Source organism: Rhinoraja longicauda, chromosome 9 (genome assembly GCF_053455715.1).
Source record: "Rhinoraja longicauda isolate Sanriku21f chromosome 9, sRhiLon1.1, whole genome shotgun sequence".
In the NCBI taxonomy this organism is placed as follows: Eukaryota; Metazoa; Chordata; class Chondrichthyes; order Rajiformes; family Arhynchobatidae; genus Rhinoraja; species Rhinoraja longicauda.
This window is the reverse complement of record NC_135961.1, coordinates 15388270-15438774: the sequence shown is the minus strand read 5'-3', so window position 1 is coordinate 15438774 and position 50505 is coordinate 15388270. Positions and strand designations below refer to the sequence as shown.

Below are 50505 nucleotides of genomic sequence, written 5' to 3'. Positions count from 1 at the left end.
ATTACTCAGCTTTACAAAATATTTTACACCTTGTCCTTAAATCTAGAAAATTTTGTCAAGGGATTTTTTTTGTAACTTATTCACCTACGTTTGCAGTTTTCACGTTGATCAACAAGTCAAAAACACTTTGAATGTAGTTCAACTGTTCCAAGATGAATTACTTTGGTATCAGCTGGAGGAGGAGAGATTTTGCAATTGATTTCTGTATCTCAAAATGTTGAAGGAGAAATCCAAACCATGCTGTTCTAGATCTTGAAATGTGGGAGATGGAAGAAGTGGACCATATTGTTTTGGGATTGTTAATCATCAATCTGAATACAGTGATGAATTCTGGATTCATCACTGGTCAAGATTGGGTTGCTGGAATTTGATGTGCTGTTGACATGCCAGTTTGTGAGATCTAGCATTGGCAGTTTCTCAAGTTGGTAGCTCTGGTCATTATTGTGCAGCAACTTTCCAAGAGAATGCATTTCAAGAATATGAAATGCAAACTGACCATGCTGTTTTTATGAGGTATTTATTCACAAAATGCTGGAGTAACTCAGCAGGTCAGGCAGCATCTCAGGAAAGAAGGAATGGGTGACGTTTCGAGTCGAGACCCTTCTTCAGTCCGAAGAAGGGTCTCGACCCGAAACGTCACCCATTCCTTTTCTCCTGAGATGCTGCCTGACCTGCTGAGTTACTCCAGCATTTTGTGAATAAATACCTTCGATTTGTACCAGCATCTGCAATTATTTTCTTATACATGCTGTTTTTATGTGTCTCCAATTGTATTTGTGCCTGTCAGCCTTTTTCCTGACCAAACTATACCATACTTTAAACTATTAAGCAGCATATGAACGCCCGCCCCTCCCGCCCAGCCCTGCGATTCTTCAATTTAGTTTGTTTTCTCGATTGCAATTCATGCCTTCTAGCACTAAATACAACATTATTGAATATGGTAAACTGTACACTCATTTGTAAATATTTTCCGATGATCAAAATGATAAACCACACAGGAGATCAAAGTTTCAATTGCCCATGCTTTTTGTTCCCATATAAAATGCACCACTGCCAATACTTATTGTTCATTGCTTTTCCTAGAGGATTTATATTAATATTTGTAGCTAAAATAAAAGGGTTTATAATCAAATATAATCAGTAGTCACTGAGAGGAACTCACTAATTTAAAATTATCGCGAAGGGCAAGTTTGTGTAACTAAAAATCAAACAAATATTTTTTGAATTCAACGATAATATGCAGACAAACTTACTTCCAATGCATTGAGTTCCATCTGCCATTGCTTTTTTCATGTATTTACTCATAATATATGTTTGGAACTTCCTTCGTTCATCTATCAACTTTGTAAGCTTTGAACTTTGTATCCATTGTAACCTTAAATGTACAGCTCTACACCTCTACATATTTCAACATAACTTTCCTTAAAAAAATATTAATGATTGCTGTCCACTTTCTTTCATCTCCAAATGTATTGCATTAATTTCTATCTCCCTGAACCATGCAAATCTGCACATAGTTGTATAACTGAATTTCATCAATCTAGGTTCTTCCAATCTGCAACCCTGAAAACAACCAAGAAAAAAAATATTACTTGGTTAACACTAAATGTCTGAAAATTGAATTTATCTGAGTGAAATGCAGTAATAATCTTTTTTTGTTTTCATTCTGCAAGTTCAACCACATGTATCCTGAAGCAATTATCCCCTGTGTACGATATTCCATATCAGTTGAATCTCATGATGAGGATATTGCCCAAGCTTTTGCTTTGGACCATTGCAGTCAAATTAGACCAAATTGATCTGTGAACAATCATCTTTGATCTCTGAGGATAACCACATTTTCATGACAAAGCATTGGATTGAGACCCTACATTTCATTACTTGCATTTGATCCTTCATACTTCAGCCTTGCATGGTACAAACCCATTTACCAGCTCCATTGATCACTTTAGTCCCCCTCCCTTCCACTCCCCAAGTCTCTGATAGTACTTAAGAAAGGTCTCAGCTCCAATCAATGTGGCCACAGACCCTCTGATGGTCATCAGTGTCCTGAGGTCTGGACCAGACCTTGCAACCCACCACCCTCATGATGCCCCTTCACCAAGTGTTCTGATTCTTCACCTCCACCCCCACTATTTAATTGATCCCATTGCCTCATCCCTCCTCTTCGGTTTTGCCTGAAGCCTGAATCTCCAGCCCAGTTTAGTTTAGTTTAGAGATAGTGTGGAAACATGCCCTTCAGCCCACCGAGTCAACACCGACCAAACGATCCCCACACACATTAACACTACCATACACACACTAGGGACACACCGAAGCCAATTAACCTACAAACATGTATATCTTTGGAGTGTGGGAGGAAACTGAAGATCACGTAGAAAACACACGCAGGTCATGGGGAAAACGTACAGACTCTGTACAGACAACCACCCGTACACAGGATCGAACCCGGATCTTTGGCACTGTAAGGCAGTAGCTCTACTGCTATGCCACCTAGCCCTCATTGTAAAACTTCAGGTACTGAACCTTTTGGTCCAAATGCTCAATCCTGGGCAGCATATTTTCAGATTAAAATGTGTGCAAAAAATCAAGATAATCATTAGCAAAGATAATAGAGCGGAGCATGATAGACCACTCCGTTGAAATCACGTATACTGAAGTGTAGTACGCGACGGAGTGGAACATCCGCCATTTTAGTAAGCAAAACCCGCCGTCCTTTATGCCTCTCGCAGTGTAATCAGTGTTGTGGGGGAACAGTATGTGTCATAATACCAATTCACAGGTTTTTGTTATTTTTCTTTTAAAATGTTTTCCCCCTGCTTAATCTCTCTGATTTTATTTGTTCTCACTGTTTCTACCCATTTCCCTCCCATCCTTCCTCCCCAGCCCCCTCTTTTGTGCAGTTTCCCTTGTATTAATCTAACACACACTACACAAATTTAACATATTATATATATATGTTAAATTTGTGCATATTTTTTTTTCTTTTCATTCTATATTAGTGTAATAAAATGTACGCATACATACCTACACTGATACAGTGCTAGCTTTAGACATGAATAATGTACATTTCTACCATAGTTTAGTTTTGAATTTAACATATAATAGCAATATAGTGCTAACCCTCACTTTTGTGAAAAATGAGTTACATGCATGAACACGATCCTTACCCACTACCCTACAACCTGCAAAAATTTCATATTTAAATTCAACCGATAAGTTGGTCAAATAACATCGGCACCTTCTTTTTTTTGTGATTTATGGATTTAAAAAATGTGAATATCTCATAACGACACATTTGTGGGTTAGCAGTATATTGCACCAACCCCATCAATTTTAAATCATTCAAAATTGAACTTCATAAACAAGGATAACACTTTTTATTTCTGTCATTCATGGTAAAATTTACATCATTTTGTGTGAGATATACAGGAGTGCACTGTTTTGCATATCAGCTAACCAATGAAAAGATCGGGTCCTGATTTATACCAGCTCTTCACCTTACCCCCTTGTCTGAAGAAGGGTCCCAACATGAAACATCACCCATCCTTTTTACTTAGAAACATAGAAAATAGGTGCAGGATGAGGCCATTTGGCCCTTCGAACCAACACCGCCATTCATTGTGATCATGGCTGATCATCTCCAATCAGTAACCTGTGCTTGCCTTCTCCCCATATCCCTTGATTCCACTAGCCCCTAGAACTCTATCTAACTCTCTTTTAAATTCATCCAGTGAATTGGCTTCCACTGCCTTCTGTGGCAGAGAATTCCACAAATTCACAACTCTCTGGGTGAAAAAGTTTCTTCTCGCCTCAGTTTTAAATGGTCTCCCCTTTATTCTTAGAATGTGTCCCTTGGTTCTGGACTCCCCCAACATTGGGAACATTTTTCCTGCTTCTAGCTTGTCTAGTCCTTTTATAATTGTATACGTCTCTATAAGATCCCCTGTAATCCTTCTAAACTCCAGTGAACACAAGCTGAGTCTTTCCAATCTTTCCTCATATGACAGTCCCTCCATACCAGGGATTAACCTCGTGAACCTACGCTGCACTGCCTCAATAGCAAGGACGTCCTTCCTCAAATTAGTAGACCAAAACTGCACAAAATACTCCAGATGTGGCCTCACCAGGGCCCTATACAACTGCAGAAGGACTTATTTGCTCTTGTACTGAAATTTCGTTTTGAAGGCCAACATGCCATTAGCTTTCTTCACTGCCTGCTGTACCTGCACGCTTACTTTCAGTGACTGGTATAGAAGGACACCAATGTCTCATTGCACTTCCCCTTTACCTGATCTGACTCCACTGAGATAATAATCTGCTTCCTTATTTTTGCCACCAAAGTGGATAACCTCACATTTATCGACATTATACTGCATCTGCCATGCATCTGCCCACTCACTCAACCTGTCCAAGTCACCCTGCAACCTCCTAACATCCACTTTGCAGTTCACACTGCCACCCAGCTTTGTGTCATCTGCAAACTTGCTAGTGTTACTTCTAATTCCATCATCCAAATCATTAATATATATTGTAAATAGTTGCGGGCCCAGTACCGAGCCTTGCGGCACTCCACTCTCCACTGCCTGCCATTATTCCTACTCTTTGCTTCGTGTCTGCCAACCAATTCTCTATCCATGTCAATACCGTACCCCCAATACCATGTGCTCTAAAGGTGCTCACCAACCTCCCGTGTGGGACCTTATCAAAGGCTTTCTGAAAGTCTAGATACATTACATCCACTGGGTCTCCTTCATCCGTTTTACTTGTCACATTCTCAAAAAATTCCAGAAGATTAGTCAAGCAGGATTTCCCCTTCATAAATCCATGCTGACTTGAACCAATCCTGTTACCGCTATCCAAATGTGCCGTTATTACCTCTTTAATAATTGACTCCAGCATCTTCCCCACCACCGATGTCAGGCTAACTGGTCTATAATTCCCTGTTTTCTCTCTTGCTCCTTTTTGAAAAGTGGGATAACATTCGCTACCCTCCAATCCACAGGAACTGATCCTGAATCTATTGAATATTGGAAAATGATCACCAATGCGTCCACGATTTTTTGGGCCACCTCCTTGAGTACCCTGGGATTCAGACCATCAGGCCCTGATGATTTATCAGCGTTCAGTCCCATCAGTCTACCCAATACTATTTCTCGCCTAATGCGAATTTCTTTCAGTTCCTCTGTCTCCCTTGATCTTCTGTCCACTCGTACATCTGGGAGATTGTTTGTGTCTTCCTTAGTGAAGACAGATCCAAAGTACCTGTTCAACTCTTCTGCCATTTCCTTGTTACCCATCATAATTTCACCTCTTTCTGCCTTCAAGGGACACATTTGTCTTTACTAATCTTTTTCTCTTAACATACCTAAAGATGTTTTTACTGTCCTTCTTTATATTCTTGGCCAGCTTCATAGAAACATAGAGACATAGAAAATAGGTGGAGGAGGAGGCCATTCGGCCCTTCGAGCCATCACCACCATTCATTGTGACCATGACTGATCGTCCCCAATCAATAACCCGTGCCTGCCTTCTCCCCATATCCCTTTATTCCACTAGACCCTTCACTTTGTACCTCATCTTTTCGGCCCGTGTTGCCCTTTTTGCTATCTTCTGTTGTCCTTTGAAAGTTGCCCAATCCTCTAGCTTCCGGCTACTCTTTGCTATCTTACACATCTTTTCTTTTAGTTTTATTCCATCTCTAACTTCCCTTCTCAGCCATGGTTGCCTCTTACTCCCCTTAGAATCTTTCTTCCTCTTTGGAATGAAATGATCCTGCATCTTCTGGATTATGCCCAGAAATTCCTGCCATTGCTGTTCCACCGTCATTCCTGCTAGGATCCCTTTCCATTTGACCTTGGCCAGCTCCTCTCTCATGCCTTCATAGTCCCCTTTGTTCAACTGCAACATTGACATTCCTGGTTTAACCTTCTCCCTCTCAAATTGCAGATTAAAACTAATCATATTATGGTCACTACCTCCAAGCGGTTCCTTTACCTTGAGTTCCTTTATTAAATCTGGTTCATTGGACAACACTAAATCCAGAATTGCCTTCTCTCTGGTAGGCTCCAGTACAAGCTGCTCTAAGAATCTGTCTCGGAGGCACTCTACAAACTCCCTTTCTTGGGGTCCAGAACCTACCTGAGTTTCCCAGTCTCCCTGCATATTGAAATCCCCAATAACTACAGTGGCATTACGTTTGTTACATGCCAATTTTAACTCAAGCTGCAACTTACACCCTACATCTAGGCTACTGTTTGGGGGTCTGTAGATAACTCCCATTCGTGTCTTCTTACCTTTACAGTTTCTCAACCCTATCCACAGTGACTCTACATCGTCAGTCCCAATTTCACCCCTCGCAAGGGACTGAATTCCATCCCTCACCAACAGAGCTACCCCACCTCCTCTGCTCACCTGCCTGTCCTTTCTATAGGACGTGTAACCCTGAATATTCAGTTCCCAGTCCTGATCCTTCTGCAGCCACTTCTCTGTAATCCCCACAATGTCATACCTACCAATCTCTAACTGAGCCTCAAGCTCATCCACTTTATTTTTTATACTTCGCGCATTCATATATAGTACTTTTAATCCTTTGCTCATCTCAGCTTCTCATCGATTCTTATTAAACTTGGCCATTCTCTCCTATTGCCTCGTGAGCTTTTTGTCCCGTTAATTCTGGGGTGTTTTTAAAATTATTCCTACACTCTCTTTCCCTTTAATTCCATCCTTGTCTATCCCATTTGAACCCCCCCCCCACTATTTAGTTTAAAATCACCCATGTAGCAGTGGCAAATCTGCCTGCCAGAATGTTGGTCCCCCCCCTGTTGAGGTGAAACCCGTCCCTTTTGTACAATCCACCCTTACCCCAATCCACCCTTTCTCCAGAGATGCTGCCTGACCTGGTGCTTTAATCCACCACTGTGTCTGTTTGAATTAGATTCATGCTTCTGTACCACGTCAGGCAGCATTGGTCATTTTAGTGGCTGTCAAGGGTTTTTAACTAATCAATTCACCAATTCAAATTTTCTTGGCTCTAAGTATAAAGTTAAATGTCTTTTCAATTATATTGTGGATACAGTAGTTCTATTGTTTGCAAATGCCTAATCTCTGCTTCCATGACATTTTAAAATGTAGGACAAACAAAAAGAGATACAGCTCGTGGAGGAGAAATTAAAATTAACAGAGAAAGCAAAGAAGAACAGTTCATTAAATATGATCAATTGGCCTGATACTGACAGAGTGGAACTCTAGTGCAAATATTCAATCAGTAACATCCAAAGTTTAAAGATCACGAAGGAGCAACTTTTAATGAAATAGTTATAACTGGCAACTTATCCAAGAAGTTGAACAAAAATAATTGTTTGTAAACATTTTATAAATGAAGAAATCGCAGAGTTGTGCCCAGTCGAGCACACAGAATCTGCTTACCGAAATGATGCTGAAATTTTCCCATGACCTACTACGGTTTTTAGGGTCGAGTGGTCGAGTCTTGCTCTGCATTATTATCTTTGGTCATTAGCATCAATACTGCAGGTACCACCTGCATTTGCATTTTGATACACTGGAGTTTCTAAGCCAGTTTCATCATGACGAGGGGCATTAACCCATTTGATGTCTTGCTTCTTTTGAAGTGAGCAACAACATCCTCCTCCAGCTACTCTCCTTTGTTCAACAATTAAACAGAAAATTGCACAATATTTAAAATATGTGCAGATATCCAATCATCTATTGTGCCATCCAATATAAATTTGATTGGTATTGGTCTCCAATGAATTTGCTTTGTTCACTCGGATTTGTTTTCTTTTAGAAGTGTTCAGATAGGATTGCCGTTACATTACTTTTTTCCCCATTACACAATGTTTCTAACTTACTTTGGAACGTCTCCAGATCTTGAAGTAATAACAATAAGTTCCTGCCTTTCGTTGGGTCAAGTCTTTTAGAGATTTTTTTTCTGAGATCCCCTACTAGATTGCACAGCCTCTTGCCATTTTTTTTCTTCTCTGCTTCCACTAAATTGAACTGATTTATAGGAGTTTAAGTTGAGATCAATTATTTTTTTGCAAATGATTGCTAGGATTCCACCTTACCTCCATTTGCATGCAGTGCACACAAGGGAGACGTTTTGTATGTAATGTGTGCCAGGAATTTTAAACAAAAACAAAAAAAGTACAAGACGTTTTTGCAGCAGTTTCTTTGAACTGCTGCCAATTGTTACTGTTGGCTGTTCACTCTATAGAAATCTGGTTTACTATTTAGTTGAAACATAGATCACTGTGGTGGATTGAACATTTAAGTTTCCAACTTCAGGAAGAACACCATTCAAAATATGCAGTAAGTTGTGAAATTTTCTTGGAATTTCATGCAATTTGCATATCTTCAAACTTTAAAGTTCTGTTGTTTGCATATTTTAAATTCATTTATTAAAGCAACTGATCATTTAAGACAAGCAAATTATTTAATTTGGAGATTGTTCAGGTTAAATTCCTCTTTCACAAAGACACCCACTTTTGAGTATGAGATACAGGCCCTTTGGCCCACTGTGCTGACCATTAAACATCTTTTTACACTAATCCTACACTAAACCCATTCTATTCTCTCCACATTTCCATCAGCTCCCCTCAGATTCTACCACTTGCCCGTAGGATTAGGGCAATTTAATAGTGGCCAATTAAGCTACCAACCTGCACATATTTGAAAGTCAGTTTTCACAGGTTTCGAACGAGTAACTGGTGGAAACCCAGGCAATCAGAGGGAGAGAATGCGCAAACTCCATACAGAATTGATTCTAGATTGCTAGTGCTGTGAGGCAGCAGCCTCACTGGCATTACCGCTTATACCAGCGTTTTTGTTATATTTCCACTGTGAGTATATTTGTCTCCGCATTAATCCTTATTAATTCTTGATCTAAATTTTAGATTTTGCAGAGGGTGTATGCATACAGTATATGTTCTTATAGCAGTTATGGAGATTATGGTTAGGAAATGGGACACTTCAGCATCCTAATGTCAGCAGAAACACAGAGATTAGTTGCAGAGTTCAGTTTCCTCCAGTGGCAATGCCCACTATTATTTTGGAAGGCAAGTGTCTGCTCATTTTGTTTGCAACATGCCACTGAATCTAGTTCAATTCTTATTACATTTAACTCTCATCAACACGTTTTCTATATAAAATACATTTTGGCAGCTCTCCATTCTTCCACATATGGAATCTATGATGCTGACGCTTTCCTTATTTTAGGACGTTGTATGTTTTGCAGTTTGGCCACATGCTTTGCAATTCACTCTAAAGCCTTTTGTCTTTCCAGCTCTATTGGGAGTCTTCTCAAAACACTCAAGTGAAGAACATTTTGGGTTGTTGTTGATTTTGACTGAATATACCTTTCTGAAGCATAGAGGAATGCGCACACCAAATATACAGAAATTATTTTTGCATAGTTTTAGGTTGTTTGCATGCTAATGACCAGTCATAGGGTTGCAATACAAATAAATTAGAAATGTTGCACTTTGAATAAAGAAATTCTTGTTGACAATGATGGAAAATGAATGGTTAATACCATTTATCGACTGTAATAGAGATTGTCACATTTTCCACCCTAAATGGCACTCTGTAGGTGTGCAAACATTATACATGTACATAAACTACAACACTTGAAATGGGGAGAAAAAATAGAATTTATATTTCCTCAAAGAATTACTGGGGCCAGCTGTACATTGTATTGCTCCTTTCTGTCTGTCAGAATTGGGTTATCTAAAGTACTAAATGTAGAGCATGAGAGTTTCTCAGCATAATGTTAGTTTGGAAGACAACCGTTCGGTTTATGATATGTGCATATCCAGCAAATTAGTTTATTCTCATGTACACCTGGATGCATTGAAATTCCTTGTTCACTTAAGGCTTATAGAGTAAACAGTATACATACAATGATGACAAATACAGCAAAAAACACAATGACAAGTGCAAAACTGCAGAATGGTGCAGGGTTTTGTGCAAAAGAATATTAAAATACACTAACGGAATAACCAGTCAGGTAGAGTTAAGAGGAAGAATACATGGCAGGACCACTGGGAAAGTTGATGTGAAAGATTCACAAAGCAGTGGGGGAGCGGCAGTTCTTAATTCAGGACATCAAAACTTTCAAGCTCTTATATCTTCTCCCAGAAAAGACATTGGATAGTGAATGGAATGGCCAGCATGACAGACATTCTTAACAATACTTCCAGCCCAAATACTTCGCAGCACACCATGAAGATTTTTTAGTTTTTAGTTTGAGAGATACAGCACGGAAACAGGGCCTTCGGCCCAGCAATTCCGTTCCAACTAGCGATCCCCGCACATTAACACTACCCTATACAAACTAGGGACAATTTAGGGTTAATATAAAGCCAATTAACGTACAAACGTACTTCTTTGGAGTGTGGAAGGAAACCAAAGATCTTGGAGAAAACCCACACAGGTCATGGGGAGAACGTACAAACTCCGTTAAGTTAGCACCCATAGTCGGGATTGAACCCGGGTTTCCAGCGCTGCAAGCGATGTAAGGCTGCAACTCTACTGCTGTGCTATCGTGCCACTCTAGATGCACTGCACATGAAATGTCTGTGATGGTCTGGGTTGTGTTCACCACTCTGTGTGGGTTCAAGCAGTCAGAAGCAGAGCAGTTGTCATACCAGGCTGCGATGCATCGCATGCACACGCTGAATCTTCTCAGATACCTAAGGAAGTAAATACACTGATGTGCTTTCTTGATCACCACATTAATGTGAAAAGATCAGTTTAGGTTGTTGGTGATATGGTTGTCTTAGAACTTGAATTGTCAACCATCTTTACAGCCGCACCATTGATAAGGACAAAGTGTGATCACCCCTCGCTTCCATGGGTCAATAACCAAATTTTTCATCTTGTTGACGTTAAAGGCTTGTACATTGTCCTGACACCATAAGCTGAAACATAATGCACTCTCCAGAATCTTATTTGTGTTTTTATTTAGGTTTTTAAATGTGATGCCAGCTTTGGAAATCAGATTCATAAAATTAAAGAGAGATGTTTTTGCACTCATTGTTTTTACTATTCTTCTGTACTTAACCTTCCCATTCAACATTAGTCTTTTTTTGCGATGTACGGTACTTGTTGTCTGTGTTCTTCAAGGCAATGGAACAGAAAAGGTTGTCATGCAGGAAAGTTTTCATTTTTGTTGTCTACTCATATTATGGAGAACACATCATTGCAAAATCAACTTATTTTAATTTTAATGGTGCCAGAAAAATAATTTTGCTCTCAACAGTGGTTGTTGACCTATCTTCTTTGGTGGAACAGTGGTTGAAAGAAACAACAGCTCAAGTACCTGGGCATCCACATCTCTGATGATTTGTCTTGGGCCCAGCCCAATGATGGCATGATAAAGAAAGCTCACTAACACGACTACTTCAGAAGATTGAGGAGATATAGCATGTCGCCGAATACTCCATCATACTGGACTCCATCATGCTGTCTATGGTGGACAGCATACTGACTTATTGCATCACGGTCTGGTTTCGTAAATTGAATGCTCAAGAATTAAGGAAGCTGTAGAAAGTGGCGGTTGCAAATATAACGGCTTCGCCGCTGCGAGAATACAAGACTGCACAAAGAATGTTTGAACCTTTGTCGGCGCCAGAAACATAGCGACTCTGTGCCTAGGTGAGGTCTGCTGTATGAATTTACCAGATTGTATGCCAAAGCAAAGAGGCTCACTGTGCCTAGGTACATGTGACAATAAATTATCATTGAATCATTAAATTGAATCATTGATTTTGTTAATGGGAGATCTGACAGAGCTGTTGAATTTATTTGAGGAAGTAACTAGCAGGATGCACAAAGGTGATTCAGTGGATTTTGTTTACTTGGATTTTCAGAAGGTTTTTGATAAGGTGCCACGTGAGCGGCTGCTTAACAAGATTGGAGCCCATGGTATTAGAGGCGACGTACTACCATGGATAGAAGATTGGCTGACTGGCAGAAGGCAAAGAATGGAACTAAATGGGGCCTTTTTCTGGTTAGCTGCCAGTGACTAGTGAGGTTCCACAAGAGTCAGGAATTGATGGCTTTGTGGCCAGGTTTGTGGATGATAAGAAGACATGTGGAGGGCAGGTAGTATTGAGGAAGCAGGGAGTTTGCAGAAGAACTTGGACAGGTTGGGTGGGCAAAGAAGTGGCAAATAGTGGAGCAAGGTGTATGGTCATCGCACTTTGATAGAAGCAATTAAGGCAACAACTACTTTCTGAATAGGGAGATGACCCCGGAATCGGCGGTGCATGATGTGCATTTGTCAACTAAATGTTAATAAGATTAGTTCACTATGGAAACCTGTTAATTGTGTGTTGTATGCCTAAATTGAAATACAATAATTACATTTCAGATATAGGAAAATATCACTGAGCTTACTTCTAGTTAGGACTTAATCCAAAATCAGCAAATTATAAAAGATGTTGATTTATATTTGGGTTATTACAAACTAGCAAGTAGGTTTTGTTTCTAATTAAACAAGCTGTGGTTTTTGGGTCCCACTAACTCATTAGTCATTACCATAAATCTTTGGAAGGGAAACACTAATACAAGTGATTTGACTTCAGATGGCATGGTCACCTAGGAATTTCTTACATGTGGTGATTGTATTAGCAGCACTTGCTCCAAAACACAAACTATTATGAGCAAAACCTCGTCAAGAAAATGTTGCTTTTCAAGTAAATCACACCACCATCATAAGAACATGCAATACGTTGCATTAATGCAAATTAGAGTTTATCATAACTGGCATTGAAGTGCAAAAATTAATAAGGTTTTGGCTTGGAAATTGGGCTGACCAACCTAGGTTTCCCTTCATTCTTGTTCAGTTACTCCGTCTAGAAATTGAGTGTATTAAAAAATTGACGGAACTCTGATACCCAGTTGCATCTGTCTACAAGGCTGTAAAGTACTCCTGCAAAAAAGACCAAGCCTCAGAAAATCATCGCCATGTTCTAATACTGTAGTCCTGACCTAAATTGTATCACATAAGAGATGTTCCTTCTCACAACATTGCAAAGACAAATTATTTATAATTATCATTATTCATATCTTGTACCCAGCAAGTAGTAGCAGAGAAATCAACCTGTCCCTTTCTTGAAAATCTCATGATAATCTTGCTCAATCTTCATGTTGGCATCCTCAAATAAGTCGACAAATCAGCAAATTGGTATGTGGATAGTATAATTGGGATGTTCTTCCAAATAGAATTCACAATTACGTTTGCTCTTATCATCACTTAACGCACGTACATTTGCTTTTTCCAGGGAGGAATGAATGATAAATTTGAGCAACACTAACATCTCTTGAATGAATAAATTTAAAGATGTTACATTACATGTTATATTTTACATTCGATCATTCAAAAGATGAGTATCTCGAGAAGGTCAACATTTATTGTTCATTTCAGCTTGCCCTTGAGAAGCAGGTGCTGGACTGTCTCTTTGTAGCCAATGAGGTGAAAACATTCCACTGTATTGTTGAGCAGGTATATATGTTCAGATTAATATCATTAACACAACTGGCCAGATATTATTCAGAGAAAGTGTGTGTGCTGAGTGGGTTGGGTGAACTTTATAATATCCAAATCCAATATTTAGCTCAAGGTAAAGTGCATTGTCAGGTTGAATTCTTATTTTATTTATTTGCAGCAGTTCAATACAGGGGCTGGGTAAGCCATTTTAGAGAGAATTGAGAGTCAAGTATGTCAAGGTCTTAAGTTACAATAGCAAGAGCAAGAAGGCATCGTGTATTTCACTGAAGAACATTGTTTAACTAGTTTACAGCATGTTTGATAGCTTCATGATTGTTGTTGCTAATACTATATTTTCATTCTAGATTTAATTTTTCTTGAATAAATTTAAATTCAGCTGAAACTGATATTTTTATTGTGCTGATGAAAGATATCTGTACTTTCAATTAGAAAAGAAAGTGTACTTTGTAAATTTGCAGTGTTTTAGAAATGAATTAATACTTTCCTTTTAACATGCCAGATTTGTAATACATTTAATATTTTGTTGGCTGTGAATAGTTCGGAAAATCAAAATGCACTGCAAGTCCACGCCAATCCTCATGCATCGAATTACACTATTGCAACACTAATTTTTTTTTAAAGTTTCTCCCCACAGTCCATTAAGTACACCCAAATTTCTTACACTCGGGCAATTTACAATGTCCAATTAGCTTAAACTCGCATATCATATGATCTTGCAGGAAATTGGACAATGTGAAAGGCAGCACTGGAGGCCACGAGCAGCAGTGAGAAGCTATGCCGGTGTGGTGCTATTCTGTATTTGTTCAAGTTATTCACTGGGTGAGATGCGACTGTTAAACTCTCTCCAATGTGCATAAAGTGAGCAAGAAAAATCCCAATTTAAATTAAACCCAGAATCAATGAAGACTTCCTACTAAGACAGGACACACTTCTTGCACGAAGAGTGCGGGACCATTAGAAGATTTGGAATTTACAATAATGGTACAATTACTACAGGTGGAGGTGCATGTGGCTGTACAACAGGTGGTATTCTGACACTGGTTAAACTAGAATAACAAGGTTACATGCTGTGCAGAAAGCTTATTTTTTTAATATAATGACCAGACAACTGAAACACCTTAAGACTATGTTTTTTTGTTAAATGCTGATTGTTGTCAGTTTGTTGTTGTTGATGGGAACAAGTGAAGAATTAGTTTGTAACAAGGTTGCTGCTGGAGAAGGTGATGGAGGCAACATTGTACCAGAACCATTGCCCTTTTGTTTTGTTGGCAACGTGGACTCCACAGCAATCTGCTGCTCTGCTCCGAATCTACTTCTTGCTTCATCTTCCTGTGGCCATAAACTACATTGTCTTTCTGCAGGAATTCTGGGATATCCCTTGGCAGTTTCCTCCGGGCCTGGTTTTGATAAGCACGTTCCTGAACACGGCATCTGTTGGGAATTTGAGCAGGGCCTGGGTGAGGCCAATATGTTTTTCCTCAGATTTCCATTCTCTTTCAAATGTCCCAATGAATGTGACCCTCCGGTAACCAGGAATGTTTCTGCTCCTCTGGGAGCTATCTTTCCACTCGGCGAGTTTATCTCAGTGCACACAAAGGCTCCGTGACGCTGGAAAGGGAAACAAATTCAGCTTTAACAAGCGGAACACAAGCATCTTGCGAATGCAGCTGTGGGCTGAGTTCATTTATTAGCTCAAGTGCTGGCACTCACTTGCTGCTTCCACTCCGCTGGCTGTCAGCCATGGCTCAGTTATCTACAGCCAGCAGATAATGGATATTCTGTCAGCTCGACTTATTCATGAAATTGAACAACAATGGAAAGTTTGGAATTAAGAACATGGCTTTGAAATGACCAAAAGAAGGGGCTTTTAATCCCGTTACAATTTGAATACTTTTGCCATTGATCACTCACAATGTATGCGACTTGAAAACTACATTGCGTGTGATTGTCACAATTAGGTTTCATACCTTGCAGCAGTGGTTCCCATGGATACCATTTCACACAGATTAGTTTGCAGGGTGATAAATTCATAACTGAATTTTGATCATCCATCTTTTGGGTGCATTCCACATAAAATACAATATGAGCTCACTCCGAGGGCAACCAGGAGTGAATATTAGTGTTGATCAGTTCACAGGTTACTCCTCCATTCCTGTGACAACTTGGGATGGTTGAACATGTTTTTTTCATAATTGTGTTATCAGAATTTGTATTCTCAAGTTCTGTACATAACTAAAAGGCAATATTAGACCTAAATTTCATTTAGCTTCTCAAACCACAAGTCCTCATTTCTTCCTGGTGTCCATCAGCTGTTAATTGCAGTATTTGAAATTTTAATTCTATTTTTTATTGCATTCACCATTGTTCGATACTCCTATAATTAGACCTACTGACACTTAGATAAATGTAATGAGAAACAAGAATTTAATTTTGTTTACTCAATATTTTTGTTTATAAATGATCCAGTAAATTTGCTACAAAACATTTTATACAATAAAGTAGCTATGTAAATACTAATTGTTTAGCTTACAGTGCAATAAAAGGAAGTTGTACTTGGTGGGATGGCAACATTTGTGGGGATTCCTGCTGCTTTAATATGCTGCCCCTGGATACCACTAGTTAGTGTTCAATACTGAAAGTAGCATACATGAAGTTACAGCATAGGTACAGCACAATAACATCTGCCCACCATCCCTGTGCTGAACAGGAAGCCAAGACCATCTCTTATGTACCTGCATATAATCCATACCACTCCATTCCCTGCCTATCCACGTGCCTATCCAGAAGTTTCTTAAACACCAATATCATATCTGCTTCAATCACCTCTGGGTAAAAACAAAACATACCCTGCACATCTCCTTTAAACTTTGCCCCTTTTATCTTAGATCTATGTCCTCTAGTATTTAATTTTTCCAACCTGGGGAAAAGGTTCTGACTGTCTACCCCATCTATGGTTATCATAATTTTATATACATCTACTATCAGGTCTCCCCGCGAGCTCTGGTGATCCAGAGACAACACTTCAAGTCTGTCCAACCTCTTCAACGAGTGATCACCACCTTAATCCAGGCATTATTCTGGTAAACATCCTCTGCACCTTTTCCACAACTTCCACATCCTTCCTGTAACATGGCGACCAGATCTGCACATAATACTACAAATGTTGCCTAACCAGTCTGATAAAGCTGCATCGACTCCCAGACTCTTATAGGCTTCAGTAACGACTGAAAATTGTCCCTAGTTTTTTGGATATTGCTAGTGTACGGGGATTACTGGTCGGCGTGGATTTGGTGGGCTGAAGGGTCTGTTTCCACAATGTACAGGTATCTCTAAACTCAATCCTATCCTGAAGAAATCTCTCCCATAGCTTCCAAACCACTAATGTGATGCTCAACAACTGGATTCCCTGGATTCTCTTTACTTCCCTTCTTAACCACTTTAGCTACTTTCCAATCCTGCAAGACCTCACCTGTAGTTAGAAAAGATGCAAAGACTTTTGTCAAGGCTTCTGTAATCTCCTCTCTTGCCTCTCAATAACCTGGAATAAATCGTATCAGATCATGGGGATTTCATATTTTTTTCATATTTAATTTTATTTCATATTTCAGATACAGCGCGGAAACAGGCCTTTTCGGCCCACCAAGTCCGCACCGCCCAGTGATCCCCGCACACTAACACTATCCTACACCCACTAGGGACAATTTTTATATTTGCCCAGTCAATTAACTTTGGAATGTGGGAGGAAACCGAAGATCTCGGAGAAAACCCACAGGTCACGGGGAGAACGTACAAACTCCTTACAGTGCAGCACCCGTAGTCAGGATCGAACCTGAGTCTCCGGCGCTGCATTCGCTGTAAAGCAGCAACTCTACCGCTGTGCTACCGTGCCACCCTATTTATCCGCCTTATTCTTCAAGAGCCTAAACACTTCCTCTGCCTTAATGTCAACTGCCCTCGCATATTAGCATTCTCCACACTGATTGTCCTCCATATCTTTCTCCTTGGTGAAAACAGGTGCAAAGTACTCCTTTAGAGCCTTGTCTGCATCCCCAGACTCCAAGCACACATTCCCTCGTTATTCTTGAGCAGTCCTACCTTCCACCTGGTTACCCTCGTCCATTCGTCCATCTGTCTGTCTGTATAAAAATCTTTGGGGTTTTCTTTAGTCCGACTCACCAAAACCATTATGTGAACCCTTCCAATTGCTTTTTCCGCTAGTATTCACTAGATTACTCCAGGTTGTCTCCAAAAGAACCATCACTTTTATAAACCTATTGATATTTCCTAAAATGATTGGCAAGCATCACATTTCATGTTCCATCCACCCCATTCCACAAAATCTGGGCTGTACTCGAGATGAACGGAAGTACTGATGCCTATGTGCATTATGAGAAAAGTTCAACTTTTTAAAAACTTTGTGGTGGGACCAGACTTTCGGAATGCAGAATTCCTGCTGGTGACAGTACTTACGAAACTTCCATGTGACAGGTTTGTTAATTTATAATCTGCCTCAGAAAAATAAACAAAGACTGGTTATTAAGGAAATAATTTGCTAGCTTCCTGGATGGATCAATAGCGCTCTTTCTACTAAACATCAATGTACATCTGACATGACCCGACTTTCTCCTAACATGCATCACGTTTTAAATATTTTCAATTTTATGACTTTTCTACTTCCTTCAGTGCACTTATCCTGACCTAGTCCACAGATTTTCTTTAATGCAGCTTCAATATTTATTATAATATTTAATATAGTTGGTACATAGAAATTCCAGCCACAACCTTACCTTTCCTCTGATAGGTTCATTTGGATATTTTCTTGCATCATATTGGTGAACGAAAGATATAAATTCTCGATAAACCTTTGGTGGAGAAATTAACTCATTCGGATCCACCTGTGGTACTTGGTGAGGGTTGCAACAAAAAACAGGCAAGTTTAAAAACAGATCAAAAGCAATGCTTCATAAGTGATCCTATTATTATGCTACTAAATGAGGTATGCATATTTTACCAATTAGATTTCTATTTTATTGAAAGTGTAATTAAAGAACAATTTGCGCACATTATGATAGAGTACCATACATAATTACAAGGTCTAGTATTTCATGCCAAAAACTTCAGATGGAGTCATATCACTTTGTTGGTATACTGAGAATCTTGTTTCAAGATCATTCCATTCCACCATCTCCTGTGTTTCTTGATCTGTCAAATATGCCAAAAGGCGGCACGGTAGCGCAGCGGTAGAGTTGCTGCTTTACAGCAAATGCAGCGCCGGAGACTCAGGTTCGATCCTGACTACGGGTGCTGCACTGTAAGGAGTTTGTACGTTCTCCCCGTGACCTGCGTGGGTTTTCTCCGAGATCTTCGGTTTCCTCCCACACTCCAAAGACGTACAGGTATGTAGGTTAATTGGCTGGGTAAATGTAAAAAATGTCCCTAGTGGGGTGTAGGATAGTGTTAATGTACGGGGATCGCTGGGCGGCACGGACTTGGAGGGCCGAAAAGGCCTGTTTCCGGCTGTATATATATGATATGATATGATATGATATGAAAACATTACGCTCAAAGATTCTGTTTTTAGCAGTATCGTCTTTACAGTTACCTCTGATATCTAATTTTTTAAATAGGATAAAGAATGTCGATACCCCAACTATAATTATTATCATTTTTCCTGACCAGTAAATGATTTCTTTAGATTGGAGTTTAATATGCCACTTTGCCATTTGTGAAAAGTGAGTGAATCCAAGGAACTCTATACCACTTTTGAATAAGCAGTATTGGAAAATTACAAATATACACAAATTAGAAAGGAATGAGCAAATACAATATTTTGAAATATTCAGGCAATTAGAAGTGTAAATGGTCAGTCAAGATTTGCATATGTAGTTGAATTTTTTTAATTATGATTATACGGTTAACTATACCATCACAATACATTCACAGCAGTCATCTTCTCCCTGAACTATCATCAATACCATAATTCATCCCGATGTGGAGGGCTTGACCGCCGGTTGCGGGAGCCAAGATCGTCCCGACAACGGACGATTCGAGTGCCCCGACCACGGGAGAACAAAGAAGGGAAGATGTTTGAACTTTTTTTGTCTTCCATCACAGTGAGGAATGTGGGGGAGTCGCTGTGGTGGATGTTCATGTTAAAATGTATTTGGGGGTCTTGTTGCTCTTTATTGGTATGACTGCATGGCAATCTGAATTTCACTGTACCTTAATTGGTACATGTGACAATAAACAAACCTTGAACCTTCCACACAAACTCATCTACAAATTCCTGTACCAAAGACTCAGTACACCTCTCTGTAACTGTTCCTCAGCATTCTGACCCTTAGACTGCAATCAGTAAGCAAAGGTGACAAAACATCCTCCAAGATGATTCTAAACATTAGTGTTCTTAGCCCTTTACTATCCTCCCTATACACACATAGTGGTTCAGCCAAACTCTGCTGTACCTCTATGCACAAGTTTTCAGTTGATGCCACTGCAGCAAGTCCAATAGTCACTCAATGAACAGAGTAAAGGAAGGAAATTGAGGACTTAGTAAAATGAGAGTTGTGAATGCAGCTCAGTCCTTCATGCAACCCAGTTTCTACTCTCCTCCCCCATGGGGTGAAAATACAAAAGATTGAATGCATGTATCATGCCATTGAAGAAGTCTTTCTTCCTTGCTGTTATCAGACTCAAATGGATCTCTAATGTACTAGGAATGAATCTTCCAATCTACCTTGTTTGTGATACTTGCACTTTTTTATCTGCACTTTCTCAGCAGCTATAATACAATATTCTGCACTCTGTTTATTTTCTCTTTGCACAACCCGATGTAATCGCGTGATATGATTTGCCTGGATATCATGCATAACAATGATGTTCAATAGATCTTGGTACATGTGGCAATAAACCAATACTCTTTGTACGTTGGAGAAGAAATTATAGTTGGTGGAATTACCATGTGTTTGTTGCCGTTCTTTCCATGCAGTAGAGAATTCAGATTTTCAAAAAAATGGTAAGATACAAATATGGTACCCCATAATAACCCATGTTGGACTGCAATTCTTTGCCAGGTTAAAAACATATTAAGTAGGAGAGTAAGCAAATTATGTTTGCTGAAGACACAAACAGGCGACATAGTATGTACTGTAAAAGATAATATTAAATTTACAAAAAAAGTGATGAGTGGAGTTCAGCAAGGGTACCCAGTGCTGGGGCAGCTTCTCCTCACATTGTTTGTCAATGATTTGGATAAGGGGATTGAAGGCTTTGTGGCCAAGTTTGCAGGTGATGCTAAGATAGGTGGAGGGGCAGGCAGTGTAGAGGAAGCAAGGACTCTGCAGAAGGACTTTGACAGATTAGGAGAGTGGGCAAAGTGGCAGATGAAATTCAATATAGCAAAGCATGTAGTCATGCATTTCGGTAATAAGAATAAAGGCGTAGATTATTTTCTAAATGGAGGGAGAATCCAGAAATTGGAGGTGCAAAGGGACTGGTGCGGGATTCCCAAAAAGTTCCCAAAAAGTTAATTTACAAGTTGAATCGGTAATAAGGAAGGCAAATTCAATGCTAGCATTTATATCAAGAGGACTGTAGCACAAAAACAGAGATGTAATGCTGAGGTACAAGTCGCTGGCACGGGCCGCATTTAGAGTACTGTGAGCAAATTTGGGCCCCATATCCGAGGAAGGATGTGCTGGCTCTGGAGAAGGTCCAGAGGTTTCCAAGAATGATTCCAGGAATGAGCGGGTTAGCATATGATGAGCGTTTGACAGCATTGCGCCTCTACTCACTGGAATTTAGAAGGTTGAGAGGGGACCTCATTGAAACTTACAGAATAATGAAAGGCATAGAGCGGATGTGGAAAGGATATTTCCTCTGGTGGGAGAGTCTAGGACCAGAGGTCAAATGTTCAGAATTAAAGGGCGCTCTTTTAGAAAGGAGGTGAGGAGGACGTTCTATAGTCAGAGGATAGTTAATCTGTGTTAATCATTGCCACAGAGGGTTGTGGAGGCCAAGTCAGTGAATATTGTAAAGTCAGAGATAGACAAATTCTTGATTAGAACGGGTGTCAAATGTTATGGGGAGAAGGCAGGAAAATGGGATTCGGAGGCAGAGATCAGTGATGATTGAATGGAGTAGACTTGATGGTCCGAATGGCCTGATTCTACTATAACTTGTGAAAAAAGTTCATAGATTAAGAAAATGTGGAAATCTGTGGCAAATGAACTTCAATGACAATTGTAGCGCATAGTTTCAATTTGTCCATGCATCTGGAATTCACTGACGTCTAACATTACGATCTTATAAGTTCCAAGCAATGGTCAATCCCATCAAAACAAAATCTAATGACTGCCATGGCATTTAACAGCATTACTAGGGCAGACACCCTCACCATCAACATCCTCAGGGTTAGAATTGACTGGACACATAGCTGGAGCAGCCACCCAAATAATAAGAGGACAGTAGTTGAGTGTTCTGCAATAAGTGACTCGCGCCCCACCTCTTGAAAACTTTTCTAGCACCTTAGCCACAAGTCAGTAGGATGTTGTTCCCCATCCACATGTGGATGAGCACATTTGGGAATCACTTCTAAACACCAAGGGTGTTTAAACATTTGAACTCTCTCGTTGTTTGTTCAAAGTTCTGTTGGGATATGGAGCAAAAATGAGTACATACATGGAACTCAGTCCATCTATTATTTCTCTAAATGGCAGAGTAGGCTCAAGAGGTAAATGGCCTAGTTTTGTTCTCATGTTTTGCACTATTGCATTTATAATCAGTGGCAATTATCCTGCAGATAATTAGAAGCAGTCCACGATGGAGCAATAGCTTTATTAGTTTAAAATGTTCCACATTTTTCATCTTGTAATGGTAGTAAAGATAAATCAGTTTTCACTTTGCCTCACCATGAACCTCACTTACCAGCCTACTAGATTCCTCTCTTCTCCCATTTTCAGTCATACATTTATGAAATCATTTGTTCAATATCCTCTTCTCTGATCCCCACCCTGACTACCCTTCAAATCACTATCTCCTGTCACCTTTAAGCATGCACCATCAACATCTAGCATTGTAAAACTCTTGGGCCATTCTGCAAATAGTGTTAATGAGAAAGACAGAGCGATAGGCTAATACCATTTCAATCTCTCATAAAGTCCTCCCACTGCCTTTTATAGTCTGGGATGAATAAGTAGAAATGTTTTTCTTTCCATCAGGCTCCAGCCATGGTCCACCATTTTTAAAAATCATTCCTTCTTCCTATCCAAGTCTGTATACTACTTTCCTTTTCCTCCCAGACTGCTGTCAACCTGTGCTCTCTCCAAATGTTTACCCATCCCTCAAATCTTAAATACTCCCGTCAAGCTGCCAACCACCTCTCTATTTCAGGAAACGGGGCTTCCCCTCCTCCATTATAGATGACCCCCCATTCTGCTTTAGTTAAACATTTTGTTCAAGATGGCCGCGCCGTTGTGTTTGGCTGCCTGCCACTGTATGTTTCTTTTTTTTTTTTTTTCCTAATCAGATGTGCAGCACTTTGGTCAACGTGGGTTGTTTTTAAATGTGCTATACAAATAAAATTGACTTGACTTGAGGCTCTCACTAGGGTCTCTTCTACATCCCGCAGCTCTGCTTTTGCTCCCCCTCCCCCACTCGCAACAAGGACAGAATCCCCCTCGTTCTCACCTTCCACCCCACCAGCCAGCGGATCCAACATATCATCCACCAACATTTCCGTCACCTACAACGGGACCCCACCACTGGCCATATCTTCCCATCCCCTCCCCTCTGCGTTCCACAGAGACCGTTCCCTCCGTAACTCCCTGGTCCACTCGTCCCTTCCTACCAAAACCACCCCAACCCCGGGCACTTTCCCCTGCAACCACACGAGATGCAACACCTGTTCCTTTACCTCCCCCCTCAACTCCATCCAAGGACCCAAACAGTCTTTCCAGGTGAGACAACGGTTCACCTGCACCTCCTCCAACCTCATCTATTGCATCCGCTGCTCTAGATGTCAACTTATTTACATCGGCGAAACCAAGCGCAGGCTCGGCGATCGCTTCGCTGAACACCTGCGCTCGGTCCGCATTAACCAAACTGATCTCCCGGTGGCCGAGCACTTCAACTCCCCCTCCCATTCCCAGTCTGACCTTTCTGTCATGGGCCTCCTCCAGTGCCATAGTGAGGCCCACCGGAAATTGGAGGAACAGCACCTCATATTTCGCCTGGGCAGTTTGCAGCCCAGTGGTATGAACATAGACTTCTCCAACTTTAGATAGTTCCTCTGTCCCTCCCTTCCCCTCCCCCTTCCCAGATCTCCCTCTATCTTCCTGTCTCCACCTATATCCTTCCTTTGTCCCGCCCCCCTGACATCAGTCTGAAGAAGGGTCTCGACCCGAAACGTCACCCATTCCTACTCTCCCAAGATGCTGCCTGACCTACTGAGTTACTCCAGCATTTTGTGAATAAATCGATTTGTACCAGCATCTGCAGTTATTTTCTTATACCTCTATTTGTACGGTTCTGCTTGGAGAGACTTCTACTTGCCTTCCGATTCACCTAAACCTCGCCAATTGATTACCACTTCCTTTTCCATTTGGCCTTATTCATCTTTCCTACATTACCCAATCTGATAAATGTCATTGCATATGAGCAGCTGCAGAGCAGATGTGATGTTCGCCTGTACTACAGTTATTTATTAAATAAGTGGACCTTTGGATGTTCCAAAAATCCAATATAATGTGGCTTATATGTGAAATAGAATGTATACTTGACTGAGGGTATATAATAAAAATTGTAAGTTATTAATGGCGAAAGCATAATCTGCATGGATTGCAGAGTTTACAGAGTAAACATTGTGGAACGATGCTGGTTTCACAACTATCAAAATTTTTAAATTATAATCACTCGTTAACTATACGACAAGATTTAAAACACTGCAGACTGCCAACATGAAGTTGTGTTACCACATTATAGTCAAAGTCAAGTCTCAATGTTCAACAAAATCCTCGCCCTACTACAACTTAATAAATTGTTAGATTCACAGAACATGCAAAGTGGTTTGTTTGAGTAAATTCGGACATTATTTTCTGATTATGTGCCAGAGTTTAACAATACTTACTTTCCTATGGTACTGTGAAAGAAAGCTTAAGCAGCAAAAGAACTGGAAATGCACAGGGTACCGTTTTATAAAACATCATTAGAGAATGTTTTCAGATCAATTAATAGGCATAGGCTTTGCAACAAATACTTTAACTATGATGGTTTATTCAGGAATTCTACTTATGTACATAGTACATCAGTTTATTTATTGAAGGAAGCACAACATTAAAATAACATGAATCAGCGGTGAACAAGACCCACGTTCGATTAGTTTTGCAACAAAGTGCATCTGGCATTCATTAGATTGGATGGACTGGAATGGTTTCCTTTGCAGCAGAGAAGGCTGAGGGGAGATTTAATTGGAATAAATAAATTGTGAGAGATTAGAGCGAATGGGTATGAAAGATTATTTTCCCTGACCAGGGAGACCAATAGGGGTACAAAATTGAGCAATTGGCAGATAAGGGGAATTACATTTATTACAGATGGTGGAATCATTCCCCAAAAAGCTGGCAAGACAAAAATCAAGAATAATCACAGCATTTTTAAAAAGTAATTGGAAGTTAAATGCAATTGGCCATTGCAGAGACATGACTGATAGGAAAGGGGTTTCAGGGTTTTGATGTTTCATACATGATAGAGGTGGTGGTAAAAAAGAGGCAGTAAAAAAAGTTTTACACCGATCAGAAAGAATGTCACAGCTGCACTCAGTGGACATACTGAGTATGTGTTCATTGAGACATTGTGGGTGGAGCTCAAATATAAGGAAGGTGCAGACACTCCGATGGGATTATACAATGGGCATTTCAATGGCAGAGTGACAGATGTGTAGACAGATAATGGAAAGATGCAAAAGATATCAAGTTGGGGGGACTATAACTTCCCCAATATTGACTGGGACTTGTGTAGGAAGGAACAGCAAATGGTGGTTTACACCGATGATAGACACAAAATGCTGGAGTAACTCAGCGGGACAAGCAGCATCTCTGGAGAGAAGGAAAGGGTGACGTTTTGGGTCGAGACCCTTCTTCAGAGTGGGTGATACTAGAGATATGGAAGGGCAAGGTGTGAAAATGGCTTAGATGGGGCAGAAGTGGTATGGTGCAACTGAGAGTGTTTCTTGAAACAGTATATGGGTAGCCCAACTAGAGGGGGGGACCAGAATGTAACTTGTATTGGGAAACATGTCCAGACAACTGACAGGCGTTTCAGTGTCAACATTTTGGAAACAGTGATTACAACTTCATATGTTTTAAGACAGTTATGAATACGGATAAGTTTAAATCTCGGGGGAAGGAACAAAATTGGGCAAGAACAAATTACAGCATTATTAGGCGGGAGCTGGAGAGAGTACATCAGGAGCAGCTGGTTTTGGGCAAGTCCACATCTGACATGTGGAAGTCGTTTAAAGACCAGCTGATCTGAGTTCAGGCCTAGTCTGTTCCAGTTAGGTGGAGGGACAAGGATGATATGGTCAGAAAACCTCGGATGACTATGACCTCTATCATGTATGAAAATTTGGACAAAAAGGAAAAGGAAGCATAGGCAAGGTTTTGGAAGATGAAATCAAATCAGAAATCAGATCGGACGGACTTGAGGAATAAGGAAAACAAGAAAGAACTCAAGCTGGGAACAAGTGGGTCAAAAGGAGACATGAAATGTCTGTGACAAGGAGAATTAAAGAGAATCCCAATACATTTACACACACATTAAAAACAAGGCAAGGCAGGTTTATTTATATAGCACATTTCATACAGCAATGGCAATTCAAAGTGCTTTACACAGAGCATAAAAAATACAGAACAAGGAGAAAAGGTAGGACAATTCTGTCAACATGTTAGACGATGACAGAAGCCAACAGCGAGCTAACGTCGTCTAACACACGATAGAGTAATAGAATTAGATAAAAAGTAATAAAATATACAAAGTAATAGAATAGACCAAAAGTAAGATATATAGAGTAACAAGAATCAAAGTGCTAGTCATAGACAATGCAGAACATGAAGGTTTTAAGCCTAGTTTTGAATATATTTAGAGTTCTGGCCTGTTTGAGTTCTTCGGCAAGTTTATTCCAGATGCACAAAGTGAGATGGTAATGAGGGAGAAGACAGGACCACTCAAGGATAAAGGAGGGGATTTACGATTGGTGTCAAGGGATGCACTTGAGCTACAAAACATGTACTTTGCATTTATCAAGGTACTTTGGTATTCAGCAGGAAGATGGATATGGAGGATAGAGTTTTCAATGCGAGATATACTAAAATGCAAGGGTGTTCCGAGATCAAGGTGGTAGCAGTGGTTTTGGGTCTCTTGACGAGCATGAAGGTGGATAAATCTCAGTGCCTGATGGGATCTCAGAGGATTTCAGGAGCCTTAATGAAGATCCTTGTATCTTTTCTAGGCACAGGCAAGGTGGCGGAGGACAATGGTAGAGGCTGATGGTACATGCCCAAGAGAAATAGGGATAATCCAGAGAACTTTAGGCTGGAGAGTCACATATCAGCATTAGTGAAGCTATTGGAGATGATTCTTAGTGATAGGATTCACTTGCATTTGTAAGAGAATGGGCTAATTAGGGACAGTCAGTATGGTGTTATCGGGCAATGTCATGTTTTACAAATGTGATTGAATGTTTTTTGAGGCAGTTACTAAGGTTGCCTAGATTAGAGGATATTAGACACGAGGGGAGAATGGACAAACTTGAATTGTTTTCTCTGGAGCATCGGAGGCTGGGGGGGGGGCAGACCTGACAGAAGTCTATAGAATGATGAGAGGCACAGACTTGGAAGACGGTCAGAACTTTCCCCCCAGGGTAGAAATGTCAAATAGTAGTAGGTATAGATTTATGGTGAGGGGCAAAAAGTTTAAAAAGAGAAATGTGGAACACATTTAATTTTTATACACATACAATGGTAAGTGCTTGCAACCCACTGCATGGGGTGGAGGTGAAGGCAGATACCATAGTGGCATTTAAGAATCTTTTAGATAGGATCTTTTAGCATGGAAATGCAGGGAATGGAGGGATATGGATCAATGAAGACAGAAGAGATTAGTTTAATTGGGTATAATGTTCAGTACCAACGTGGTGGGCTAAGTAACATAATCTACAAGGCTGCGGACAAGGAAAATGGATTATGATAGACATTTCTTTGCTGGCTGATATACATTCTGGGGATTAATTGACTTCCTCCATGACAAACAATTCTATGATTTCATTAACTTTCCCAGCCACCACCTTAAAGTAAATCCAAGAGCACAGCAATTTGGCATACATCTCAATGCCAAGCATAGCTTCCTTTGCCATTAACAAAGATACATTCTTCTACCATCCCTTATCTTGTTCTCTCCCGACACTATTCTTTCAAAATCATTCATCGATTGCAACTACTAAAGACTGCATCTACAGCCACACGATGAGCAGCCCTCTTGACAGATATCAATATACTTTCCATGTTTCATTGTTCCAGTAAACTGATTGCAAGGTCTTCACCTCTGCTTTAAGACCATCCACAGATGGTCCCAAACTCAGTCATCACCTCATTTGAGTGCATCTCCTTCAATGTTTTTCCAGTACTTGTTTAACATCTTGTTTGTTGTTCCATTATCCCCTCGTCCTCAAATTCTTTCCCAAGTCCCCAAATATTTTTTTCAAATCTGGGTCTCAATTTTGTTCTAATCACATACTCACCCTACCATTCCGCAACACATCATACAGTTTTCCTGTAAGAAAATTACTGCAGATGCTGGTACAAATCGAAAGTATTTATTTCACAAAATGCTGGAGTAACAAAATGCTGGCAGCATCTCAGGAGAGAAAGAATGGGTGACGTTTCGGGTCGAGACCCTTCTTCAGACAGTTTTCCTGCCTCTCTTGCCAGCTTCCACTATTTTCACCAACTGAAATACTGAGAGTTTTCTGTTGTAATTCAGGACAAAAGTCAAGTTTTGCTTATCATGTTAACAGGAAATTAAAAATTTGGAAGTATGTTCATATCTATAAGGGTTCTTGTATGCATTTCATGGTGGCTATGATTACAAACTGTATATTTCAGAATGAATTATAAGAGACAAGAGGTTGGATGAACTTCAATCCATTCTAACATTTTTGTCTCATCTCTATTTCTCTTCTTGAACATGACCTCTGAATAGTGTAGAATGCAGTCTTATTCTAGAATTGCCAAGTTTTATTAAAAAATATACTAAATGTAGAAAAATTGCTACAATGAAAATGCTGCATGTTATTAAACAGGAAAATCATAGAGAAAGTCTTAAATGTTTAATGCTGAACAGTAGGAGTAATTAATTGATAGATGAGAAAGATATGATTGTGGTGTTCATAATTAAACAAGTGTTACCCAAATTAACATGTGATCCTATCAATAATACATAAACCATTGTATTAACAAACTTAACATGCAAGGTTATATTGCAGATGCATTGTGAACATGTGAACCTCTCGTACAACTTATCATTTGATGCAGAGTAAAAAGAATACTCAGTTATTTTGAGCTCTCTATACCTGTGAGAAAATTTACCTTGTTAAAAGGGTACACTCAAAGCATGAAAAGTGCACCCTTTTAAAATAAAAAAGTTTTTTTGATAAGTGGACTTTGTTGGCATCATTGGTTACATAAGAATGTTCCAGTCAGTTGTCTAGTTTTTGGAACACAAATCTGCAGATGTTGTTTAGCTCTCTTTAGTCTTGGTTCTGCAATATTGATAAGTATGTTTTAAAACGTCTATTTGGAGCCTTTAAGAGAGATGGTTTTCATATTTGAGACCAGATGGTTTTCATATTTGCTGAAAATAAAGGGACCAGTACCGTAATAAAAAATGAATAACAGAGGAATTGGGACCAGATGTGTGTCACAGGTTCCCATATACCTAACTAAACAAACTGATTATACTATCCTTCAAATCCTCCAGCCCCAAAATGTATTGATCCTAGCCCCAAAATATCCTCATTGACAGAGGAAAGTATTTCAGAAATTTGAAGTATTTGTAAGTAGATTTGGACAGTTGACAAAGATGTGGCAGACAAGTGTAGGAGTAAGATTATTATTTTTTTTTACAAGCAATAATAGAAAAAGTTCAAATGTTGAATAATTGTAAATGCAGATTTACAGAGGAATCCGAGCTTGCTGTAAAGTCAGTGAAAGTAGTCATGTTTAGTATTTTGTTATGCAATGACTGCTTGAAGTCTGCGATTCATGGACATCACCAGTTGCTGGGTGTCTTCTCTGGTGATGCTCTGCCAGGCCTGTATTGCAGCCATCTTTAGCTTATGCTTGTTTTGGGGGCTAGTCCCCTTCAGTTTTCTCTTCAGCATATAAAAGGCATGCTCAATTGGGTTCAGATTGGGTGATTAACTTGGCCACTCAGGAATTGACCATTTTTTAGCTTTGAAAAACTCCTTTGTTGTTTTAGCAGTATGTTTGGGATCATTGTCTTGCTGTAGAATGAACCACCGGCCAATGAGTTTTGAGGCATTTGTTTGAACAAGCAGATAGGATGTGTCTATCCACTTCAGAATTCATTATGATACTACCATCAGCAGTTGTATCATCAATGAAGATAAGTGAGCCAGTACCTTCAGCAGCCATACTTGCCCAGGCCATAACACCCCCACCACCATGTTTCACAGATGATGTGGTAAGTTTTGGATCTTGGGCAGTTCCTTCTCTCCTCCATACCTTGCTCTTGCCATAACAGGTATAACAGGTATAACAGAGCTTTATTTGTCGTTCGGTACCGAAGTACCGAACGAAACTACATAGCAGTCATAGAAAAAAAAAAGAACACAAGACACATAACCCCAACACAAACGTCCATCACAGTGACTCCAAACACCCCCTCACTGTGATGGAGGCAACAAAACTTCCCCTCTCTTCCCCACGCCCACGGACAGACAGCTCGTCCCCGACCGACCCGCACAGTCCCCGCACCGGGCGCTGAAACGTCTCGCGGCCGAACCGGGCGATGAAAGGCCCGCGACCAAGCCTTGCGCAGCTAAGTCCCGCAGCCGAGCCGCACCAGCGGTGAAAAGTCCCGCAGCCGAGCTGCACCGGGCGGTGTTAAGTCCCGCAGCCGAGTTGCACCGGGCGGTGTTAAGCCCCGCAGCCGAGCTGCACCGGGTGGTGTTAAGTCCCGCAGCCGAGCTGCACCGGGCGGTGTTAAGCCCACTCTGACATAAGTTAATCTGCATCTCATCTGTCCACAAGACCTTTTTCCAGAACTGTGGTTGCTCTTAAGTACTTCTTGGCAAACTGTAACCTGGCCATCCTATTTTTGCAGTTAACCAGTGGTTTGCATCTTGCAGTGTAGCCTCTGTATTTCTGTTCTGAAGTCTTCTGCAGACAGTAGTCATTGACAAATCCACACCTGACTCCTGAAGAGTGTTTCTAATCTGTCGGACAGGCGTTTGGGGATTTTTTTTAATTATAGAGAGAATGCTTCTGTCATCAGCTGTGGAGGTCTTCCTTGGCTTGCCAGTCCCTTTGCAATTAATATGCTAACCTGTGCTCTCTTTCTTCATAATGATATTTCAAACAGCTAATTTTGGTAAGCCTAAGGTTTGGCTGATGTCTCTAACAGTTCCATTCTTGCATCTCAGTGTCATAATGGCTTCTTTGACTTTCATTGGCACAACTTTGGTCCTCATGTTGATAAACAGCAATAAAAGTTTTCAAAGGTGATGGAAAGACTGGAGGAAAGACTAGGTGCTGAGAGCTCTTATACCTGCATTAAGGAGGCAATTAAACACACCTAAGCAATTACAAACACCTGTGAAGCCATGTGTCCCAAACAATATGGTGCCCTGAAATGGGGGGACTATTTATAAACATAGCTGCAATTTCTACATGGTGAAATCAAAATGTATAAAAATGGCCTTTAATAAAATCTGACAATGTGCACCTTAACCACATGTGATTTTTTCCTATTACAAATCTCAAATTGTGGAGTAGAGGGGCAAATAAATGATGGGTCTTTGTCCCAAACATTATGGAGGGCACTGTAGATGTTGGGATGCCATGTTGAAGCTGTACGAGACACTGGTGAGGCGACACCTGGAGTTGTCTTCAGCTTTGATTACCCTTCACAAAGAGAAATGCTGTTCAGTTGGAGTGCAGAAAAGATTTAAGAGATTGTTGCCAGGACCCAATGGTCTGAATTACAGGTAAAGAATTACAGGCCAGGAGTTATCGTAGAGATAAGAGGCAATGTTATGGAGGGGCATTATGATATAAAATTATCAGGGGCGCACATTGAGTGAATATGCAGTCTTTCTCAGGATTGGGAAAATAGAGGACCAGAGGACATAAGTTTAAGATAAGAGGGGAAAGATTTAATAGCAACCCGAGGGACAACATTTTCGTGCAGAGGATGGTGAATATATCGAACGAGCTGATAAAGGAAGTGGTCGAGGCAGATACAATAACTGCATTTAAAAGCCATTTGGATATGTACATGGATAGGAAAGGTTGAGAGATGGGTCAAACACAAGCAAATGAGACTAATGTACAGTAGATGTGTATCTTGCAATGACACGCCAAGACTAAGGGCCTGGTTTCATGCTGTATTGTTCCATGACTATGTGCATGGGTTTGGACAAACCTAATTGGCACCTGGCAAAGGCTTTGCACTTTCAGATATTTGTTAATTGCATCACTGTTCATCAAACCAGTCGAGGTGAACCCACTTAGATCCAATGACAATATTTTCTCACCCATTCACCATCCACTCGAATTGGTTCCACTTCTCAGTTAATGAGCCACCAATGTATCATCGAGGTGAAACTGATATTCCTCTCACATGTGAATGGTTCAGCTTCAGTGATGAATGTGGCTTCGGTAAGCTTTGACTTCCTGAGGTGCTTTGGGCAACGTGGGGAGATTTGACAAATACTCTGTTCTCCGCATGGCTCTAATGATCCTGACATCATGGACATCCCACCTGCGAACAATGACAATCTATAGGGTGTCACTGCCTGGACCTGGGATGCATCCACTTGGTCTTGTACTTGATGGCCTGTCTGACAAGAGTTGGTCCTGGTAAGCTTAATCCTGGCACAAAAGGAGTATAGGAGCACCCATTGCTGTTCATCTTTCCGAGCCCATCACATCCCTGTAGCACTCCTAGTCCCTCTCAACTCAAGCATTGAAATCTACAAATACTCTGTGCTTGTCGCTTGCAGGAGTAGACTTTTCAAGGGAGTCAAGGTTCTCATAGAATGTCTCCTACTCATCATCACAGCTGGTCAGAGTGGGATCATAGGTGCTGGTAGCATGTTGCTCTTATCTAAAGCTGGGAAGATTATTGTAGAGGCCATACTGAACAGCCTGATTAGCTCAAACCAAGAAGCATTACTGCCAGATGCTCCATGTAGCTGTAGATTCAACATGGCCTGCTCAGTGAGGCAGGTCCAGAAGAAATGCAGTGAGTAACACCTGAACCTCCATGCCCTTTTCATCAATCTGATCAAGGCCTTCAACACAGTCAACAGGGAAGCACCATCTCAAAATATTCATCCATATCTTTCGCCTCTTGCCTGAAGACATGGGTCTCGTCCCCTCAAGTGATGACACATTATCACCATTTGATATTTTCAGTGGTGTTAAGCAGGGCTGTGTTCTTGCTCTAGTTTGGTTCAATACGTTTTCATGCACGCCCTGAACAATGCCCTGCATGACCTAGAAAGGAGCGTGTATTTAAGGTACAAAGTGGTTGGTTCACTCTTTAACGTCCAGAGACTAAAGGCAAGGACCAAGACGTTTGAGAGTCTGATCCAAGAGGCATTGTTTACTGACTGCAGCCTTATGGCACATTCAAAATTTGACCTTCAAACCATCATTGACAGGTTTGCCAAAGCCTCACGAGTCTTTGACCTTGGAATTAGTCTTATCAAGGCAGAGGTCTTACACCAACTAAGGATACTATGATGTATCCTATCAGCATATGTATTAATGGCACTGATCTGAAGACAGTCGATCACTTCAAGTATCTGGGAAGCATCGTCTCTTCTGATGGCTCTCTCGACATGAAAAGTGGCACAAATCAGCAAGCCCAGTCAGTCGCTCGATTGCCTGCATTCTCGTGATGCACTGCGAGATGCACCACTTGTGAAGTTGTCAACCAAGATCAAACTGTACAAAAAAGATGTACCCACATGCTTTTTATATGGCTGTGAAACTTGGATGCTTTACAAGAAACAAACGACTCGAGTAGTTCCACTCAAAATATCTGTGGTTACTCATGGGCATTAAATGGCAGGACAGGGCGACAAACTTGTAGGTTCTGATGAGGGGTGGGTTTGTCAGCATCAAGGCTATGGGCGGCACGGTAGCGCAGCGGTAGAGTTGCTGCTTTACAGCGAATGCAGCGCCGGAGACTCAGGTTCGATCCTGACTACGGGTGCTGCACTGTAAGGAGTTTGTACGTTCTCCCCGTGACCTGCGTGGGTTTTCTCCGAGATCTTCGGTTTCCTCCCACACTCCAAAGACGTACAGGTATGTAGGTTAATTGGCTGGGTAAATGTAAAAATTGTCCCTAGTGGGTGTAGGATAGTGTTAATGTACGGGGATCGCTGGGCGGCACGGACTTGGAGGGCCGAAAAGGCCTGTTTCCGGCTGTATATATATGATATGATATGACCCTGAGGGCACAGTTGCACTGGACAGGCCACAGATCCCATATATTATACCTGATCTGTTACAGTTATTGCACAGGGCCATTGGAACCAGGGGTCGCCAAAAATAAATAAAAAAATGATTGTATCAGACAGCCTCAAACACAGTGGCATTCCTGCAAGAAAGTTACCGTCTTGTGCCTCTTTATTTCAAAACAGACCAAATTATTTTCTTTAATCTTACAAAGAAAAAAGAACAGAGTGGTACAACACAGGAACAGACTCTTCAGCCCCTGACATGTTTGCTAATCACAATGCCAATCTAAACTAATCCCATCTATCTGCACCTGGTCTATATCCCTATATCAACTGCTTGTTCACATGTCTCTTAAATGTCGCTGTTGCATCTGCTTCCAACACCTCCCCTGGCAGCATGTTACAGGCACCTCTCACTCACTGTATGAAAGTATAACTTACCTTACAACTCTCCTTTAAAATTTTCTTCCTCTCACATTTAAGCGATGGCCTCTGGTATTTGACATTTTCATCTTGGCTAAAGAACTAGGACAATCATTCTAGCCTTTTAAAAATATTTTATAAACTTCTATCAGGTTGCTCCTCTGGCCCAAGTAGTAGTGCCACTAATTGTGGGGTGAAAAGGGATGAATGACTGGAGAAAGCTCTGGAACAGAGCACACATTTAAAGCTAACAATGAGAGAGAGACTAAATGTGGGTACTGATCACAAATGGGTTAATGGAAGTCGTAGGGAGTCTTCTGGTAGAAAGGTGATTTTCTCTCATCAGAATATTGGGAAACCTCTCACTAGTTGTTGTGATAGTGCAAGGATTGAGCGTGGCAAAGAAAAAATATGATGTTATTATTACACTAAATAGAAGCTAACCACATGTCTGCTGATAATATCTTGCCTCATGTCTTCTCTCATTCACTTAAGATGCTGCTTATTTGATCTAACAAACCATTTTATTAAACAAAAGTACTTCGAGGCAAGTAGAATTCCCACTGTGTGTTTACTCCCACTCAGATTCTGCCCAGTTCTCGACTGAAACATTTATATTATCATACAAAGAGCTCTCAAGAGAGAACACACCCAATATTACACAAGCCACATATGTTACAAAGAGTAGCAGACAAATGAGAAAGAGAAACAGAACAAGTAGTGGGTAACTCCCATAGTGCTGCTACAATATTACAGATGTTTAAGCTATGATCAGATAAGTAAAATTTTATTCAAAAAAGCACTGCCTCTCTACGCAAATAAATTGTGTACAGGAGAGTTAAGGGCCTGTCCCACTTAGGCGATTTTTTTAGGCGACTGTTATAGTTGTAGCAGGTCACCGAAAAACCGGTGACTGGACCCCCCCCTACGACAACGTCTACAACAACCTACCACCTAGTCGACGTCAAGCTACGGCAAGCTACCGACAACCGGCGACCCAATCGTCGCGACTTAGGACGTCCACCTACGACCACGTAGACAACAACCTACGACAACTGAAGTCAACCTACGTCTACCCGCGACAAACTTCCACCCTGTCGGCGACAACTGAAGACAATTCACGTCATTTTGGCCTCCAGTTTTGACGCTGGTACCTGTCGCCAATTGACGTAGGCAGTCACAAATGGAATTCACCGAAGTCAGCACCGGCGACAAACTACGTCACCTGGCGAGAACCTACGACAGCACCTACATCAGGAGACGTCAAGCGAATCATGCTAATTGATCATTGGGGTCAAACCAACAGTCGCCAAAATTTTTTAAACATTTCAAAATCCCGTGGCGACCAGAAAAACGTTACGACTCTTTGGAGACTACTCACGACCGTACAGGTGATACCCCAGCGACCGTGTGGTGACAGCCTAGTCGCCTGTAGTCGCCTAAAAAGGAAGAAAAAAAATCGCCCAAGTGGAACAGGGACTTTATGTTCCACAAGAGGATCTCACAGCTGTGAACATGTTCTAGCCAATGACAGTATGAATCATTCTCATTCCAGCCATGGGTGAATCTTTGCTTTCACTGTTCAAAAATGCACATTGGATTTAGGATATCAACAACGCCTGAATTGTGTGGAAATGCCAGCAGTTCAGTGAGCAAGCATCAGAATTTCCCCTTGTAAGTGCCAAAAGAATTGGGATTTTTGTGCATGCATGTACGATCCCTGCAGCAGTAGTGTGACAATCTGTAAGACAAGTACTGGGAAACCCATTGAATATCACGTACAATGTTAGACTTTGTTAAATCTGGCATTGAGTTCTACTCCATTCATTTCAGTAGAGGAGAATAGCTGTTGTTTTAATGTTTTCATCATGTTTTCAAATACTTTAAGCATTTTAATGACATTGCATAACTTTTAAAGTTTTGAAGGGCTTGATGAATTGATAGTTTTAGAATGTTTTTGAATGTCTGAAATCTTAAAAAATATTCAGTCTTGACGGCTTTGACTACTGTCGAACTCTGAGGGTTAGATTAATCTGCTGCCAATGCTTTTCAGTTGTGTCTGGGACTTGTTTTACTTACCCATAAAGGAAGATTTGAATGCTACTGGAGAGTCAGTCTTCATCTAGCACAATCTGACCCAGTGATAACAATCTATGCATGAACTTCATTTGGAAATCAAATAATACATCCAGGTGGCTCGCCTTTTGTACCACAAAAATCAAGTCAATGATCTCAGCCAATATCACAGGCAAGGACAATCTTCATGCCCAATGCTCCAGAATTTCAATCAGCGTTTCTATTTCCAACAAGTTTCATTTCAAACTTGGCAAGTAAAATGCTAATTATTTTGGGTGAATTTTACCCTAGCTTTCCAATATAACTTTACTTAGTAGGAACTTTGTTCAGATTGCCCAACTTCATCATATATATAAAATTGCTATATAGCAGACAGAGGAAACATCACATTAGTCTGGCTGGATTAAAATCCAGACCTAAAGAGATGAAAGCAAATCATGTTAATTGATTACACGTGCCTCCAGCTTTCACTGTTTAGAGCGTAATGGAGGTCACCATTTAATAACTCCGTTTTAAAGTAATATTGCATTCCCTTGCAATATTTTCCATGCAACTTATAACGTCAATTAGCAGAGATAATTAATTTCCTACAGTCCGTCTGGAAGATAATTATATTGAATGGTTAGCATATTTTTTCCCTCCAAAACACCTGCTTACCTATGCCTGAACAAGGATATTTGTTTGGATTACATCCATGTCTGGTTTGTGGATCTGGCTTGCAGACAAAGTTCTGGAAGTCATGTCTTTGAGTGGTTTCCAAGCTGTAACTTGGGATATGCCGCATTAGGATGGGAGTTTCATGCTTCATCCACTGAAACTTTAACAAAATCAAATCATCAAAGTAACATTCACCTTTATCCTTCTTACTTAGAACATCTAGAATGTGATAAACATATTCTTGTTTATTTTATACAATTTTCCTGTATTCCATCTGTTGATTTGCTTGTACAAGAATGATAAGCGATATCCGATTTGCAAAGCACATGCACTGTGATCTAATAACCACCTGGTTGCATGCCATTTCAACCCATTTCAGCCTGTCCATCCTTGATCTTTTTCTCAGCTTGGGTGAGACCTAACTCAAACTAGATATAACCCAGGTATGAACATTCGAGTTTTCCCGATTTCAGATAATCCTTTCCCCAGAGCACTTGTGATCCACATCTGGTCCTTCCAATTAACCTCTCTCCACCACTGCAACCAGGAGCTATTATAGCAGAGTGCAGGAACTATGCTAATTGGATATCACAAATCATTTATCAGATTCCTGCACCAATAGCCTATGTGATCCTCCTTATCACCGTTCCCTCCACCACCTGGCTCCATCTCAATTTTTTTTGTCTCTGCCTCCATCTATCGTACACCCGCCTTTGCCTCCCAATTCCACCCCTCCCCCTCCCATATCTGCCTCAGTCTACCTATTAGCTATTGCCTCCTGTCTCACACTGGTCCTCCTCTTTATATTGGCCATCTTTCCACTCTACTCTCAATCCTGATATAGGGTTTTGCCCAGAAACATTGACAAGTCTTCAAATCCTGCTAACCAGATATTATACCAGATTTAGATATCATCTACATATCACTTACCTGATTTGACATTGTAGCTTCAGTTTCCATATATGCAAAAGGCTCATTTATAAATCTTGAATTGGTTCTGATATATCTTACATAATGTGGCTGAGGTTTATGACGAATTGGTGATCTTGGGTGTTGAGAGGGGCACTTGGTGCTGTCCTGGACTCTGCCGAATATTCCTGAAGAGTTTGCACTGAAACCGTAGAGAACAAACAGTTAATTAATTAGGTATTCAGACAAGTTGAACAGCAATATTAAATAATAAACATGGTTGTGGCTATTTTATTTTATTTTCCCTGTTCTGGAAGTAATTCATCATCTGATCCCATGTAATATGTGCAGTCTTTGACAGAGGTGGGCAAGCACCTTGTTGCTAGGCACTTGTGTGTCTGTAATATGTCAATGCTGAAGGAGGAGAGCACACTTGAAGATCAGCAACCTTTTATGATGGGGATGGACAGCAGGATGCAAGTCTTACAAATGTGGAGGAGGAAGTAGAAAGATGCAAGAAAAGACAAAGGTCAGGATAGTGATGGAGCACAGAATACAATTGGTCCGTTCGACAAATGATAGAGGCAACCCAATGAATTATTCTCAGAATTGGCATATTTAGGACATTACAGAAGTGCTTAGCAACAAGAATTGAGCCTATTTCCTTTGCTGGAGACTACATAATGAAGGAAATCAGATAAATTATTTATAAGATAGGAAATTAAATCCACATGAATAATTATGCTCATTTGCTACAGAAGAGCTTCTAATTTTGAACTGCTACTTCAAGTACTAATTCAGGGCAATATCGGCTTTGATTTGTGAATGACCACAAGAATTGGACATCTCCAATAGATAATGGGACACCATAGCTCAGCAGTAGAAGGGGGAACCTGTGGCAAGAATCAAATAATCACTCCCTTCCTTCCCTACCCATTTTTAAAAAAAGGCAGCCTTTTTCTGTAACAACAGAGGTTGGAACCTTTGCCGACAGACTCAGTAGCCATTGCTCAGGTAAAGGCAGCCCTTTGAGTTATATAGAAATGGACCATCTTCCTCTTGTTAAGACTGAATCTGCAGAGACCTTCGAACTATCTTTAATCGGACTTAACCTTGCACTAAATGTTATTCCTTTTATCCCGTATCTGTACACTGTGAACAGCTTGTTGCTAGGCACTTGTGTGTCTGTAATATGTCAATGCTGAAGGAGGAGAGCACACTTGAAGATCAGCAACCTTTTATTGTACTTTTTTTCTTTTCTTTTCGCTGACTGGATGGCATGCAATAAAAATCTTTTCACTGCACGTGACAATAATAAACTAAGCCAAAAGTATTTAAGGTCCACCCGAGTGGTTCATTATATAATTTGCACTGAAATGTTGAGTAGCAATGCCAAAAGGACAGTGTATAACAAATATAGACACTGCAGGACACAAAACAGCCTTTTTGCTTGTGTATTATACGGACAGGAGAACAAGACGACATTCTCAACTGCCTGCCACATCTGATGCGATTCCCTTTCCCATCACCATTACATATCTATTGGTTCTTTATAATCACTCTTTATTTATTCAATTTCTATCCCAATTTGCCTTTCACCACCATTCTTTATTTTTTCATCTTTCTTACCTCAATTTTTGCTTTTACTTTTGATCATGAGGATTGGTCATAAAGATGAAGCCAGAAATAAGCAACATAATCTTGTCACTGATACAATCAAGATTTTGCCTTTGCCTTGATGGAATATTATGAGGATGGGATGCATATTAGGGTGGGAAATAGTGACAAAAAGATGGCAAGTAGTAGAAGTAATTTGGAAGCAGTTTTTTTTCTTAATTGGTTAGGTTGAAGGAAATTGTAGGAAATTTCCAGCATGACTCAGATTGAGCTTATTGAAGGAGATAACTAAGAAAATTGACGAAGGTAGCAATGTAGACAGTTTACATGGACTTCAGCAAGGCTTTTGACAAGGTCCTGCCTGGTAAAAATAAAGTACAAGGAATGTGAGGTGCATCAGCAAGTTAGTATTCAAACCTGACTTAGTGAAAGGAGACAGTGGACAGTCATAGTTGTGTGCTTTTTGACTGAAAGTGGGGGTACCATAGGGATCAGAGAAGTTGTGAGTTGTGAGTGGTGATGCCACATTTGTAGTACTGTGTTCAGTTTTGGTCATCCTGCTATAAGGAGGATGTGGAGGGTCTGGGTGCAGAGAACATTTAAGGATGTTGCCAGGACTCCAGGGCAAGAGCTCCAGGGAGAGATTGAGCAGGCAATGACTTATTTCTTGGATTGCAAGAGGCTAAGGGATAATCTTATAGAAGAGTACAAAATCATGAGGCAAGTTGATAGGGTGAATCCACAATGTCTTTTTCCCAGGATAGAGAAATCAAGAACCAAAAGGCACAGATTTAAGGTGAGAGGGGAAAGATGAAGATCCAGAGGGCAGCTGTTTCCATACAAAGGGAGAGGATGCAAAGGTGGGATAATGGAACAAGTGTGAATGGGCGACCGAATGGTTGGCATGTTCTCTGTGGACAGGAGGGCCTTTTCCATGCTGTATCTTTAAATTAAAAATTAGGTTTTACTGAGCCTATTTCTCCCGAAACTGTGCTACTTAAGTGCGAATATGCAAACAGCATTCAGTGCTACCACTACAACAGGTGATCTCCTCGCAACTTCAAATAAAATTTCATGTGAGCCTTGACTGCTTTGCCTCTGGAAGTCTTCATCACATGGACTGACTGAGGTGCTGACCTCAAGACCATGCCAGACTGTTGATGCTGATGTCTGCCACATTTCACCACACTCCCTCTGACATTAGAGGTCACCCATTCTGAATGAAGAGGACATTATCTACTTTCCCTTCAGGTCACGTGGGCAGAGAGGCCACAGCCACTGATGTAATGTAATGCAATGTAATTTCGTTCGGTACCTCGGTACCGAATGACAAATAAAGCTCTGTATTCCTGTATTCCTGTATCAGCACTGCAGGCTTCCCAAAGCTGCTGACACCAAGAGATTGGGTTCAAGTCCTGATCGCTTGCTGCCAGGAAGTGTGTTACTTGCATTATGTCCCTTTAAGGTGCTGGCAACAAATATTTTGCCTGTTGTGTTATGTACTGTGATTCGAGAACACCCAACACATCAACATTGTGAACAATAAGGAAAAGCCGACAGTGCTGTTCTTTGAAACTGAGAATTGAAGTCCTCAAACTCCATGTAACTTCCACAGCTTTAGAGTAACTTGCACAGTTCTTCCAATCTCAAAAAATTGTTGCCAGTGTTTCACTCACATTCCCCCCAATCAACATAATTAAAAATAATGAACTGGATTGTCATCATATTGTTATTCGCACGATTCTGCAAAGCATTCAAACTTAACTGAACAAAACAAAACTCCAAATTACTATTGTAATGTCCCTGAAAGGCATTATAATCTGATAAGTAACAACATGTGATTTTTTAAATTACTGCTAACAGCTATTCAACCAACATGGAGGTTATGTACAAATTCTTCATCAGGAAGAATAAGTCTTAAAACGTGGTGATGGATTTCCACTCCAACTAGGTACCCAGCAGTCTAAAGAAAACTGACTCCTTTTATTTCAAAACATCAATATAAAAATTATAAAGCAAACAGAGGCCATATTGCAGAGGCTGCCAGGGTAAGCACTTTCCGTCTCAAAACAACAAAACAATTATTGCTTGATGTTAACATTTCATATTTCAATACATACCAGCTCTATAAAGTACCATTGGTAATCTTTGGCTGCATTATTTAAATCAATCCTGACTTGGCTGTGTTTGAATTGTTCTGCCTGCTGGCACAGCTGGAGGACATACCAAGCTCCAGGCCATTAGGTTTCAGATACATTAAGGACACGATCATCTTTGCTCTCAAAATATGTAAAAGAATTATTTATAAATTTATAAACTGTCCAGTCAAATCTGCACATTAGATAAATTTCAACATCACATGCCAGGTGTACATGCATGTGTTAAAGCCAAAGGTTGTTCCCCCAAGGGAGCTTGCATTAATGTACGCTGCAATCAAGGAAGAACCAAATTCCAGGACATAAAAATGCCACTTTAATTCAATTCTCCAAAAAGTGTTTCCTTCCAGAGCTGAAATAAAGTTACAAGCCCTAAACAAGGAGAAACTAAGATATCTGGAGAGGAATTAAACCACTGGAAACAGTATCTATATTACAGAAAACAATAGCGAAACATCCATCAACGTTAACAGAGTTTGAAAAGGTAGTTGAGCATAATCTTCACACCAGAGTTAATGAGTGGAAGACAGGAAAAGTAATGACAGAACCGTTATAACCTGAAAAATAAGACAGCCAAGGCAAGTGCTAAAGGTATGTTGTGGGAAAGTGAAATTGTTAGGAGTCTTGACACTTTCTCTCTTGATTCTCAGTCCATTAAATTGCCAATGATTGAATATTGCTCTCTGGCCACATACCCGGCGATACTAGGTACTGCTCCTTTCAAACCTATCATAAACACCTTTCTTCTAAAGACCACTCTTGATCACATTATCCTTCAAACTAATGCATTGACCTGGTATCATTGAGCCAGGGGATTGTCGAAAATCTGATGTCCACCATATTTTTTGCTCTGGATTTTAAAACTTTTCTGAATATTGCTGATACAAGCATTTAAAAAAGCTATTCAATTTGATTCAAATAATGTTAAGTAAAACCATTTAAAAACACTAAATAATTAAAGCCACTCAAAAACTCACTAAAGTAAAATAAGTAATCTCTAAACTTACCCGTACTTAACTTCATCCAGAGTCAGCAACTATTGGCAAATGAACTACCCCATAGTGTAAACCCAACGGGTCAGATGCAAAGTGGCATCCGAGCTCAAGTTGATCCAAAAGATCAGTATTTGGCTGAGCTTGTAAGGAAGTGAAAGATCTTCTGAAGCACAGCCATTGGTTTGCCATGGATCTGCCATCCAACCAGCTGCTTGATTCCATCATTTAGTGGGAAAAGTAAACTTTGCTTCATGTCGCAAATTACTTTCCTTCACCACCAACTCAGTTCCTTGGCAACTGCCCAGAGGTAAACATTATTGGTATTATATTTGAACTGGAGATCACCATTTGATCAGATATGCATGCTACGGTTACCTTCTTCAGCTTTCTGGCTGACATTTCTAAAATTCTTATTATTTTCCTTTCACTCCATGGGCATCATTTGTCCCTACCTTTATAATCTGATCCACTCAAACAACCCTCAGAAAGATCTATATCACTCCAAAACTACCTCTTGCTTATTCTTGCATTCAAAAGATCTATCATGTATCATGTTTCAGCTGCCAGGGACCAAATCTTCCTAAACTTTCTTGCCTCAATTTCCTCCCTTAAGATAATCCTTCAAAAATTTATACTTTGACCAAACCTGGGGCCTTCTGCCGAGCTATCTCTTCTCTTGGCATTACATTTCACGGGAACTGATTTCTGTGAAAAACATTCTGATGGTTTATTACTATCAGTAATAATGGTGCAATGTCAATACAAGTTGTCATTGCAAGCCAGATCTTTAATCCAAAATGTTTGAGAAGATTACTGACATTTACATGGCGACTTTAAACATAGGTTCTGGTTAGCATCACTCTGTTCATTTCCTTGCCAACAAACATAATGATGGAATCTGTTATGTATATATTTGGCCATACTAATGCTGATGCGATTTTATTTCATAATTAAATATGCATTATTATAGTCAATAACCTTGAAGATAATGTGATACAGTTTGACATCCACTTCTCTTTGGACAATCTGAAATTTATGAACTCAGCATGATTCACTGCAATACAACTCAAAAGCTCCAAGTACAAATGTACAGAGACTGAAGCACCTATGTTGACAAATAATCTTTAGCAACATTCCATGAATTTATAATTGAGCACATAGGAACTAACACGTCCTCTGGCCAATGTAATTTTGGAAAGGTTATTTGCCAATTATAAATTTTAGAGGATTGAGGTATTGCAGATCAACATATGATTAAGGTATCACCAGGCGGGGTTGCAAACTGTGAATTCTGGATCATTGAGAGAATTTCCTTAACACAACAGTTAATTCCACAGCATGATGTACGAGGACTGAAACACTACCAAGTGTTACCAAATACCACGTGGAGAACCCGTGCTGGACCATTAAAAGGCTATTTTGAAGCATGTCAGGACTGCAATGGAACAGCGAATATGCACAATCACCCAATCAGGATTGAGAAATGGCCAAAAAAAAGATTGTTGCTTCTCAATCCAGTGATATCTCTCTAATTGTAAACTGTTACGTGCAAGGATTCCACAGATGGGCCATGAAAAGGGAAAGAGAAGTACAACACTAAAAGAAAGTCATATTACACAAGGGAAATGATGAGACTGGAAATCAAGTAGCTGAAAGGATAGGGAAAGGGAAATGATAAACTGATGTAGTGACCATGACTTGCCACATTTAACATTAATGTTTAGGTACAAATGGGTGCCATTGGAAATGACACAGTTGGAATATATCCCAGTTTGACAGCTATCACCATTACAACTTCTGGCCAGCATCACAAATACACCTTTCAATTGTTTCATACAATTGCACACAAAATAAGATGACTTTCCTGGAAAAACTACATCTTTCAATACCCATGACAGTCCTATTATATTAAAGAGGTGTCATTTTAGACAGAGTAATTAAATGGAAAATCCCCATTTCATGGGAAGGCCATTAGGGCTAAAGCACCTTGTTGAAGGGTCTCGACCCAAAATGTCACCCATTCCCTCTCTCCTCGATGCTGCCTGATCTGCTGAGTTACTCCAGCATTTTGTGATACCTTGTGATACTTTGTTGTAAGATCATCTTTTCTGTTCCATTGATTTGTGTGCTCCCTTCTTTCATTTTTCTTCTCAGTCATACAGCGTGGAAACAAGCCCTTCGGCCCAACTTGCCTACACTGGCCAACATGTCCCAGCTACACTAGTCCCACCTGCCTGCATTTGGCCCATATCCCTCTAAACCTGTCTTCTCCATCCATGTACCTGTCTAATTGTTTCTTAAACATTGTGATAGTTCCTGCCTCAACTACCTCCTCTTACAGCTCACTCCATACACCCACCAGCCCTCCATGTGTAGAATTATTACCTTGGCTAACAAAGTTGTGTGCCAAATTTAATATTCCCAATACCATTGAACTCCGAATCAAAAAAAGTGGCACCTCAGATATTTTCACTTTAAATTCCAAAATATAGGATTAATTGGGCTTCTTCTCTTATAATTAGAGTCATAGAGTTGTACAAGACGGAAACAGACCTTTGGTCCACCGTGTCCATGCCAACCAAGTTGGCATATTGGGCAAGTCCCTTGCCTGCATTTGGCCCATAGCCTCCTAAAACCTTTCTATCCATACATTTGTCCAAATGTATTTTAAAAGTTGTACCTGTATCCACTTCTATAGCTTCTTCTGGCAGCTCATTCCAGATACAGACTAAACTCTAACTGAAAAGCATTGCCCCCAAGGGCCTTTCAAATTCCTCCCCTCAAGCCTATGCCCTCCAGCTCCAGCATCCTCTACCCTGGGTAAAAGACTGAGCTTTCACTCTACCCATGCCCCTCAGTCCTTTGATTTCTCTTCCTTGTAGGGTGTTGGAGTATTTAAGGCACTGGGAGATAGATAAGCAAGTGCAATTATTTGAATTCATTTTATTTAACTGTCATTCATTTTCAGAACTTCATTCTCTTTCCATGACAAAATGTTATTAAGGTCTTTGATTATTATGGAAAGCAGCCAACATAATCAAAGATCTTTCCCCACTCCCATCAGACAGAAGATGCAGAAACTTGAAAATGCACTCCACCAGACTAAGGAACAGCTTATTCCCTGTTATCAGGCTTCTAAACGTTTCCTCCATAAGATAGGGTACAGACCGATTCATTTATACCTCATTGCAAAGACTGGACTGCATCTCTGGAATAGTGGCACTACAATGCTAAGAAGTATATTCTGCACTCTGTATCTTTATCTAACACTATTGTACTCGAGTTTGGCTGGATTGTATTTATGTAAATGTTTATCCGATTAGATTGGATAGCAGACAAAACAAATCGTTCCTCTTTACCATTATTGCATGTGACAATAATGGTTCAATCGTACTTTTTATTGTCGCATGAACCGAGGTACATTAAAATAATAAACCTAAACTAACCTTAAACTTAAATTTTGTGAAGTAACAGGAGACTGTGCAGTCCAGCTAATAGCTCAACAGGTCACCACAAGAATGCTGCTTTCATGGGTGTGTCCATTTTGAAACCAGAGACAATAGACTCTGATGCTGAAATCTAGAGCAACAAATTATGGACTGGAGAAACTCAGCAGATTGAGCAGCATCGACCCTCTGAGTTACTCCAGCAGATTGTCTATTTTGAAGACAGTTGATTTTTCTGGGTTTCCACAATTCAAAGATCGAGAAAATGGTAACACATGCTCAAAAGATGTCAATATCACCACTGGCACTTTTCCCTTCAAATCACACACCGTCCTTACTTGGAGCTGGATCACCAATCCTTTTTTATGGCTAAACTTTGAAACACTCTGTTTAACAGTACTGTGGAGTACTTTGACCCGAGGTTCAGCAGTAAATCAAAAAGGTGCTCACCACCACCTTGCCGAAGGCAATTTGAAATGGGAAAAAATGCTAGCTGAAGGCATGATACTCAGGTCCTGAAATTTAATACAAAATACCCCACTAAATATCTAGGACTATCCACCTCAGAATTTGAATCCTGCATATTCCAACTCATGAGTCCAGTTGGCTGCCACAAGTTCACCTATTCCATTGAAATAACCAAGGAATGTGAAACACATTGCTAGCATCTTGTTAAATCTCCATCAATATGTGCAAAGTTACATAATTTACATTCAAAAGTTCCACCCTCTGGACACCTACAGACTGACCTTTTACCCAAATATTTGTAAGGATAATTTTGTCACTTGATAAATGATTGAATGTTGAATTCATACAGCTTTGCAATGATTTTCAATGTGCCAATGGATATTGGAATAGGCACCTGAAATTTATATTATTTATTGCTTTTAGATATATTATATTATATTTTAATGAAAAATATGAGGGGATGAAATTCTAAGAGTCAAGTAAAAATGATGAGTTTTTAGCCTGAAAATCTATTAAATATACATAGCAGTATTATAGTCAGTCTTTCTTAACTGACTTCTTTGTAACCACTTATAGTTCTACATCCAATTTATAAAATTCGATAAACTGCAAAGGCATAATTTTCATAATTTGTCTTTACCCCTTTAATACGTCCGAATAGACTATAGCAATGAATAACAAGTTATACAAAATTTACACAGCATTCAGTAAACATGGAGGCATTTGACCTGCTGCAAATATATTATTTTGCACTGAAGAGCATATATAAAAATAACCTTAACAAAAAGTGGGACTTGACAGACAGGCCTACTTTTGTGAGCAAAAGTTTTGTGAGTTACCTAATCGTTTATTTTTAAATGCTGGTTATTTTAAGATAAAAGAAATTGCAACAGAAATAAGGCATCCAAGAGGAATCCACCTATCCCAAGTGGCTTCCATCTTTTCAAGTGTGTCTATGCATTCTGTTTTAGTCACTATTCACTTATATCCAAGTTGCAGAAAAGTTTTAGTCAATGTTAATTGAAAGATGAGATGACAGATCTTTCATAAAAGAGACAAATTTTCATTTTTAATCATTCAATCTGGTGATCATTGACAATAGCCAATCTTCTGTCCACAGGCAGATAGTTATTTGGCATAATCAATGCCATGCCCATCACAAAACAGCAAATGCTTACAAAAGATAGACACAAAATACTGGAGTAACTCAGTGGGACAGGCAGCATCTCTGGAGAGAAGGAATGGGTGATGTTTCGGGTCGAGACCCTTCAAACAAAAGATGGCCTACAGTACTTTGAGCTTATATGAAAGGACTTCCAATTGAATATTGATTGTAATAAATCAATGGAACTAGGAAAAATATGATTCTATGTGTGTTTAAAAAGCCCAATGCAAAATCTTAAATACACTTTAGAGACATAACACCAATCAGCAAAGAAACAGATCCTTTGGCCCAACTCAATGCTAACTAGGATGCCAGCCAGTTAGTCACATTTGCCTGTGTTTGGCCTATATCTCTCCAAATCTTTCCTAACCTGTCCCAAGTATTATAATTATACTTGGTTACAAAGAAGTCAGTTAAGAGAGACTGACTATAATACTGCTATGTATATTTAATAGATTTATAATTATACTTTCTATGGCAGCTAATTCCCTATATCCACTACCCTCTGTACAAAAAGCCTTTCACTCTCACCTTAAAATGGGTGGTTCTTTGTGTTCCAACACAAAAAAAGAAGTCACAGAACACATCTTGAATTGTAAAATTCAATAATTCTCTTGGATTAGATAGTGAAGTTTATAGAAGTTATAAAGGACAAATTTGATTCTAAGAGTAAAAGATTTTTTTTTCATGGTTTATTCATTCATTTCTTGGAGGGGGTGGGGGAAATCTGGGGATTACTTAAAGGCTATGCCCATCCTTGTTTGTCCTTACATTGAGAATCCTGCCAAACTATTTCCAAGACAACCACATTAGTGGGCAAAGTCAGACTGGCAGATTACATCTCCAAAAAACATTAGTGAACTTTTACACAATAAAAGTTTCATGACCATCTTTACCAATCCAAGTTATTATATTATTATAATAAATTAACACAACTTAAATAAATATAAATCACACAGCAGTCAGTGAGATTTGACCGCTTTTACCCGGATCATTACTGTAGTCTTAATTACCAGGTTGGCGATTCATCTTCTGCTCCGCCTCATTAATGAAGTTAAGCAAAAGTATTTTCTTAAAATCAGTTTATGCATTAAGCAATTTCAATAGTAAATGAAGGCGCGATTTGGAAACAACGTGGTTACTTTTGCCCTGTCGCGTGCAGAATCACCTTGTAAGGCTACATTTTATTTTGCTGGTGAATTTACTGCCCTTTCCTGGTTTAGCTCTGGAACTATGCCAGTGAATTAAAGTGCAGAGAACACCCATTCCTCTTCACTTTGCTTATTGATGGGACCCTCTTTGTTCATCACACTTACTTCAGCCGGCTGGAGACCGTTCGCTCTCTGCAAACCAATTCCTGTGGAACCTGATACATTTTGGTGGCGCGGCGCGGCGCGGCGAGGGCTCGGTGGAAAAGGTGATAACAGCCGCACTCAACTCTGCCGGAAGTTTGCTCAACAGCACAACACTGTTTGATAAAAGTGCACCTGGCGAACTTCGTGTTGCTCGTCAGTTGCTAAGCTACTTGACGGCGTCTGCAGCCCGGCAACCACGGGCACCACGCGTTGCACCAGGTGTGATCACTTGAGAGATTCTGCTTTTAATCAACATGTCAGGCTGTATGTATTTTGTAGATACCCAAAGTGACACCATTCTGATTTATATTGCTCTTTTTCGGTACTTTGTGTTTATATTCCTATTTTGTTCTTCACATGGATGTATTTTGAAGGAGTACTTTAAAAAAAATATATATAGCCAACACCTGTAGATCTGGTTCTGTTTAAGCCTTACCATTTTGATGGTGGGTGACACAGAATATATTTCAGCTTTGGCTGTGGTAATGACAGCAATTCGCACACATGAAGTGGGTTGGAACACCCCCCCAACATCCCTACCAGGGAATTCTAACAGAATTTAAAATTATACAACATGGCAGGTGAACGTGGGATCTCACAAATTAGACATTCAATCCAATCTTTGGATTGCCAGTGGAAACCATGATCTGCTATTTTTCTGTTCTAGTTTTCACATGAGAGGAAAAAAATTATCCTCAGTGTTTCATTTACAGACCCGGAGAATCAAATGACACTTGTTATTCTGATCTGGAAGTAACCAATTTCTGCTTATTTTAAATTTAACTTTCCTTTGTTTAAAATTGTGTAAAAGATTATATTTATATTTTTCAGATTGATATGTCAAATTGAATTTAGCATTAACCAAAAGTTTCATTTTGATTTTTCTCCAGGTACAAATGTTGAAGAAAAGGAGGGAGGGGCCATATTGTTTTACATT

The 50505-nt window shown here is 40.0% G+C and overlaps 1 protein-coding gene across 1 annotated transcript; it reads right to left on the bottom strand.

Moving 5' to 3' along the window:
- Positions 1-13312: 13312 nt before the first annotated feature.
- On the bottom strand, positions 13313-49634 carry LOC144596493 (ciliary microtubule inner protein 6-like). Its single transcript, XM_078404835.1, has 5 exons — positions 49530-49634; positions 38388-38568; positions 37458-37617; positions 18322-18437; positions 13313-15142 (listed from the first exon to the last, which is right to left on the bottom strand). Exons 1-5 carry the CDS (start codon positions 49586-49588, stop codon positions 14672-14674), a joined length of 987 nt encoding a protein of 328 aa, XP_078260961.1. The 5' UTR covers positions 49589-49634; the 3' UTR covers positions 13313-14671.
- Between the last annotated feature and the right edge of the window lie 871 nt (positions 49635-50505).

What these genes read in the sequence shown, in the direction of transcription:
- LOC144596493 (XM_078404835.1), bottom strand. Translation starts at nt 49,588, where the DNA reads ATGTATCAGGTTCCACAGGAATTGGTTTGCAGAGAGCGAACGGTCTCC. An exon ending in ACGGTCTCCAGCCGGCTGAA is followed by an intron (nt 38,569 to 49,529) that starts GTAAGTGTGATG and finishes CTACGGTTTCAG; the next exon opens with TGCAAACTCTTCAGGAATAT. An exon ending in ATATCCTTGTTCAGGCATAG is followed by an intron (nt 18,438 to 37,457) that starts GTAAGCAGGTGT and finishes ACCCTCACCAAG; the next exon opens with TACCACAGGTGGATCCGAAT.